Genomic DNA, 72089 nt, shown 5'->3' with positions numbered 1-72089 from the left:
ACCAAGTCAGTCTTGTGCCTTCCGATTTCTCTTTGTGGGCTCTAGGCTCTCAAGAAAGCTTCTCCACCAGGTTATGCCAAGCACATAAGTTAAAGGCAGTTTGGGCTAGATGCACCTGGCAAGCAAACTACAGGCTTCACAAGTCAGGCATCTATTTCCCCATGCCATCCCATTACATTTAGAGACTCTTCTGCAGCACCCACTCTAGGGCAATAACCTGCTAGGTGCTACCACAACAAAAGTGATTGCTCTAATACAAGACAAACTCCACAGGACAGTTTCCTGGTTCTTTCCTGGGCTAATGATCAGATGCAGAAGATGAATGGACTTGTGAAATCCCCTTGGCAGAATACCTGACAGTCCAACAGACACCAGAACCTAACTTCAAACCCCTCTCATCTGGAATTACTTTCCTGCATCTGCATCTCATGGCTCAGCAAACGTCCTTACCCGTGTTTCTAAAGGCTGTTTTGTGTTAATCATTGTCTGGTACCATAAAACACAACAGCCATCAATATCAAGCCTGCCAACTTAACAGACTCTTGTAATGGGAACATTTCTATAGACCTACACAATAAGACTAATTGCATGGGCTTGCTGTAAAAGCCAGAGGTCATTTGATTACTAGCTGTTTTGTACCATGAAAGTGCACATTAATTATTTAAAAGATGGACTTATAATTATTGTAAGCTCTAAGTAATTACCTCTAATTCTGGCAAGTGTTAGAAAAACTGATAGTCGAGCAAATTCAGGTTTTAGTCATTAGTAAGCTCATAATTACATTTAAATTGTAAAATGAGAATTATGCAATTTATCTCCCCAATAATGCATAAACATTACAGTGATTGTAGGTTTTAATGGACTATATTATTACTATAAAAAGCAGAGCAGTGATGGGCAGTAAGGGCCAATTTGAGTTCATTGCTGTTATTTTACATTATAATTGCCGATCAGTGATTGCACCGTGATGGTTCTTCTCCTTGATTAACACGGGATGAGTCCATTCCACCCATCCAGCTGTACTGTAAAGTAACAAAACTTATTGCAGAGTCAATAAAAAGAAGGGATTATTCTTTTATCAATCCAGGACTAATTGCTGTAGGGAAACAATCCAGAAATCACATATTTACCCTTTCTCTATCCCTTAAGAAAAACAGAATTCCCAAGTCATGCTGGTTTGGGTAGGGCTGTGTTTTCATTCAGACTTTTCAGGATCTGTTCCCATACACTCCTCACCCCTGTCTGAAGCTACTCAGTGCTACTGCACCACCTAGAAAGAACAAGAATGAATAAAAAAATGCCACCAACTAACACCTACACAAGAGCATTTTTCAAATGCTGCTATTCCAGCACATCAATGGCAAAATCCATTTCAACATGAGAAAAGAGGTATAATTACTAGACACAGCTTACTAGACAACAGAAGTGGTCCGGAACAGTGAATTGTTCGGCATCATTCTATAAAGAGGAACTTTCTAGTAGTAATAAATGCAAGCCATCAAATGTGATCAGGTAACTATGGATGTGTATGCTGCAATGCTTACAGATCACCATCTGCCCCCTCTTCAGCAGCAGCTGTTCACAAGAGATTTCATCCCTGCTTAGCCAGGTCTCCAAAGTCTTCTTCGCACTGGCAGTAGAGAATAAATAGGAAAAGAGGAGTGAGACTTGTGTGAGGCTGGGACACATTAAACTGGAGCATGGGACAGTAGTTTCTGAAGCACACAGTGACATCCTAATAGCCCAGCCACTGGACTCAAAGGACATTTCCCCATATAAAGTCACAAGGGCAGGGAGCTTCTTTCAATATAATAATGAAATTCCTTTGGTTTCAGATGATGGGTGAAGTGATTTCTGTGTGTGGAATAAGCATGTCACCTGTCAGACAAAGGTGTCAGTCACACAAGATCTGGAAAAGAGATCAGGACAGAAGCGTAGAATATTTTATCCAACTGAAAATGCTTGCAATTAAACCACATTACAAACAAGGTGAGGCAGACAGGATTCTATCCAAACACAGCATTTTCAGCCAACAGCACTTCTCTCCACAGCCAAACAGTGGTATCAGAGTTCAATACTTCCTGAAAAGGCAACACCAAACACTGTGAGTCACTCCTGCAATTTCCTGACGGATTTTCACCTTCCCCATTACACAGACTTCTCAGAAAACTGACCACAGGCACTGGTAGAGGTGAAGACCATGCCATTAGCCTGAAATCAGCACTGCCCATGCAGTTAACTGTTGCCTGATTTCAGTATGACACTTGCCTGCAGCAGTCCTTACTGTCCATAAAAACTCATCCCCTTATAAAGCAGGAGGAATGAAGTTCTGGGACTGCAATTCCAGGCTTGTCTGCAGGGAGACACACTGTGTGCACCTTCGAGGCTGGAGGCTTGCCAGTGCAACTGGCTTGGTTTGACACCGGGGAAATTTAAGAGCTGTTTTGTATTGTTATTTTACAAGCCCTTATACAGCGTTTGTTTTAAATGATGTGCTGTGTGATTTAATGGTGTTTGCTGAAATGATGAAAGCCAGCACTTGATGTGCTGTGCTGTGTGACTGTTGTCTTCTCCTCGAGATGAAATATTACTTTACACAGGAGTTTCCCAAAAGGCAGCAGCAGCTTTAGCCTTTGGGGAACCGGATCTGCTCAGAAATTCCAAAACTAAAATCCAAGGAAATGAACATGCCTTTGGAGCAGCTCTGAATGCCCATTAGAAGAGCAGCTCTTCTGGGTGTTGGATGGATGGCAGGCAGGAAGCTAGTGCCAGAGAGGGGTTTGTTACTTGCTCTGGGAGCACAGAGTCAGGCTTTTATAAGCTATATGTTTTGAGGCCGCAGTCCCATCACTTTTGGTATCAGTACCCAGACTGACCCCTACTCCCCTGTCTGTGAGCTATGTCAAGCAGGGCCTTCTGCCTGGAAAGGGTTGTTGAACCAGGCATATCTGCCCGGTGTGTATTCCTGTAGTGGTGACAACCAAAGTCCCTGCCCTAGAGGGCAGAGGGGAAAAGAACTACTTGTCATACGAAAGGCTCTACCTTCCTCAAGAGCAATACAGGATCATCCCTTGGAACTCAAGAGCTGATGACAGTCCTGCCCTGAGTAACTTGCAGGTTGCTACACAGTGAAAACAGTTTGAAATAACAGAACCCCGGGGACTTCTATGCTTCTCAAGAAACCTAATCCAAAACTTCCTCTCTCACAATGCCCAGTATCAGGTACTGCAGAGAAGATGTACTAAACTTTACAGGAGCTAAGCAAGAGATGACGTTACCTCACAGCATCTACTAAAAGCTTCAGCCTAATCCCCATTTAGCAGAGTTTCACCTATACACTTGAGCATAAGAATTTATATATCCCTTCCAAGGCTTTTTATTAAGTAGCTTAATTCTGCACAGACACATCCAATGCCTCTTTGCACCTCGCTAAATTCCAGTTCTTTGTAGGAACTGCCATTTTGTATTACAAACACATCAAGCCTTTGAAAACACTTCCTTTCTCTAGCAAGTGCTCTCTGCCCTCTGGTTCAAAGGTGTGTTTGGTCACAGGTCAGTGAGTAACCAGAAGGCATCTTATGAGAAACAACTTTCCAGCCAGTGCACATTTCCTCTGGGACAATGATAGCGATGGCTACATGGGAACATGGGATCCCTGGGCTGGCAGAGACTGGATGGGCCACCAAGTACAATGCCCTGACAGTAGAGGCCACTACATCACATAATCTCCTTCATACAGGCTTCAAGCTGCATCTTCAAACAGGCAGTATTTTTGCCTCTGTTATTCTGGCACCAACACTGCTCTCTTCCAGAATCTTGTTGCTTTAATGGTTAAATGCTGCCTTTTTTCCAGCCTAAATTACTGCCTGGTTAACGTATATGCTTTGCTCTTAGCCAGTACATTCCTCTCTCTCTACTCTTTAATCCCATATGATATTTTTAGACAGCAATCAGATTGTCTCTTGGTCTGTGATCTGCTAGACTAAACAAGCCAAACTCTTCAAGTCCCCTCTCACAGTACATTCCCCTTTCCCTTAAGCACTGAGTTCAAGTTCACCTTTCCTGGATATGACTCACTGGAGGGGTACTGCTCCAGACACAGACTTGCATGGGTAATTCCTTACCCTTCAGAGGTGGCCTTCATCTGACAAACCCCAACACCATACTGCCACCTCCATAGCGGTGGGTCTAAGGTCTCCCCTGAGCCTTCTCTTCTCCAGGCTGAACCAGCCCGGCTCTCTCAGCCTGGCTCCAGAGCAGAGCTGCTCCAGCCCTCGCAGCAACTCCGTGGCTTCCCCTGAATTGCTCCAACAGCTCCACGTTCCTCTTGTGTTAATGACAAGGATATCACAGTGTTGTAAGTTGGCTGAGGCAGATTCTCACTTGTGTGCTGCAAGAGTCCTCCCCTTCTCTGCAACTGCACATCTGATGTACATGACTGATGTGTTTTATGCATCTCGCCCAATGTCCCATTTAATCCCTTGGCCAATATCCAGTGCTCCCAAGTAACTGCAAAAGCACTACTGGAGTCTTGTAAGCAAAAACGACCCATAAAACCATACGATCATTTTACAGCCATATGAGAAGAACACAGAGAGCTCTGTTACGAGCTAAAAGTCCCCAGCACACCACTAGCATCAGAGAAATAATAACAATGACTGCTTGCACCATGGTGCCTCAACTGGAAAGAATCCCACCTTAATCTGATGGCACAAAGCTGCCTACAGAAGAACAAACACAAACAGGTCCTGTGACACCTGACTGGGCATCAGAATGCATATTCCATCCAGATGGCTATCTTCTGAGACCACATCCTGGACTGGGAAACAACAAACTCTGTGCTTATGTTCAGCTGATCTCCATGACAGAGTGAACTCACATCTGCATGGCTGGGTATGGAAAGAGAAATGGAGTAGTTGCACTTCTCAAGAGCAAGACATGAAAAACAGAAGCTCTCACTTCCTAGTTTTTTCAATGAAGAATACAGATACTCTTTTCTTATTTTAACAGATGAATACCAGTCCTACCTGGGAAAGAACATGCACTGCCTGCCTTTTGTAGTTGCATCAAAGTAAAGCTGAAGGATGAAATAAGCCCTGCCCAGCACAAAGTATGACTTGGGCAAAGAAAACAAGTGGTAGATCAGAGGGTCCCAGGTTTGGTTCTAGCAAAGGAGAAACAGAGGAAGACTTGTTCTTAAGAAACATTTCAAGGACTGTCAATTTGAAGTCACCTCAATACAGCAAACACATGCTTTAGTACATCCACTGGGATGTGATCTGGCTGTTCAGCACCAATACTTTCTATTTCTTCTACCTACTGAATATACACAGTTCCCAGTGAGGAAAACTTGGTTTTGACCAAATGACCCTGAAGAATTTCAAAGCTTTACTAGTCTAAGGATTTGACAGAGCTAAGATATGGCTGGATATTACAAAGGATCTGTGAAACATTCATTAATATTCTACACCATCCTTCTACTCTGCCTCCTACAAAGAAAACACTGTATACATACGTTGTCCTGCAGATATGCTGAGGCTGTCAAAGCTGCCTACAGAATTTGGCATCCTAATTGCACCGAAGTTATCAAAATTAGGTGTTCATATGTCCCAAGTAATTCTTTATAAATAGTGCTTAAAATAATACTAGAAATAAAACACCAGAAGATGGCCTTGTGGCATCAGCACTGGGATTCAGGCAATTGAGACACAACTACTCCCTCTTGTACACATTTCCTGAGTAAAGAGCAAGTACACTGCAGTGTGTGTCCCCAATCTAGAACAGGGATAATAATTTTTCTCCATCTACTCCTAGTTAAAAATAAAAGACATCTAATGAGGACTTGGACAGCGTCTTCTGATGTCAGTATGCAACATTTAACTCCATACCCCAAGGATACTCTTTAAGTTTCCATATATTAATCACAGAGAATTATAATCCCAGACATCACAGGCTGCTTGGCTTTATCTTTGTTAGATGAGTGCAGTAGATGATTAACTGAAAGGCACTACTGCTAAATCCTGCCCCACTCACATCCCAGATCATCACAGTGATAGGAACATTACCACTACTAAGAACTGCCTTTGCCTCAAACCCTCTTGATAGAATTACAAGTGCAATAAGAAACTTTCAACTGTGCAGATATTAAAATAAGCAGAAAGAGATTTTAATATGAGACCTTCCATACCTGAAAAGGAAAAAAATCCTGAAGACTTTTGAGATCTGCAATGCTGTTTCTTTGGTCTAATGTGGGCTCCCTTTCACATGGAATTTTCAGTGATTAAATCTCAGGGAGATCAAAAGAAGCTTTGAATTTAACCTCAGAATTTTCCCCTCCACATGGAAACGTTTTCTGAACCTTCTTTTAAACATGAATCGCTGAGAAGGTGAACAAGGAAAAGATGGTCATCTGCACAGGCTGCAAGTAAACCAGAAACATACAGAAACTAATGAAACATAAAGTGAAAATGTCCCCATCTTTGGCTACTTAATTCCTCATATCTTGCTCTTTGGAAGCAAAACGTAAAGATAACAGGAATAAACCAACAGTTTTGAGCAGCTGACACTAAGGCAGCACTTCATGCAGATGGATTCATCATTGGCTCCTCCTCAGTCATGACAATCTAATCTCAACATCTTCTGACCCTTTTCCATAGTTCATTACTTTCTAATCACTTGTGGCCCTTATTGAAGAATACTCTGAGCTTCTCAGGCTGAAACAAATCCATGAATCAAAGACAATGGCTTTTTTGCTGTCTTTAGCAGCCTGTCTTTTCTTTATAATCGCACCCATCTGTTGAATCTGAAATTCACTTTTTGTGTGTGTATATATACGGATAAAAAAATAAAGAAGGGAAAATATTTTAGTACAGAATAAATTGCCCATTGACTTTCTGAGCTAGCGAGAAGCACCAGCCTCAGCAGCAGTTCAGGGAACCAAGTCTGCCTCCTGCAATCTGTTATGTTGCTTTTCTTCAGTGGAGTTTCTCAGTATTCCTTTACTGATACATAGTTTCTTACCCACCAGCAGACAACAGGAAAAGGGAAGGCTAACAAAATAATGAAGTATTTTGATGCTTGCCTGTAGTTTGCACTGAACATTTTGCAATGCAAATAAAGCATACATGCTTATTAGCCATCAATCTTTGTGTCAGCTTCTGAAAGGATATAACAATCAGATTTGATACTTACTTATTTTCTGGTTCCAAAGAGGGACTCTTCCTCCTAACACTCTGCAGTAAAATCATCCCTACTGGGCCACATTAGTGACTTACAGATCAACTTCTGCTCTTTAAAGATGATTACATGAGTGACATTGGTTCTAGTAATGGTATCTCTTAAATCAGTAGAGAACAACATACTCAGACCCTTTGCAATGGAGCGTCTCCCAGGGTTTAATGGATTTAACAAGGACTGAAACAACACCCAAGGCAAAGGGGATGAGAGGGGCTAATGCAAGCTAAGAAGATGAGAAGGGCTTCCTCTTCATTTCGGGTAGACAAACAGCCTATATTCTTCCACTCTCAGCAACAAACCTGCAGAACTTGTCAAGCAGCAGGAGCAAAGCAGCCCAAACCACTAAAAAGATCTAATGTACCCTCTGCTCACCTGGGGCTGGGAGGTGAGGGGCGCTCAGATCTTCATTTACATATTACTGCAAGAAGTTTACTTTTGATGGAAATAAGGCAGAACCTGTCTAGTGAAGTATCTCAGGAGCCATTTGATGATTGATTCGGAGAAAACTCCAGGAACAAACTTGCCAACAAAGTTTTCAAGCTGACAAGCAGGTATTCTGTATTGCGGTGCCAGGAGACACGGGGGGTAGCTCCTCCTAACGTGTGTCTCCCCATTTGCCACACACGCTGTCCTTTTATAGTCCCTGGGCATACATACATTACATCATTTGCCAGAAAGTTCCCCGCACGTGTACAGAATTGTGGTGGTGGTCTCTGAGGGTCGTTTACTTCTTCCAACAATCTTCATCACTTCTGGCAGCCTTTGGAGCACGCGCAGTAGATGCTCATACCAGTTTAATTGGTTCGTTAGCACCAGAGACATAATAATCCTCCTATCCTCCTACTTATCAGTTAGTTTAACTGTAGCCCATCCTGGACACCTGCCATTCCCAGATACTCCTTATCCCTGTGTCCTGTTCTTCTAGACTGTTTTTCTTAAAACTGCGTCAACTATAACAATTTATCTTGTACAAGAATGCTCAGTGTGTTCTCTAGCTGCATTCTATTTTTTTTTCTATGTATCATGAACTTCTTTAGTAATTTTCCATTGCTACTGCTACAAAGCCATCAAACATTACTTAAAACTGATTCTAAAGGTTTATATATTCCATTTTGTGATTTTGTGTCCCCCTTGTTTCATAATACCCCATGTGCAAGACTGATATCAAGGCAGACAGTGGACAGGGCAGGGAAGAAGACTATGCAGAAGACGACAGAGATGGGAAAATCTGGTTTTAAACCAGCAGTTGCAAAGAAAGGAGATCTGAAAGGGGCTGTGAAAAGCTTGTCCTGCTCTAGTTTTCCTGGCCATCCTTTCCAAGCCTGGGCTGGTGAATGAGCAAAACAGACAAGCTTTCCAAAGCACACAGCAGCACAGGCCTAACACAGCAAAAAATTCCACAGTGCACACACACACCTCCTACTTTCTAACTAATAACAGCTCTTGTGAGATTGGGAAATCACTAACGCAGGCATATAAACACTTTCAAAGTGGCATTTCGCTTCACCTCAGCTTGGGTTTGAGCCAGGTATGTTACCCTAGATGCATGCCTGAACAGAAACTCGTGATGCAGTCCTGATGTGGAAGAACGCGATTTGACATATCAAAGACAAAACATCCATCCAGGGTTGAATTTACTGACTAAAAGCACTGGAAAGCAATAGGAATGCACAAAACCAAAGATAATACAGTTTTGGAATATAGATAAATATAAGACATATACTGTAAATGGATTTAAATTTCCAAGGCAACACAAAATGTACTATACCTCACCTCTGTGTTCACTTTACCCACAAAACTTATTGGGATTTATTTGGAGCTGTCTAACATGCTGATGACATTCCGACATCATCTATCTCCCAATGCACAGCTGAAGTTGGCAGTGTTATTGAGGAGCTGAACAACCAAGGTATAAAAGCCAAGTTGCTTCTTAAGATCAGTCTTATTTGAAAGTATTCATATAACTAATAGATGAGTTTACTCTACTTGTTAAGTTCTTCTATGTTCTAAGTAAAACTGACAGTGAAATTAAGCCTACCTGTAGTAACAGCAAAGTAATAAGTACAAATACTGTTCCATACCCTTGGCACATTTCAGTTGCACCAACACATGAGCCTCAACAAGTGCCTGGTGTGAGTGAGTTTGGCTAGAGAGCTGCTCTGTGCCACCCCAACGAAGCTGCATTTCTCTACTGGGCAAGATAATACACAGCTCAAGTATGTTACAGTTTTGAGACCTCTCTAGACAAACAATGCTATAAAAGATGTGCCATGTTCTATCCTCAGCAATTCATCTCACTGTCAACTGGCTACCATAAAAGAAGACTCCTGAGCAAGCGAAGAGTAAGGTAAAGAGAGTTTCTTAATAGGAGGGTGATGCTTAAAGCACATCTTGTCATCTCCAGTGCTGGATTATTTGTAGAAGCTCTGTCCTCTCCAAGGACCTGGAGCTAGTACAGATATATCGTGAAATAAATCAAACTCCTGTATCTTCCATCATATCTTCTGACTATCTGTATAACTGTCATATTTCCCATCTTATCTTTTGTTGTGTTTTTCCATGGAAAGACAATAAATAAGCTTCCTTTTCTTTGCTTGTCAGCTACACTTTTGGAACAGTTACAAAAACACAACCCACTTCAAGAAGCCTATTTCATAGAACATAACATCATACACAGACCATCTCAAGCACAAGAGCAAAAGACTGTCATGTCCAACTTCTGAAGAGCGTATGAAGGATGATGACTTCCTTTAAATGCTTTGCCTGACTCTCTTTCTCTGCTTTAAAGATGATTTTCAAGTTTACTTCAGAAAAATCATTCTCCCTAGCTGGAGAGAAACAGCACAGACTATGCTGAACAGTCACTGTCAGAGTGCCAAGCTAAGCACAAACTGAAGGGACACGACATCACTGCACAGGCTGAGTCGAGTGACACTCCCATGTCTGAGCTGAGAATTTAGATGAGTTAAACAAAAGCACTGCGAAGGAAGAGATCACTTTTCAGACTGTTCCCAAATGGCTTCTCCAAGCTGCATCTCCACAGAGGGACCAAGCAATAACCAGCAGTCAAATCTATCTATTTGCTGTCAACGCCAATGCCCAAAGCACCTCCTATTGTTTGATGATGCCACGTGTTTGGTATGTCTGTCTGTACAAGACAGAGAAAGAAAAGGAAGGTTATTAAAAAAGCAGTTTGGCTAAATAAGGGAGCTCATTATGTGTGCTATTTCTGTTCCTCAAATGTCTGCCTTCCTCTCTTTCCCTGGAGGTTTCTAGAGAAATCTGACAATCAGGGCTGAGGTTTACTGTCAGCTTCCATTAGGCAAATCAACCAGGCTGGGGATGGGGGGTGCACAAGGGGGAAATTGCCTTAAAAGTAAGCTGATTCAGCACCAGTAACACCTTTGTGCGCACACCCACTGCCAAATGTTACTCCATGAAGGCACTGTCCCACAAACGAGCCCTTTCAGAGTCCCCCTGTACGACATGAAATACAGTGTCCTGTCAGACCCACAGAGGAACCCAGCTCACAGCAAGCTTCTGGTGCTCTGACAGAGCAAATGACCTTCAGCATGTTCACCTGCCATGGAGCTCATTTCTGTGTTGTAACAGAGGTGTAAAAGTGATCTCCGTTACGTGAACCAAGACACACGAGCCTGCAGAACAGACTTGCCCAAGAATAAGAACAGACTCCCTGGACATAGAGCACTGCATCTGACATTTCAAAATCTCAGCATTAAAAAAGTAAGTTTCTTGATTTATTTCTCACTTTCTCCTTGGAAATACTGATTTCCCATCAGTATATGCATTTCATCAGTTTATACATGAAGGAGTGTAAACTGCTCTCCACAGAAGAGAGGTCCGTTTTTAAGCAGAAAAGGTTTCTGCCTCTTACGTTTTTAATCACCCTGCTCACAAAACAAGCCGTTATTTCAAGGAGAGGTTAGCATCCAATACATTGCCATTCATCCTGGTTGCACCTTATATGTCTTCCAAGATCAGTCACTACACACAGATACAGAAAAGAAAAATTAGAGTCATCTGCTATAGAAAACAGAGATGTTTCCCTGGTTAGAAATAGACATACAGGGGGTTTACTGCACAACACAGCTATTTGCAAAACTGCAGCCATCAGGGCAGGAAGGCAGCTTGTACATTATGGTTTTCACAGTAATAGCACTAAGAAAAAATATTCACTTCTCCAGCTGTGAGATGCCTATGAACTGTAATCATGCATGTCTTCTTCGTCATCAAGCAGTTGTGAGGCACCATCAAATCAAACTTACAGTAAACAGGGGATTACATTAAATCATGTATTTCCTTACAATCACAGTCATTTAAATAAGCCCCTGACCCACAGTAAACATCACCAGTACAGCCACAAACAAAATGACATTTAGAAGCTTCTACAGCACCTGGGCTAAAGGACACTGTGTGTTATAAATGGCAGTTAGCTGGGCAGTATTGCACCTCCTTGGGGTGTGACTGTTTCAGGTAAGGTTACATCCTTGCCACAAATGGAAAGACCTGCCCAAAGCTTTGAATTAACTGGTGGAAATGGGATGTGAATTGCTTGCTGGCCTCCTTGTCTGGCCATCCCTTCCTCTCCTCCACACACCGCAGGAGACAACAGCAGGAAACCTCTCTGAGACACTCCTGCTTGTTTCTGAAGGCTTCAAGGAGTTAAGTTTCCAGACTCAGGAGCATTTCTCCCCTTCAGCTACTGAGGGGATTGCCTTACCAGGCTCCAAACCAATGCCAGCCACAAAGGGCTGCTGGTTAGATGGTGGCATGAAAGAGGAGATGAGGAATGAACGGAATGAAATCTGTGAGCATCATGGGGACACACACCCTCTGCAGGGCAGTAACAGAGCCCCAGGACAGGAGTATCACAGGGCAAGAAACTCCTTACAGGAACTCAGTCTTGCACTCCAGAGCCTCAGGGCTCATCTCCATTCCCAACCTCATGTTCTCCTCAGCGCCTCTTCTCTCCAGGTCCCCAAGTCATGATGCCTCCTGCTCTCCCCAGAAGCCACAGCTGGTGTGGTGGCAACAGCTGGCTGACAAGCCCAAGCCACTGAAGAGTCCACTGTTAAGAATTAACAGATGCTGTTTCCAATTCCTAAAGACCACTTGAGACTACGCAGCAGCGACTCAGTAATTGTCTGCAGTAGGGTACGTACTGAGAAAAGCCAAAGTCTGGAGGATAAAACCTGCCTTTTGCCTCTCCATATGTTCTTCTTCCAAGTTCACCCTATGCACAAGAAAAGTTCTCTACTTCTGTTGAATCAACTAAACCAAAAAACGGACAAAACTTTGCTGGGATGATCCTCTCCCACTCAAGTATTTCTAAATTAGTATCTTATACCTTAGAATAAAAGCTTCCCAATAAATCCAAGTGCTCTGAACTTCTATAGTCCCGATCCCAAGCATTTCAGTGGAAAATTAAGTCCTTTTAAAAGTGAGGTTCTTCCTGTTAAGGAATCCAAATTTTCAGTGTGCTGGGCCTGGCTTGTTTTCTTTTTCAGGAAAAGCTCTGCTTCATGTCATGGCGTTGGAAACTGTTGTGCAAAACATGAAAGAAAGAAAAATTGCAGTTTGTTTTTCTTCAGCATAGCAATGGAAAAACAACCTTGCTTAAATCTTCATCCATTTCTGACAGGGTTCCCGTATCCTGCAAGTTAATCCCAAGGAAAGGCCCCATGTACCCAAGTGAGGTCAGGGAGGGAGGAGAGTCTGTGCTGGGGCAGGATGCAACTAGAGCTGCTCCACTGGGGCTGTGTGGCCCCAACAGCCCCAGAAATACCAGGAAAGGCCTTTCTGAAGTAGTCCCACACCACAGGATGGAAAACTGATGTCTCCCATATGAGAAGACACTCCTGCTGCACGCTCCTGTCAGGAGTCCATTTCAGAGCTGAAGTTTACAGGATAAACCATCCAACCTACCAGGAATTGTCAAGAAATGCAGCTAAATAGCAAACACATGTAAGTCTCAGGCATTTCCCTCAGCCCCACTTGTTCTTCTTTTAGCCTCAGGAGAAAAGCACATTCTTCTGCATAATTTATTTCTTCAACAAAATTATGCAGAAAACTGCAACTAAATTGCTTTTCCTGATTAAAACCAGAGTATTTTACATTCTCCCCCCCCCCCGCCCCCCCCATTTCTGGATTGATTTTTATCCTAGAGTCTCTTCTCCCTAGGTAGAGCTCTTTAATTCTGCCTAGAAAGCAAGACAAACCCTGTCTGTTTCTACCTTTCACAGCCCATTTCCAGGTATGGGCAAAGAGACCTCCCATTGCCTTAGCCCTACCTCTATAAATAGGGAACCCTGCAGCCCAGGGGCTGGTTCTGCTATGCATCTTTGTGGTTTAGGGCTGGGCTTGCTTAGGTGAAGGCCATTTCTTGATGAAAGGGGGGAGGTATTTTATCTTAGAGAAATAGCTTTCTAGAAGGGCTGATGCTCTTGGAATGGTGTAAAGTGGTCTCTGGGTAGGTGTTTACAGGGCTGAAGATAACAGTTCTGTACTGGGAGGTCAACACTACAGGTGCTGGCACAGGCACTTGTACAACAGCAGCACCAAATCATAAATCACCCCAAATCAGCTGCATCTGGATCAACTCGCTGTTCTTTGGGGTTTCTGCCTATGAGTGTGAGAAACTAGTTTTATCACACCTGGAAAAGGGAAAGGAGATCAGTGGTTCATGGGAGAGCAGTTCCGCCTCCTTGTGAACTCCTTTCCTCATGCAGCAGTGATGTAGTGCTTCTACCTGCATTCAGCTCTGACGAAAATGTTGGCACAGCTCTTCAAAAACCTTCCTTTAGCGTCCACTTCCAGCGCAGAGGCTGGTTACAAACCTTTGCCTGCCCACTGCCATACTCTTAGCACAAATAAAAAGGGATGGATTTTCACTTTCATTTAACATCTTCGCCTGGTACAAGGATCCTGACATGCTGAGCCAGTGCTGAGCCATGCTTTATGGGTTCTGCCTGCTTCTAAGAAACTCAGGCTATGGCAGTTAAATACAGGCACACTCAGTATTATTTGACAGGTTTATTTGCAGAATGATGGGGCTGTAGTTTTCCGGCTGTTTGTGCTTCTTCCACTGGGTGTTTAGCAGCACCAGTGGAAATGAAAATGCAATTGGTCCAGCCCTGTGGGGATCTCTGAGTTTTCATTATAGCAGTAAGGCCATTTCCCTCCTCACACTTGTCTTTATTAACCACGAGTGTAGTAAGTGGAAACAGGCTCTGGGTCACACTCCCAGGTGAAGGAGGCCAGAGGACATGGGATGAGGTCAGGCAGGGGCTGTTCCTTGGCCATTAAATCCTCCTCAGCTGTCGTAGGTTGCTTGCGGGTTGTTTGTTTTAATTAGTGGAAAGAGATAACATTACTGGTCTCCTCTGCATCTCTCTCCAAGCCCATCTTTTCCCATAAACCATGGAAATCAGTCTGTGCAGATTCGGTGTCTGTACTGTTCACTGGTTTAATCTAGACTTAAGAAGCATCCCTCATTTTAGGCCTATGGAATTACAATACACAGCAAAATGTCTGAAAAGCACTCTAAGAGCTCTGTGAGTTCCTTTCCTGTAAGAAACCCAGGTGCTGGGAAGTGGAAAGCTAGTCAGTGAGTTCAGGCAAGTAGCAAAGCTGCTATACAGAAATACACACTGCAACCACACAGTCCAACTTCTCTCAACAAGTCTGGGAGAAAAGACCCCTTTAGAAGCATGTTTTGAACCCTTGCTCAGGCCTTGTTCTGGTAAAGGGAAAAAGTCTTGCAACCAGGAATCCATCCTTGGAGAACTTATACACCAACTCAACCACTGCTTCAGGAACAGAGCTGACCTCTCAACAAGTCTTCTCTGCTCTACAAACTGGCTAATACCAGTCAACACTGCTCTGAGCTTACAGGTGCTCCTGCAGCTTATTCCTCTGCCTTGCATAGACTGAGCACAACCAAGTCCCTGGAAAAAGATGCCAGGGCTCAGAATCCACACAGAATAGCTGGGTCTAACCATTTGAACTGTGTCTATTGCCATCTGCATACAGCAAGTCACAACTCCACAGACTTCTGGGTATTCAGGTTTTGCTAATTTCATCAGTGCTGCCTGAACTATGCACTTGCTATCATTGCGTTTATCATTCATGTCTCTACTAATAGGATACATCAGCTATTATAAACCCATCACTGCTATTGACACATCTCATGTGTCAGACACACACCACTTTTCCTAACAGATCATTAGTGCACTGATGCTGTCTCCCTTCTTGAATCCATTAATCATTGATCTTTAGCTTAAACCTTCAAATTAACTATTTTCTCTATCTTGGCTTCTCTTTTGCTCACTATTAACTTTGCTCATGATAGTCTTATGTGCTCTTCTGGGCTTGTCAAAGATCCTAGTAGGAAGGGAATTCCTTTAACACCAAAAAACGCATTAATGGGGCAGTTTTTAACTGATACTTTGAATGAATTATAAATGCAACAAGGATTCCCAAATTGCTCCAAATGAGTAACTTTTTTGCTAGTTCCTAAGTTAACACATATGATGGCTCCCAACAGTACCTACAAATAACAGGATTTAGTGGTTTTATTTGCAAGTTAGTCTGTAACTATTAGAGCACCTTTATTTCTGATGATACCTCTCCAAGGTGTTATCTGGGAAGAGGGAACCAAAATTACCTAAGGAATTTCTGCACTGTTCCCTTGGGAAACAGTGGTTTTGTTTCCTACTTCAGACTTGGCACTGCACTATTGCAGGTAACAACCTTTTGAGAGCAGTGATTAAATGCACAGGTTGAACAAAGCTGTACATATTGTACTTTACATTCCAGCTGATTGCATTAAATATTCCAGATTCTCAGGGTCCTCTCAGTACACACAATGCTCCATTGAGCAGACTCATCATCAATATTTAAGCATTCTTTCATATCAAGCTGCTCACAGCCTTATTTGATAGGTAGCAATGGAAATGATGTAGCAGATAACAATAGGTTTCTCCTTTACACCAACATCTTGTGTAGCTACAACCCCACCTTCATTCTCTTCCTGAGCCCACCTCACTATGGAACCTGATTTTCCAGTCCTCACAGGCCTGCTCTAATCCCAAAGACCTGCTGTCCAGATGACAGAAGGCAAATAACCCTTTGATGTCATGTCAAAAAACTACACACACATCTGGCCCTTTGCCTTGGGGCTTCTCTGTTTCCACCACTACATGGATCAAAGCTCCAAGTACTTTGGACGTGGGTATGTTCCAGCAAGTCCAGAGGACTGGAGCACCTCTGCTGTAGAGACAAGCTGAGAGCTGGGCTGGGTGAGCCTGGGGAAGAGAAGGCTTCAGGGAGAGGTTAGAGCAGCTCCCAGTGCCTAAAGGGTCTACAAGAAACCTGGAAAGGGGCTCTGGACAAGGGCCTGTAGGGACAGAGTAAGGGGAAATGGCTTTAACCGGACAGAGGGGAGACTGAGATGAGCTCTTAGGCAGAAGCTCTTCCCATGGCAGGGGGTTGGAACAAAGTGAGCTTTAAGGTCCCTTCCAACCCAAACCAGTCTGGGATTCTAGGATTCTATGAAAGCTCCTGGTCTAAATGCCTTCTGGAGGCCACCCTCTTCCTGCTGGAGGGGATGGAAAGCTCTGGGTCTCATGTATTCTAAGCTGTACGCTGGCTGGTGGGGAATAGGCATCCTGCACCCACTCTTCCAAGAATGTTTTCCAGAATCTTTTAAAAGGAGGGGCTGCATAGCCTGTGCTGTGCACATTCAACTGTGCATCCTCTCATGTGTCCTGAGCCAAGCTCCAGTCCCACAGCTTGAATGGAGACAAGGAAGGATGCCTCACCACAGATACTAATAACTGAACTTACAGCAATAATAAACCATTATATGCTCCACTAGATCTTTCATTTGAAATAAAATCCTGTGACACAGATATCATTATCACTTTAATCTCATCAGAAGTAACTATCACATTTGTGGGTAAATATAATGGATCAAAATGGATGCTTTTTAGCAAAGGAATCTGTATAAATACAAACAGTGGAGATTAAAGGGCTAACAACAATGGTCTCTGCTGCTGAAGCTCCAGCAGCACCCTGTGTGCACCCCCAGCAATATATTTACAAGGAAGATTTTAAAGCTAAATCTCTGGTATTATCTCTGCTCCCTCATCAATAATGTGGTCGCCCTAGGCACACATGCCAATGGGAAAGCAGGCTGGAGTTCAAAGATGTGGCACATGAGAAAGTAGCAGGGATAATTTTCACCTGATATCGCATCATCAGAAACTGCTACACAAAATTATTGTGAATTATGGGGGCCTGCTGTGCATTTGATTTCCCACAGCTGCCACCACAGCAGTCACTTGCCTGGAAATTAAGTGCATGTTTCATCTGCTCACAGGAACAGAAGAAGGGGAAAAAGGTAAAGAAAGAAAAATATATGCTGAGAAGCCCTCTGGAAGTGCAGATGCCATTCCATGAAGCCACAGCCTGTTTCATGGCTGCACAGTGGAACAACCAGCCGGGACACGTGGTGCTGTGGCACTGGACAAGATGGGCTGTGTCAATCAGCAGCGGAGCCAGAGCAGCCGTACCAGAGCTGTGTCCAGCAACTGCAATATGTTCATTCAATTTGCATTCCCTGCAACTCACTTCTGTCCCTTATCTCCAGCAAAGGGCACTCCACAAAGCACATTATTCCAGTTTCTCTCCTCCAAAGCAGGCAGCAGCATTAAAAGCCCCTGCAACTGCCAGGAGCTGTGCAATTAGAGCCTGGGAGCCTGTCGGAAATGAGAGGCGATGGGGGAGTGAGGGGAGGGTGTATCTGTCCTTCCTACATGTGAAACTGCAACACAAAGCTCCTTCCTAAGCACTTACTGTGTGATCACTGTGCTTGATTTCAATGCCTCCGCTTGTCGGGCGGGTACCACTTCCCCGCAGTGAGGCTGACAGGCAGAGCACCATGTTGACAGCCAGAAAGGCAACAGCACAAATGTGTTTCCCTCCTGCACCCATTATCATTCTGCTCCAACAAACCCTGACCGGAAAAAGCCATGTGGTTATTTCTTTCTGGGGCAGGTTTTACTGGTGTGGAAACAAAGATACTTGAGTCACACTTTTGTGTCCCGAGATCATCAAGTGCTTCTCTGAGTGCTAATTAAATTTCACAACCTCCTCAAACAGTAGGTCAATCAAATCCAACGCTGCTGGAGCTTTATTTCCTATGGAAATGGCACACTGTCTAGCTAGTGTGCATCTGCAGGCCCTCCCCTAACACGTGCTGGAACCACTGGCCTATTTAAAGAAGATCTGACAGAGCTAGAAGACCCCAGGAAAACGCACCTCCCAAATTATTTATAGCCCTGGCCACCATCACTTCAAGGTGCAGAAGGGAAAGTCACTGTGCGAGTTCATTGAGCAATGCAGGCAGAAAACACCTCAGCCATGGAAAAGCTTCAGCCCAAGTTTGAACTTTCTTGAACAGTGAACTGAGAGAAACCCAAAGGAAACCAGACTTAGGATATTCTGGCTCACAAATCAATTACAGACCTTAGTCCATGTTAGCAAAGGGCTTTCTGCCAGCTCACGCAAACCAAACCCAGACCCAGGACCCCAGTCTAGAAGCCCTGACATTTCCTTGTCAAAGCAATGGCTGGAACCGCATCCCCTGGGATACTCACAGGTACAGTCACTACTTGGATTCCTGCTCTGCTCCCAGAACTGCAGGATCGACTGCATGTAAAACCAGGAGCAATAAAATCAGGTCTTCACTGGGCTGCTTTCTGTGTCTGGACATTTTCTTTAAAGCAGCTGATTTCAACCCTCAGCCTTGAATTTTTAGCCTTTTCCTTTGGAAAGGACATTGCCTTTTTGTAAGGTAGAGTGAATATGGATCCTAAGAAAAAGTGAAGAAAAGCCACTGTTGCAATTTCATCCACACAGGTGCCTTTTCCAGATCTCCTCAGGAATTCCTTTGGGTTTTTGGAGTATTCATACAGGAGGCCTGAGAGGACAGAGTTTATCTGAGATAAGATAGGAGACTTAAAGCTGCCACCCAACTGCCATCAGGGCTTGTTCTGCAAAGAGCCAGGTCCTACTTCACTAGGAAGTTGAGGCAAAGAAGAAATTACTGGAACTCATTTTAATAGTAAATGTATGCTGGCACCAAGATGGTATTTAAAACAGGTATGAAGTTATTGTGAACTGCAATTGGATTCTTACAGAATAGGAAAAGGATTGAAATTTGGGATTAATCAGGAGTATAAAGTACTGTTAGAGAAAACTTAAAAACCAGAAAAGTGTAAACACGTAGTGGTAACTCTTCCATACAGTGTACAGTCAAGTGTGGCATTTTTTGCCTGTCTGGAAGGAAAAAGCTACTTTGAGAGGCAGGAGGGGCATTTCTGTGATTTGGATTGTGACTGGGGGGAGAGATGGAGGGAGATGAGAAAAGGAGCAGCGGTTTGCTTTAATTCAAAACATCTTGAGCTGCTAAAATTTTGGCCCTTCCTAGATAACAACAGGGGAAGGAACACCCCTTGTGTATCTCTTTTCTCTAGGCATTTCCATGCCTAAAAGTCATTGTCTGGCATTAATCTGTCTGACCCCTAATAAAACAAAATAAATACACCTCAGCAGGTTTTGCCACTGGCTTTGTCCAGCCTAACCCCACTAGTTAACTGCCTGAACCCAGAAGTGGCTGTCACTGCTCATTTGTGCACAGACAGCTCAGGGCAGGACATGGCCTGCCATCAGCTAGAGCCATTCACTGGGAACAGCCACATTAGTCCGAGCTTTATTCCAAACACAGCAGAAGCAAACATAGAAATAACCCTGAGTAGAAAAGCACAGGATCATTAAGGGAAGAGGGGGCTGCATTTCTCTGGCTTCTCAGGTGGTATTGCCAACAATAGAGGAAAGGGATTATCTTTTTGCTTCCAAGGTTGGGAGTCCTGTTTCAGGTTTCATATAATCAGAATGGTACAGCACAGACAGCCATAATAACCTGCTCTGAAAGCTGCTCGTTGCACAATGGCAAATTGCTCATGGGCAGTGATGGCAAAATTTAATCCCTGCTCTTAGAATGCAACCCGCACAGCCACTCAAGACAACATAATAGCACTTTTGTAGCTCTCTGCTACAAACATCACTTTGAAAAGGATACAGCTGTGGAGGGGAGTCTCCACATGCGTCATTTTTGGCTGGCTACCAAGCAAACAGAGCCTCAGACATGCTGTGCTCCTTCGTACAGCTCTGCCAGCTACTGCATAGTCACGCTCAGGGAAAGGAGAAGAAATGGATAGAGCAGTGTGAGCAGTAAATTCAAGATAAAATTAAGTTACCTGGCTAAGTGAACAGGTTAGGAATTCATCTGCTGAAGAACTGGGAAGAGAGGAAAGTGGGAGATAGCTCCGGTCTGGGATTAATCTACAATCTATAAAGCACTCTACGGACACAGGCAAGTCTCTAAAGCTGAGGTGTGTCAAACATCAGCCATTCCTTAGTCAAATGATGACCCTATAATATGGTCATGCACAGAGATTCCCAGCACCAGCTGGGTGGTAGACACAGCACCAGCTACTTCTCTTCTCATATTCCCTCTACTGTTTTCCTGAGCTATCATATTCATATCGTTTCCACCTGCCAAGTAAACCAACTAATGGAGCAAATGAGGCCAAAGCACACACCGTCTCCTATCACCACTGCGTTAGTTCTGCACAGCCAGAGTGCCTCTGTGCCTTGTAGAGCAGCCAGAGCTGTGAGCATTTGACCCAGCCGCAACCAGAAGTATCCCTTCCACTCCCTGAGCACCGTTGTTGCTGGAGGGTTGCAGGAGGCAAGGCAGGAAGAGCCTGGGTTTCAGCTGTGGACCAGAAGGAGCAAGAATCCCCTCCAGAACTGACCATGGCGGCTTGTGATTTGAATCTCTACCAACCTGCTGTGGACTGTTGCTGAAAGCACCAACAAGTATCAGCCAGCATTAGTTTATGCAAAACAAGTCCAAGAAAACTGTAAGCTTCTTACAGATCACAGGAAGAGAGATAATGCAGTGGCGTCTCATATGACACCACTTGGCCCTCTGCATCCCAATATTTATAGGAAGAATTTCCTTAGGGTGGGCTGTTTCTCACAGGAAAGCTTTGGGACGTACCCTCCCTTCCTGGCACAAATAACGATACAGGATTTTGAGTGAACTGCCTAGCAATTTTGTCATGAACTGAACTGTTTTCTCCTTCTTCCCCACCTCACTGTATTACTGCTGGTAACAAGGGAGTTATTATCAATCAAGGCAAGCTACATTGTGATCTGTGCCACGGAAATCCATTCCAGATCCGAGGATAAAATGTGATTATATTTACACTTCCTTGACACAATTCAGGCAGCAAAATAACAGCTTTCTAGAGACATTTTTCTTCTTCATATTTAGATTTGTCAGTATTGCAGAGCTGTGTGAGAACGGAGGAAATTATTACAGCAGCTGGGATTCAGTGATATGTTTTAGTTGCCTTACAAATGAAGATGTTCAGTTTATTGTGTTGTCTTCCCATCTTTTTCATCTCCAAGTTCCTTGAATACTGTCCAGAACATCCTCCAGATTGATGAGATTGCATTTCAATCAATACAGCTCTATGTAAATCTATTTTTGCTTTTGACACATCCCATAAATTATTTCTCCTTATAACCTTAATTGCTCTGTATTCATCACAGGAGATGGGATTTCTAACTCATGCAGCTGTTTACAAATTCAATTTGCAATTAATGAAGAAAGTCTGAGATTAAGCACTTCATACTTCCCCATCTCAATTTGAAAAGGATACAATCGTGTTTTATACAGTCAGACTGTGCTCGGGTGCTTTTATGTTAAAGGTGTAAGCTCCAAAAACACCCCAGAAATGCAGAAACTGGCTTGACCAATGTGGTCTTAGTCAGCCCGAGGCTGGGCTTGTCCCGCTGGTGGGAACAAACGCTATTCATAACAAAAGTCTCATTTCTAGTATAAAACCGTATGCTGGCTTCTCCTTCCAACTCCAGCTATGATTTTCAGCCCATTCATCCTACCCTGGATACCAAGGAAGCCTCCCATCTCAATCCACATCACTGCCTGCCACAGAATGTCTTGGCACAGCCAGGAAAATCCCTAAAGCTTTGCCCTGGAGTGAAAAACAACCTGTTCTCAGATTTTTACGTCTTCATTCTCCTTTTAGGAATTGTATTACAACTCTTACAGAGTATTTCAGGGAAGGGTCATCTCCTGCCAACTCGTCAGATTCACAGAGACAGTTTTCAAATGAGGACCCCGTTTCAGTATTCTCCTCACAGGCACGTTACATAGCAGGAAAGCTGGGAAAAGGTGTTAACCAAAAGCATCAATAGCAACTTTTAAGGAACAGACCTGTAGAACTACTGTTCAAATTTGATAATATACCATAATACACCAAGTTCATCTGCCGGAGAGCACACTGAATCTGGGAAAGAATGAAAGCACTTTCTTTTACAACTGGAATTCAAGACCTGTTCGCTAGCCAAGTTTCCATTACCTGCAATTTGTGCTTTCTCTCATTCAGAGCCTCTTTCCTCCCCATCTCCAGCAGACTGCCTTAGGCAAAGCAGAGCTCCTCTCCTTTTCACTTGTCCTCTTTCTTTTACCTTCACCACTTACACAGTGAATTTGAAACTACAGGGTGCAACAGGAACATATCCTTGCTCTCTCACTTAGTGCAGGCACAGAAAACTCTAGAGAAAACATAAATGTATTCAAAAAATCAGGAGCCAAATTCCAGTGTAGTCACTGCTTATGGATCCAAGGTGACCAAGGCCTTCCCTAAAGACTTCTGTACAAGCAAGAATAAGGATCTTGAGCCTGTGCTACATTACCTGCTACTGGAAGGTTATAATATAATTTATTAGAAATGCTGTAAATTCCTCTATGCATCCATCCAGTAAAAAATTAGATATGGTGGTACAAGCTTCCTCAAGTAACACCACTACTACTATTCACACGTCTAGGTGTTACCCTGTGTTTACAAAGGGCTCCATGTCTAATAATGGACTAGAAACTCAACATGGGTCTTGGGAATCACACCAACAGCTCTAGAAACCTGTCCTGATACATACCAAAACCTGTTTGACTGAGCAACTGGTATTTACTTTTGGAAAGGAATGGAGTTCTGGTGCAGGAAGAATGAAGTTTTAATAAAGAACAGCAACTGCTGAAGGGAATACTGAGGACGAGAAGCCAGGAGTCAGTAAACAAGCAGATGGTTAAAGAGGCAGGTTAAGTGGAGGTTAAATAAAACATGAGAAAGGAGGTGAACTGAAGACTGAATCCTGGAGGAGACAGAAGTGTTAAGCAGTAACAGAGTGTGCATTCACATGCATGTCTTGAGGGAAGCCTCTCTACTGCATTCTTCCTTTCTTCCTTTTTTATCCACAGAAAAGGCCCACAAACTTCTTAGCGCTGCACATGTCCATGGCATCCATGGAAAAGGACTGAAGGCTCTTGTAAACCACAACAGAGAAAATGCTAGGGCAGGCCTGGGGATGGGAGAGGTGAAAAGGAGCTGAAAAACATTTAGAAGCTCCTTGCCTTGAAAAGGTAACCTCAAAGTGGTGGAAATCACCAATCCCAGGTGATTATGTGCACTTCCTTGTTGGACTGGCTCAAGCCAAAAATCCTCTTTTCTGGATGGCTTATGGAGAGGCTATGAAGCTGCTTCTGCTTGACCACTCCAACCTCCCTTCTTACCATCTCGTTTTCAAGATGACCCCTCTTCTAATTTAATCAAGCCATCTACGAGAGCGATTTCTTTCTTCCCAATTTCAGTCTTGGAGGTGAGTGTGTTCTGGAAAAGCAGTAACTTTGATAATGAAATCCTTGGCAAGGCAGCGCGTGCTCACTCCATGCTTCACCACCATATGGTAAAATTTTCCTCTCCAACAGATCTAATAAATAGTGTTTACAAATTCTTAGGCATGCCTCCCTAGCAAAATCCATTAAACCCACAACAAATACACTTATCATGGCATTAATTTGGTTAGAGATTTTCTCAGAGTATTGACAGCCATATCTAATTTCTAAGGATTTATTTTTATTTCGAAAGATATTGGATGTATTTTTTCTTTACCCACTACAATTCCTTTATAATCGTGTTTCCTCTGAAGGCACAGGGCAGCTGCTTCACAATCATCCACTGCTAGACTACAGCCCCACAAAAATATCCTTCAATAATTAATATCTTGTATTTATTCACCAGTTAAGAACTTAAACTTTCCAACACAGGGCTGCAAAGCCCTAAGACCATTCTTCCTACAACTGAACACTGACATTTCATGGTTCAAACACCACTCCCTGCAGGGAGATTATCTAGTACCACGGTCTAGATATTAATATCTGCAGTTTGTGAAGTAGGATTTAATAATCTTAGATATAAATTTTAATACAAATTCTCTCACTCATACTTGTTTCTTCTTAAAGATGAAACCAAGAAGACATCTCAAAAGCAGGGACTTCAATTTCTGTTCAGTACCAGTTCCTGGTGCATTTCCTCTCTCAATCAAGTGACCTCTGCTAACAACAAAACATCCAGACTAGTAGTGAACTAAGTGTCCTGCTGATGGATTCATAGATGCCTACATTCCTCCTGAAATAGATATTATCTGCCATATAAATGTGAGGCTCTCTTCCGCCCCAGTAGTTTCAGATTTAGCATATAAGTACAGACACATCACAGCACATGAATGCTAACATGGCATGGATCCAACCCACTGCAAGGACCAGCATCTCTGGTACATCGTCTTCACCATGTACTGGAGCCGTGGATACATCCTCACCTCTTTATGTATGGAGAAACACTGCAGTAACAGACTGCTGTGCTCAGTGAGTGGTAGCTCCGTTCCACGATACAAACACCCACATGTCAGCACCAAGCAATAGATTCCCACTGAATGTATACTGTTAGAGAGCTTTGAGCACCCAGGGTTGTGTGAAGTGTTCATGATGACAACTGAACTCAGGAATGGAGTTTCCTTCTGTTTGTATTTCTCTTGATGGGACACAATTCCTCGGTTATGACAAACTCCATTCTGAAGATGTGTGAACTGTTACAATTGAGTTAAAATGTGTGCAGCACCAAGTGAGAGTAAAGGCAGGAAGCCAGCACCCTCCGACATCTGCTCCGACCTGAGGTGCTCTCAGGTTGCATTGTGCTTCCTGCATCAGACTCTTCTCATCCCACAAATCCATAAATAAACTTTGGAGGAGAGAGAGAGAGAACCTAATTCCCTGATTGCAATGGCAGACTCCATCAGATAAAACAGCACTGAATTTCATCCCCACACACCCTTAACCCTCTTCTAACAACATGAGCAAACACAGTCAAATCCATCTTCTCTAATAAATCTAACCACCTCCGTGGCAGGAATTTCCTGAAAAGCAGGACAGAGTTTTTAGCTGAGCAAACCAGTAGTTCCCAGTCACCTGCTTAGCCAGACATTACTGCATCAGTCAGCTGACCCGGACGCAGGCCTGGAATATTATCAAAGGTGGATATTTATCCAAAGACGATGCCAAATATTTCTAAGTACAGGGAGAAGTCTCAGCAGAAGAGTATGAATAAGGAGTTGCAATTTTTCATGCACTCCTCATGATGAAAACTGCTTTTCTTCACTTCCAGTATTCAATCATTAAGTTTCCAAGGTCAAATATTCAAGGCCAAAGTTGCTCACATGAAAGACCATAGCTGTGTTGGTTTAGACCATTTCAAAATGATGGCCTTGGGCTTGATTTTTCCAAAGTCACACTGTCTTTCCAATTGCTTTGGACAACAGTTTCCCACAGAACCAGTGCCTCCCAGTGACAGGAAATGCTTCTGATGTGGTTAAACAGCTTGTCACTCCAAGCATGCTATTACCCAAACCACAGTGCAAACTACAACCTCAAAACAACTGGCCCAACCTTTTCTTCTGTGGCTGCACAACACCCAGCTCTGCACCACAGCCCATGGGATGTTCCTGAAATAACACTTACTAACAACAGCTTTGCAAATAACAAGAAACGTACAAACAGTGGCACTTGGTGTTCTGGGAACAACGTTCCTCTGAACATACCCAAACCACAGCACAGCCACCCCTCAGGCTCTGCGGCTGTGGCCTGCAAGGGGCCACTGGTGGAAGGAATTCAGTAGTGCTCTGGATTTGGCTAGTGCAATCATCAGTAAACGTGATGCATCCTTTGCTAATGTCCTCAGTCTTATGTGTGAAAAAGGAGAAATCGCTGAAACATATCGGACATAAACATGTGCTGTCTTCCCAACCATGGAAATGTGTTTTTCCCTTCCCTTATATTCTCTCTGTAGCTTATCTATTAGCATCTGCTAAATACAGCATACCCTTGATTTGGTCCACAGCCTCAAAGCTTTTATGTGGCTTCTGCTCCACTCTAGGAATTTTGCAAATAAATTGCTGTACTGGATTTGTTTTGAAGAAACCATTTGTTTGTTTTCAAATCATATACTTGGCTAAATGAACAGGATCCAGCTCTGTGCTTTCTCACAGGCTGTTTGGGTTCCAGTAATACTTTGCTGCTGTATGTTTGAAGGAGATTAAGGGGCCAAGAGATGGGGCAGAACTCGAGTGAGCCCTGCCTCAGGTTCCACATGACCTGTGCCCATGGATAACACTGACTGTCCCTTCACTCCTCTGACAGCAGCTCCCATGTGCATGTCAACATCCCAGCCTGGTTTCAGCCAAAGAAGTAGGGGCACTCCCAGAGCAGCTGCTTTGTCCTGCTTTTAGATAACCACTTTAGAAGAAGAATCATGCCCAAAACATGTCCACTGCTCTCTGTGGGCTTCAAAGGGAATCTGAACAGTTAGTTCCCATGAACATGACAACGTTGTAGCAATTTTGGACTGATTAGTTCTTTTTCCAGTATTTTCCATTATTATTTTAGTCTGGAGAAATAACATGGATCTGATTTGTATTTGATATATATCTGCATCTGGTCTTCCTGCCTCCATCCAGCACAGAATCTCCAAAACTGGCACTGACTGCAGAGCTGATGAGAGGCACCTCTTATCAATACCAAAGATGCCCATTAACATCTTAAAGCAAGTTTCTTTTTCACACCTCAAGTCTACCCAATACAAAACTGGGATAAAGATACTGAAGCTGATGTCTGATTTAAAGATCTTGCATGCCACAAGACCCAGGAACTATTAGGAACAGAAACGTAATGGGCACAAGTAGCAGAATGAGATTTGAAATCAGTGATTTCAAATGACTGATCAGAAGCTGTTGCGCAGACAGCAGATGAGAAAGAATGAGAGCTTCTAATATATGAAAGCTCAGACCTCAGGACCTTTGAGCACAAAGACACTGCCTGAGAGGGGGAAGAAAGTCATACAAAGAATAACCTTGTAAATAGCACTATCATTATCAAAATGATGTTTGTGAAAGGTACAGAACAAAATGGCTGGAGTCAATAGAGACAGGCCACGTTTGGTGACAGGAGCATTTGCTTCCATAACCCCTAGTCATGTCAAGGTCAGGAAATAAAGTTCACAGTCTGAGCATACTTTGGTTATATCACACCTTGATCACACACAGGGGAAACTGCTCCAGAAAGGAAGCACAGTCTTGGTTTATGCTAACATTAACCAGCACATCCCATAATTTCCCCTGTGCTTCAGAAATGGAACTGGCTCTTCCACGTGAACAGCACAGCAGCAATTATTTTTAGTGGCTAAAAAATTAATCTGATGCTCTCTTCTTGATATCTTCCCATCTACCTCAGAGTTAGCCTCCATCAGGGCTACAACTTCTATTTCCCTGGGATATCTCTACATAAGGCAATATCAGGCTGATAGAAAGACACTCATGAACAAGATCCTTAAAACAGTACTTGATGTTATCATTAGGCTGACAAAACCAAGGTGACAGGTAGCCTAAGCTCAATAGAAAACTATGCTGCTACTTCATACCCACAATATAGCACTGCTACAATAGCAACAACATGTGTGCATTATGGATTATCAATCCTGGGAACAGCAGAACTGGCATCTCTCTCAATCAGCTGCTAGATTATTCTTAGCTAGTCCCTAAATTAAATATTTAAACAGACAACCCTATAGAGAATGCTTTAGAAGTGGTTTTATGAGATCTTAAGAGCCTAATGTGCAGCACTCCAGAGAACCAAGGGTTTCTGCTTGGCTTTGGCTGGGATTGGGCAGCTCAGTACTGCTCGAGGCTGAACTCCTGGGGATGTCTGAAAGGGTGCAGTTTCTCCCATCCCCTTTCTGAGGCAGATGCTCTGCACTGCCACAGGAGAGAGCAGGAGGGAAGGGAAGCAACTGCTGATCTGCTGGATGTCAGGAAAACCTGACCCTTTTTGGCCATATATGTTTAAGGCAGGGCTGGGAACTAATAAGGATGCTGGGCTGAAAATGTTCACTTACCACTTAATTCCATGACCTTGTGCAAATTGCCTGACTAAGCACCATCCATAGCTATAAAAGTGGACACAAAACACAGCCTGGATGATCTATCTGAAAGCATTATGCATGATGGGTGTCTGAAAGCTGCTCCTGAGTCATTCCAATACAGAAGGAAGCCATACTGTACAAAAACCTGCTAGCGGCAGCCAGAGTAACTCTGCACCTGCAAGTCTCCAAAGGCACCTCGTACTGACCTACAAGACACTGTTCTCCAAAAGAATAAACACACCGCCAAATAAGAAGAAAAATGCATGTATACCAAGGTACATAAATCTCTGGAGGATGTCGTATAGTGACCCTTTACTGAGCCACATGTGGATTAGCTCTGCTGTATTACTCAGATGTCTTGAATTAATCCCCTTCTGGAAGATAATTGCATAGAAAACAAATAAAAATGATTTAAATAAAAATATTAGGGTTTGGAGTATTACTTCACCTTTCCCAAAGCTATTCTGTGCACATCCACATGTACCAGACTGTACTGAAAGATAGGAACTGATCTCACCTTCTCCCTTTTTTGTTGCTGTCAAGGTATTTTTAATCACTTGTCTAGTATTATTAGTCTTTGTGTTTTCTCTTGTAAGCCCTATTCAAAGTCAAAGCTTCCCTGTGCTCTGTATGTGTGAGTGCACCAGTTCCCTCCTTAGCCAGCCCTCAGGTTATCCTTACTCTGCTCAGGCACATCCACAGATCACAGTCATTGCATCCTGCGGTCAGGAGGTCCTGGGCTTATTCAGGCTTGTGGGTGTTCTTCTGAAGTCACTGATCTGGCTTTCAGGCTACACTTGTTTCTCTGCTCCCACCTCTGCTCTTGTCCCACGCTGAGGTCTGGCCTTTTCTCCTTCTCTCCTATCAGACAGGACGTGCAGGAGTGTATACACTGTGCTGAAGAGTTGGCTGGTTGGTCACTGCAGGCAAAGCCTCAGAGAAAGGGATATTCCAAACCCATTTAGCACCTGGGAAAATGCGGCACAAGATAAGACTTCTCCTGGATCTAATAGGAACACGGAAGCTGAACCCACATTTGAATCCCACCTCAGACATCACAGCCACAGATATATCCTATCTTACTGCATCTCTCTTAATCTGACTGCCATTATCTTTACCTTTTTTCTTTCCTTATAGATAACAGCTATAATTAGTTTATAGCATTTACACCACTGAAATAGAAATTAAGTAACAAATTATTAACATACTGCTTGCATCTCTCCCTCAGTGCACAGCAACTCCTAGTTGCACAGTGATCACCAAAGTACTGCATCCAGTGTCACAGACCATACCAAATATTGTCACTAAACACTTTAAAAGCAAATTGTGACTTCATCAAATCTTTACACTACTGATACAGAAGTTGCTTTCCTTCAGAAAAGCCTGACTCAATCCCCTGTGTTCATGAACCTGTGGAGTGGAAGTTTTTTACCCACTTACATTTTGGCGCCTTTCATCTCAACTTCTTTCTGAAGCCGATCATCCCTGTGGTGCCTAAATGAGAGATGACAGTGAACCCATAGGGAAAATAAGGCTGATGAAATGCAAAGCAGCCTTATTTATGCTGAGTCTGTGTGCAAAATGCATTTCAAACTTCCTTGATTTTTCAGTAATAACCAATGTTGGGGGGATGGGGGAAGCCAATATTTGCATTTGGTATTTTGGAATATTTAATCTTTTTCTTTCTCCTTTTGCTCACTGATGCACAATTATTAATTTATTTTTCCTTTTGACTTGAAGATCTGAGTGATAACTAAAGCTCTGCAGGAAATGTAACTAGCATCTTCAGGGTCTGCAGATGGAGAGGGTGGGTTTGGGCAACCCCTCCTTTCAGTCTACAGGAGATCAGTGTCAGCTGCTTGAATTGGGAGGCATGTTGCTGTGGGAGCCTCACATTGATGCTGTTAGTATCATATTCCTGTTCCCCATTGAAAAGAATTACTTGACTTTGAAGTATTATCATGGTTGCTCCTCTTTAAACAAATCTCCTGTCTTTCTGAACAAAAGCCATGGGCTGTGAAGTAGTGCTCCAGGGCTGGCCACCTCCAAGCAAGGCTGGGGAGCAGCCAGCAAACCCCTCTGCCATACGGTGAGTCCAGCATGCATCTGGCCAGGGTTTTGCCAGTAAAGCGCCAAAGACTGCTCTGTCAAGAGCACTACCATGCTTGGGCCTTCACTGGCCTGAATCAGCACAATGTAAAACATTATCTGAAGGAGACAGGCTCACTCAATATTTCACCTTAGAAGTATGACTGGAGAACCCATCTGCAAACCCAAACAGATCAAACTCTCTCAGATATAAATCTGTGATATCAGTGAAATGCATTGAGTCAGGCAGTTAAAGCACAAGAAAACCCTGTCCTGTTGATAATGTGACATTCTGCCTTTGCTCCTCATATTGCATAAATGAGGAGGGGCAGGCTTCCTCCCACTGTTTGCATGGAGGGAGTCTTGCTAATTTTTCACATCTAGCATTACGAACACAGCAGAAAGAGGGAGGGTGAGGCAGTCATCAGGCACACACAATAACACACTTGCAGCTCTCAGGCTCAAGGCCTCCCCACAGCGGTGGCTCCGTGTTTATGAACACTCTTAAATGCAGCCCTAATGATCCCGCTCAGCCATAGCAGACAGCCAGGGCCTTGCTGCTGGTTATCAGGCACCATGGTGGACCTCCTGCCCTGTTGTGCAACTGAGAACTGCCAGAAACCTGTAAGCAGAGCCTCTAGTTGGATCTTCCTTGTCTTCACCATAATTATTATACCTTTGTGATAAGCAGAAAGAAATCCAAAGGACAGGTCTACAGCTCCCTTGGTCACAGGAACAGAGGAATGAATCCAGTGTGTCCCCAGGACTCCCATGGCTCTGTGTCTGCTCCCACTATCCTCAGCTCCCCTTCCTCTATTTCAGACCATGCAGATAACAGTGCCCCTGAACGCACAGAACTGGAAAAATGAAATAGGCAGTTCCAAATTTAGAAGATAGTTCTGTCCCCCTGGAGCTATTTTTAACTTGTTCCTATTGGCATTTCTCTTTTCTCCCCAAGCTGGGCTAAGCAGCTAGTCCTTACTGAGATCTATTCCCATATTTCTTCTGCCTGTGTCGCAGCCAGGTATTATAAGGGTATCTATATGAGTGTGGCAGCTCCAGGCTTCTTTTTGTCCCCAGAGACACGCAAGCTGCATCACAGTTGGCAGGAAAACCAGGGCCCAGCAATGGGAACAGCCTTGAATTCAAGCCCAGTACTAAAGGAATTACTGACATAACACCCCAGGCTGTGTAGTGCAGACAAGTACACCAGGAAGTAGAATAGCCAAGAAAAGTAGTATAGCCATAACCTAAATGTCATCTCTGCACGAAGCTGAAAACAGAACGCTACATTAATACCTCAGTGTGCCTTGCTGGTCTAAGTTCCATCCAAAATAATGGTCCCATTTTGCTCCAAACCATGCAGCCAATTATTTGCTTGCAATGCAAACTAAGTAGATCCTGCTTTAACTTTCTACATTAACAACTCATTGATCATCAACCAGGCATGAGAAATATCAGCTCAAACTATAAATGCTTGTGAAATTTATGGTCAGAGAATGGTACAAAGAAAACCATACCAGAGCTGTCCCTTGAGGGTACAGGTACTGCCTACTGCCTCCAGCAGTGGTGCAGCACAGACTGCTCAACTGAAAGGCAACCCTGTTCACTGGGCAGCGGTGCAGGCTGTTTTCTCTTGCACCAATGTGAAACACCACACTCAGTTTGTTGCACTGACCTCCAAATACATAGCTGTAAAAATAAGCTATGGCCCTCAAATTTTGTGTGAATGAGTGTAAATCATTACTTCAAGCATGAAATCTGCAAACCTGCTTGTAAGATTTATTATTGTCAAGCTGGGCAATTACAGCATGGAGTCAGGTTTGTGTTTTAATAAATGAAGTACCAAAGCTCTTGCCAAAAGAAAAGAGGAAAAAAGAATTAAGTCAAACTTAATCTGATCCAGATGGGCTGCATCAGGTTGTCCCCCGTGTGGCACTGGTTTGATAAGAGAGCTGGGTCTTCTGCTGCCCCACTGCCTGAGGAGATGACACATTGCAGAACTCAACTACAAGAGATGAAATGGGTTTTTAAATGACCCAAATTTAAAATTAATTAACTCTTTGGGTTTTGTTGTGTGATAGGTTTGTGCTCAGCAGATTAAGTGCCAGCAGGGAGGCAGCCAGCAGAAATAAGCTCTGCTGCAGCTCCCAAAATGACAGGGGTGGGGAACAATGCAGACCCAGCTGGTGGTGACAGGCTTCAGCACAGCTTAAGGAAAGGTGAGAATATCCTCTCTGGGTTGCTTAATTTGTAAAAGAAAACCAGTGCGGCCCTCCGCCAAAGTAACTGAACTGTGTAAGAGATACACTATGTTCTGTACTCTTTCTCCCTCCCAGACAAGTGCAGGATAAATACAGAAACACCTTCATCCTTCGATGCTGCCCACTGAGGAACACAGCTTAGTTTGCTGCATTCCTCTGCTCCTCTTGCATGGACATACCCAGCCATGTCCTCACAGTCAGGCACTGCTAAATCCTAGTTTGGTCTTTCACCTGCTCCCACAGATCTGGTATCTCCACCTGCAATTGTGCTCTGGGTCAGCTCCTGCCCCAGGATCAGGCAGACCGCTGCTAACTGGTCATATAATGAGGAGCTTGAGTCCAGGCCAGAGATCCAACATCTGGGATACTCTGCTCCTGCATTTGTTTTGTCTCTCATGATAGAAGGACTATGTGGACTGAACCTGCCAGAAACACTGCTATGGTCCTGCTCTGTTCCAGATTAAGGAGCATTGTCACACTCAGAGTCTAATAAAGAGTTCTTACTTCCTCCTCTTCCTTCTGCCCTTCTTACTGAGAATGTTTCTCATTTTCACACCTGATCTCACTACTGATACTGCCAAGAAGGCCAACACAGGAGCTGAGACTCCTCCCCATTGACGAGACAACTCAGCTGTGTTGCACTTTGTGCTGGGCCACAGGATGGGGACAGATGGTATCAAAACCTGGCAATACTTTGTCCCTTACGACCAATAAAAACCTATTTTCTAACAATCCCACAGACAGGTAAATGATGTCCTTAACTTGGCAACTTCATTGAGTTCTATCATTGCCTTCATTTTGTTTTGTAAAGTGCCCCGTATCTTGCCTTGCTACTAGTCTCACTGTTCAGGGTCACAAGTAAATGAGACACATCTGCTTTCCATTTAAACAAGTGAGGAAATAGTTACACTGCAGGAGAACCTGTGGTTTTGCTTGCAATGTCAGAGGAGGCCACAGAGGTACCACAGGAGGTTCTAGGGTACCTGAAGATACTGACTGGCCTGGATCGACTTCTTTCTATTCCAGTGGCTGGCGGCAAGCCACTAATTGAGTTTTTGCCATCAGTAGATGGTGTTATCCCACTGGAGCCCAGCATCTTGGGGAGGGGGGGGAGAGGAAAACAGAAAGGCATCACCAGTGTATACCCAGTGTTCTGACATGCTAGTTAAGTTCTAAATTATGGTTTTAATTACTTGGCATGATTTATCGAGACAGTGTCTCAAGGTCATAAAGCACCACAAAGCGACACAACTTGTCTGCCAGTCTGAATCTCTGCACTGAACTGCTCCCTTCTTTTCTGCACTGTCATCCTCCTTGTGCCTCCTCCCACACTATCCAGCATCAATGTGGTTGGAAGGGATAAGGCAACACTAAGTACCTTTGGGGACTAATTTGGTAGCTCTGAGCCACAGTTGGAAACAGAAAGATTTGGGGATAGTAAGCTGGACAGAAGGGCTGGGTTCCAAGGAATGTGTAACATAGGTCTACCAAAGGAGTAGTTAAAAGCAGTCCTGTTGCTGCCCCTGTGGTAAAGAAATTAAAAACCACAAAGCAGAATGATGCTGTAATGCCCCTCATGCAGCATGCCACAGCCTTCGGGTGCACAACAGAACAGACCTGCAATCCACTAAACCTGTCCTGGGCCAGCCTGAAACCAGCAAGAGGATGGTCAAGGCCCTGACCAGGCCTGTTCTGCCCATAGAGCTGTAAAGAACTCACTGATTTAAGTGTACCACAGCAGCTGCCTTGCTTTGCACCCAGTGCATAATGATGTGCTGCTGCCCTGCCAATTAAAGCTGCTAACACTCTTCATGCCTTTGGGAAGGAATTTGTGCTCTTCCTGTGGCAAAACAGTGCACGGTGCCAAGGAAGAGACACTGGAATCCAACCCTGATGCATTTTAAGACTGCTATAAATAATTAAGGGAGTTCATTAATTAATAAAAAGAAAGTCAAATTGAAAAAGCAGGAGGAGAGGGGCAATGAATACCCACTGTGGTATAATAAGTATGTCCTACACTGCAGCTTACATAGACTGAAGTCTTTTAGGGAGGGTAAAAGTGGCTTTGTGGTTTGAGCTAGAGAAACAAATCTTAGCTGGAAGGAAAATCTTCTGGGAATAACACAGCTACTTCCTAAATCCAAGTTACACTTGGGAAGATCTTTCAAGATTTACACCCTCAAGTGAGGACAACATGGGATATATGCAAATGCATCTGTGTATTTCTCAAACACATGAGAGGAAGAAAAGGCTGTAGCTGGTGCCCGAGGTTGGCTTGCACCAACACATCTTTGGGGAAGAGATAAAATACAGCAATGCAGAGAAAAACATCTTTCATTAATTAGATCATTATTAGTCTCCTTTGGCTCAAACACGGGCAGCTTTGAAACCCTAGCTGCTATCAAAGAAAAGTATTACAGAAGTTCCACAAAGACAGAAAGAAATACAGACAATAAAGTCTGGTAACATCCCAGTGGGTAAGAACTGGGAGAGTGCACTGACTGCAAGTAACTAATTACAGCAGCTTTGAAATCAGCTTAAATCTGTGCTAAACACCAACACGGTGCTTTGGGCCACAGCTTCAAGCGCAGAGAAGAAATGTGACAAACACACACACAGACAAGTCATTCCAAAAGGAAAGCAGGAAATTTGAGGTGCAGTTGAATGCTTGTGAGGGCACAATTACTCAGTGGGGGTTTGCAACTCTGTATTTCACATGCACACTTACCTCTTTGCACTCCTGCCTGCATATTCTTGTATGGGATTTCAATGCCTATCTTTTGAGCATAACCTTGGTAACTAAAACCACAAAACTTGCCTGAAGTGCTGATCCAAACACCTAGCAGGCATCAGGGTTTTGAACAGGTGAAAGAGGCTGGTTTCTCTCCTGTTACTGACACACTGCCTGACACAAATTGGTACTTTGCTGCTGATGACTTCTCATCTCCTGAATATTCCCCTTGGAAACTCTGGTATGCAGCTTGTGAGCCATGCAGCACAAGCAAAAGGAGAGGAGATGTATGTCTACCCTACAGGAGGGAATGCAGAGGAAAGGCATTAAATGAGGTTGAAGCCTGCGATCTTGCCAGATCAAGAAAGTGGAAGGTAATAGAGGCAGCTGTGCTAAAGTGCTATCTTTTGCTGTCAAGCAGCCTGACATTTGCTCTGGTTTCAAATACTTATAATCTGTTGTGAAATATCCTTTGGATCTTCCTGTCAGCAGCTCTGCAGGGATGCAGGGGGCACAGCTCAGCATGCAGGAGGATGATGCATGAGGCCATCCAGCCCCTGCTGCCTGCCCTGCAGAGCCTGCCCAGAACTAGGACACAGCCTCCATGGGAAAGAACCTTCCTTCTTCCAACTCTGCTACAACAGCCTCAACCATGAAACAAACACCACGTACATTGGATGCAGAATGTATTTAAGCAGAGGGAAAAGCAGTCAACAATAAGATTTAAGCTATTAAGACAATACTGTAAATAATACTCTTATTTCCTACTGTACAGCCTATATGGCTCTTCATGATGACAGATGTTTAATAACACCCAGCCAGTTGTATGCAAGTAGTAAAGAAAAAGTTCCTAATGTGGGGCCAGCACAATCCTTATTTCTGTATTTCCCTCCCTCAGTGTAAGACTCAAAGCTAGAATAACTTTCACATCTGCTCCACCATCAGGTTTTAGTGCTCTAACTCCACTGTGCTGGCACCCCATGCTCCCAGAAAATGATACTAATCCTAAAATATGTGTCTGATGTAATGTCTGTAAGTAAAATGTGGGGGGAAGGGGTTGGGCTTATTTGCACTGTTAGCAGCCTGCTGTGCCTTCCATGAAGGGGCAAAAAAAGGGAATAGAACTTGAAGAAATCATGCTAAACAATAGTTGCAGAAAAGTTACTCATTACTACTCCACAGCAGCAATAGAAGTATGCATAAATGTAAGAACTAATGGATGAAATAATAATTAAAAAAAATATATATTGTCACCTGATAGGGAAAAAAATCCCTGTCCAAGGCTCCAATGATTTATTAATATAAGTAATCAATAACAATAGGTCTGTATCAGTTTTACATCTAATTTAAACTTTCAGGTCTCAATGTACTCATTAAATAATAGATTTACATATTTTAATTATATTTTATGGATTCTGAACATAATGTAATTTAAAAGGTTTTTCAGGAGATGATTAATGAATAGGGCAGCCATTGTGTGTGCAGGACTTCAGTGTGGTGCAAGCTCAACCCCTGATGTGAGCAGCAGTGGGGTCACCTACATGTATAACCATGTGCGTTGAACAACTGCTTGTGCTGAAATGAGGAACCAGAGGGCAGAGTGAAGGTGCAACCCGCTTTGGCTTTTAGCACCCCAACAAGCAATCAGTTACACCAGGAATACATCAAGACATTGGCTCAGGAAAGTACAGCCCATCTGTGTTCACTGAGCAGGACTGTGTGAAACACAGAAAAGGTGTTTCAGGTCTTATGCCAAGGACCTGTCCAGGTGAAATCCCTTAGCCCAAGCACCACTCCTGCACACATTCAGGTGTGTTGTGTATTTTACAAGTGGGAAACTGAGCTCTGGAAGAGGAAGAATGAACTTGACCCAGGCCCCAGAGCAGATGGGGACAGAGCCAAGACAGGGCTCTCTACCCTTCTTATTCCAGCTGTTAGGCTTAAAGAATGATTTCAGAAAAGGCTGATGTGTCCAAAACTGCTTTTCCAACTACATCAGACCAGCCAATAAAAGGTAATAAATCTTTCTGCAAAACTTGAGTCTCTCACATCCTTAAATACCACAACTGTAACACCATCATTATTGTTTCTACATTCAGGAATTACCTATCAATAAGATAACAGCTCCCTCAAACCAGGGTCAAAACCCACTGAAATAACATCCCCATGAGCCTCAGCTTCCTTCTGAAGGCAGGAAGTAAAGAAGATTTGAAATAAAACCTGAAATGCAAACACAGAGGAAAGAAGGTCAGCTCTGCCAGCTCTCTTAACTCCACTGAAGATGTTTAATGCTCCATGTTTCCTTCACAGCTTCAGCTATTTGGTCTTGTGAGTGAAGAAATATTGTTTCTAGTATTCATGACTGTGGAAGAAAAGCTGAAAACTCATCTGTTGACTGCTTTGAACTGTTCCACAGCAAATGGTCACATACAGTAAAATTTTTCCTACTATTACAGTCAGATTAGACCTTGTTCTGCAGAAACCATCATGGTAATAAGCTGTACAACTTGAGGTTAGTAAATTCTGTAAATGTTTCCTTTGATGTTCATATATTCTCTGTTCACCATACAGTATCCTGTCCTTCTAGCCATGGAATGCTGTTTTGGGAGTGGCACCCAGGGATTTAATTAATCTGTTATCCTCTGCCCTCATGAACCTTTTCTCTATCACATAAGTTTATTTTCATGGTTCAGTAATTCCTTGTTCTTGCTGCTAATACCTCTTCCCCTGAATATGCACAGAGGTGACGGTTCAGTTTCACTGATTTTCCCCAAAAGGATTTAAAATCAAGTGTAAAATACAGCTAAGCCACAAGGGGAGGGATTCCCCCCAAAACCAACCTGTGATGGCTGAAAGAGAGATCCACTACAAGGTATTCTGTAAGGAGGCACGTCCTAAGAGAACAAACAGTACAAGATCTGTACAGGTTTTGATGCTGCTCGTGTTCCAGCTCTCTGCTTGAGCAACCTCACTGTTACACAAGTTCCACTACAGGAGAAAACACTAAAGCCTTCTGACACACGCCTTAGTTAACCAAAGTGAGTCGTACGGTTACAACTATATCCACTAGCAGATCAGACGTGCTTAAACATCCTACTAGTTAAGACTGCATCAGCCTTGACCTCTAGGCAAGGTCTTTTCTCTTCTAGCTTAGCCGTACCTTCAAACCATAAAGCAAGTTCCATTATCTTCTCTGAAGAACCTGAATGCATTACTTTGCCATTACTGCCAGTGCTGTTACCATCAGAAACTTGTCCCCAGGGTCTCATCTCTCAGATGGCATCCCTGTTCCCTTCAGCCTTGGCTCCTATTCCAGCTCTCGTTGATGTTTCTGCATTTGCTCAGTAAACACACTAGGTTCTGTATAATGTAAAACATGAGCATCTCCTACACTGACAGAATTACTTCTGTGCTTACACAGCTACTTAATTCCATTTTGCCATTGATTTGTCATTTTAAAGTTAAATAATAAACATGGATTATAGCCAGGATACTAAGTGTTGCTTTTTCCCCCTCTAGTTTTTGATTTCTGTGTTTATTTACTGATAGATTTAAGTACTCCCTATTGCATTTCACACATAATCTGGCAAATCCTGAGGATTTACTTTCACAATTGATTAGAAAAGTCAATGTTCTACAGATAGGATTAAAATGGGAAATATCTAGAAGCTTTGATGGAATCTACTTATGACAAATATCTCCACTAGCCTCTCCGGCCCTTAAAAACCTGTGTTGTCAATATTGTGATGACAGAACCATTTCCTACTACGGGTATTATGTCAACTAAAGAAATATACTTGCTCAGCTGTCCATTGTGGGAGGGCCTTGTAAGCTTCTCATTATAAGCACATCGGAAAAGATCAGTGTTTTCCATTTGCTGGTAGCTTTCTTCTCCTCAAAACACAACCAGACAGGCTGGGAGGCAGTGCTAAGGCAAACAGTGTTTAAGTGTTGTCACTTGAGTAGTCTAAATTTAAAAATTCAGAAATGGCAACATGTGACATTTTGTTGTTTCCTTTTTTGTTCTAGCTCCAAACCGTGTTTGACTTCTTCAGTTTCAGTTATTTTTAAATCAATGTCTAGAATTTTTTTAATGCTTTTTGATAGGGCAAACTGCTTCTTAGCATTTCGATTCCCCGACAACCGGTGAACTGGTTCCTTCTGATCCACTCTCACAACCAAAACCAGATCGGTTATTCACACACAGCTCACTCCACAGTGGAATAATTTTCCAGATCATGACATCTCAGTGCAGAGTGATAGAAAGATTAGGCTCATGTCAGAGAGCAGATTACAGGGCAGCCTGAAGAAGTAGATCTACTCCTAATCCCATTCTCCTGGGGCTGGGGTCCCTCTCACTGATGCTGCTAGATAGTGAAGTTAAATTCTGCTGCACAGTGCCATCAGTGGTTCCAGTTCCTAAGATAGGCTTTGTTTTGCTGTTCTTCGTGAATTTAATGCCAAAATATGGGGGCAAAGGAAAGCCCCCATGGCTCATGCTGGGGCTGAGGAATTCCTGAAGAGAACAAGGCATTGCTACACTATTAACTGACCACTGGAATTTGTAAAACAGTCAGTGCTTACTGACTTTCTGTACCTTGCCTGGTACAGAAAGGTCAAGTGAGCAGACAGGAGAAGGTGAAGGTAAACCACTCTTTGTGTGTCTCAGTGCTAAAAAGTCACACAAAGCCAGAGACAGACAATGTCCCACCAGTCTAAGACACTGGAAAACACCCCAATTATGTGAGAATTACCATCCCCATTAAGTGGCAGCCATCACTGCTTAATTGCTACCCAGGGAGGCATCCTGATTGAGATCAGATGAAGTTTAGCACATTTTAGGCAGTAGATTATTGCTTGGACATGAAGGAAAGGAAAACCAGAAATATAAGACGAAGGCATTTCAGTCTAAAGCTGGAGGTGTACATTTTTGCTAGATAACACAGAGCGGAGCTTGGGCTCCACTGAATTGAGGTGTCTTTCTCTCCTCATCCACAAGATCAGGTCTTGCCCGGACTGAGGATGATACAACCCTCTTTTGCCATTTGTTTGCTCCCAAGTGGGGAAGGAGCAGGAGTAGAGCCCTGCTCCAGGAGGACACTCAACCCAACCCAGGCTGGACTGTCATGTTGTGGCTGTGTTTTCTCTGCAGAGCTCAGAATAGCTCTAAAGCACCTTTTATTCAGCTTGAATCAGGCCCCCCATTCCTACTCTAAATCCTCTGGCCTCAGTGAAGACTATGGCTTTGTCAAGATAATGTGACCCCCCTTTTTTTTTTATTATTTTTCATAACCCAGAAATTCCTCTTTCTTTGACCTTTAAATGAAGATACATGCCAAGAAAAATCCAGGGCTTGTTATCAAGACAATCTGTGGCACAGGCTGTGTGGTAATGTCCTCCTGAGGTGATAAATCAGATCTATCAGTGTCTAGATACTAAGGCCTTTTTTATCCTTGCGAACTTGGCTTTCCAAATCTTTAAGCCTGATCAGAGATACAGGCACTACAAGAGCTTACTTAAATCTCAGCAAGACAAAAAGAGGGCAAGGGGGGGAGAGCTCACATAAAATAAAGAACAGCACTTTTTAAAGATAAAATATAACTCTAGGTACAATGAAAGCCTTTAGAGAACAGAAGAGATCTTTGTCAGGAATGTATCTCATTTAAACCCATTGTTTCACTGCATGCTTTGCAGAAAGGCAGCCATTTATCTTGCCTTTTTTTCCCTCCTTTCCTGATGCTAGTTTCCATTTCATTAGGAAATGAATCACTGATGAGGTGCTAGTCCTGTCTCCCTGCAAGCAGACCTCAGAAACAGGGGAGTCAGGAAAAAGAAAATTACATATACATAGTTTTACAACCAAAACCCTGAATGTTTTTACAAGTTCAGTATTATGTATGTTGTGCTGCATTATGGATAGCTGCTGCTTAGGGTTTATGGTATGCAGGCAAATAATTCCAAGCCAGAGTACCTGTGGTTAGATACCTTCAACATGTGTTAAGGCCGAACAGCAAGAAATTTTCAAAGGGAAAAGCAAAGGGCAGAAGAATTCCTAGATTTCCACACAATTTCCCCTGTGGGTGCTGTGAACTGAACCTTCCTGGTTCACAGCACATTGCTGGAACACTGTACCATCTCCCAGAAAGCTCAGAGGGATCTCTCATTTTCACACTTGGTGTAGTGCACACACATGTGTTTGTAGAGCTACACGCCCAAGACAAGGAGACAATCACATTTCTGTAGCTTGAATACCCCTGTGATGAGGCATAATCCTGTTGTAGTTTTGCACAGAGAAGCAAACTCCCGACAAAGCCACCTCAGCTTCAGTTCGACCTCTCATTCAACATAACATGGATGAGGGTATTTTCTGTGCATTACAGCTGCAAACTGAGCACACGGAAGGTGTCAGGTACAGTGCAGTCTACACCCAAACATCCTTACTTTGATGATGCCTGAAAGGCCAAATCCTGACCCACAAAACAGTTAATTTTGGCTACTTCAGGTATTCCACAGAGAAAAAGGAAGTGAAAGAAGGGAAACTGCTTTCCTACCCTCTGCGTGAACACATCCACCACTGACTGTACTAGCGTGACACACAAACCAAACTGCCGCCAGAAATGCCCATCTTGGAGCTTGAAAAATGTGTCTAATAAAATATACTTCTCTCCACCATCCTTAAGTCTCTCTTATATCCTCTGACAATACTTTACATTATTATCATGATGCTGTGTGAACCTTCACAGCTTCCAGCTACATTTTGGTTAAATTTCAGTTGGATAACCATAAAAGAAAACAAATGGATTTACGATTTGCAGGATCTTGTCCCTTAGCTTTATAAGGTTAAGAAACATAATGCACATATTTATTTTATGCCATTTGATACTTCCATTTAGTAGGCATGTAGCATTTAGTAAAGATACACTGGACTGACCTACTCATAAAAAGCACATGAACAGGACTCACCACTTTCATTCAAGCAAACAAAAGGCTTTGAAAAGTGCTCTACTGGGATGTTAAGCAAACTCCTGCACAGCTACAACTCCCACAAGGGCTTCTTATTTTGAAGATCCAGATTTACTGACCAGCAGAAAAATCCAACAGCCTTCTGAGTCTCCCCCTTCTTTACCCTTAGGAGAAAACCTTCTTCACATGATGCAAGTTAAAAGCCTAAGATCATGCTGCAATCCCGATTACCTAACAGAATACAAAGCTAAACCCACCAAGTCACCCTTACAACTAAACACTATCCCACCTTCTGCTTCTCCTGGAAAAGTGCTTTCACTTTGCACATTGCTTTTTCACTTGTTCTAGAGTGAATTGGTTTGTATCTCAAAGCTACTTGTAACTAAATGATTATAATGTTGCATTGTTTATTTGCAGTGCCTGCCTCTCCATCATCCTGCTGCTCCTTGTTTTCTGTTCTTTATAAAGCATTTCCAGGTCAGAGACAGTGACAGAATCATAGAATGGTTTGGGTATGGGCATGGGCAGGGACTCACCACTCTAGACCATGTCACCCAAGGCTCTGTCCAACCTGGCCTTGAACGCTGCCAGGGATGGAGCATTTACCATTGTCCTTTCTGTATTCTGTTGTTCTGGGGTTTTCTCCCCTCTGTCTTCCTGTATTTGTGCAACTCACAGTGCACAGCATTTTCAGTAATGAGTTTGTGTGTTTCTCCTCATGGCCAGTTTTATTTCCTCTGTTTCTGTTTTCTCTCCTGCATATTGGAGCAAAGGAGGAAACCTCAAATGAACTGTGCATCAGCCCACTGATAAAGTGGAGTACCTTTCCCTGCAGTAATTACCATTGCCTAAGCTATACCCAAGCACAGCAAATCATTTTTATGTCTTTATGCTCTGCAGCTTGCAGAAAGAAGCCCTAGTCATAGGTAGACAGCACATGAATTGCCAGAAAAATCCCTGCTTGTGTACAGATCATTTATAACCCAGCCAGCCCAGTGCTTGCAGAGGGTTTTGCCCACTAAACATCTCATGAATCATTGACTTCCTTTAAAAAGATAACAATAATTTCAAAGAGGTGAGTGGGATTGGACTGGATCATTATGTTCTGCCTCTAGGGCAGGGAGTTAAAAGTTTTAATTTTCTTTCATCAATCTAAGCCATTACGCAGGGCTGGAGCCTGATGTTTGACTTCCACTAGTGGAAACCTTGGATGAGATCTCAGCACTCTCCACAGAGGGCTCTAGTGATGCTACTACACTCGTTCAGAAATGTTTATCTTCAGATGACTATAACCCTGCACCAAGCCCACTAAAGGCACCAGCAGCAGAGCTATCTGCCTGTCTGCTTGTCACAGGTTTACAAGGAAATAGAAGGGAGCAGGGAGACGCTATTTTTGTGATCAGGACTTCCCAACCAGGTCTGTATGATCAGCATTATACAGCACAGCCACAATCAGTTCAGCACGGCTTTGGTAGCCATGGATTCACTGCACATGTTCTGTAGAGCTGATTTGTTCAGGGAAGACATCTGGGGTTTCCAGACATCTGGCAACTCAAGGTATTCCTCCAAACTGACATTCAGGAGCCTGAATAATTGTTCTAAACCTTCAAATCTAGGCAGAAAAACAAAATATGGCCCCATAAACTCAGATGTACTGTACTCACGGTGGAAGAGTTACTCACTCTCTCAGCATGTGTCCTGTGGTGGTGTGTTACTTTCACTTCACCACTTCAGGACTGCTTGCCACTCTGCACCTGAATCCCGTTTGGTTTGTTGTTTCACTGGCTCTGGAGCAGCAGTGGGCTTTTTTGTTACCTTTGCATAATAGAGGACCCTGAATCCTTGTTTAAAGTTGATGCTCTGTTGTGCCATCATTCCAGCAACAACTAACATAGCCCTGAGCTAAGCAGTTTTTCTTGCAATTAATCTAATGGTTTTTTAATTTTGCAATAACTTCACATCCATTTAACGCTTTCCCAAAAAGTGCCAATTATTTTTTTAACTGCTGAATATTTTATATGACTGATTTTCAGCACGTGCATTCTTTCTTTATTATTTTGTATTAGAATTGACTTCATTTTAGCCAGCTGTAAGCACTCTTCGTATTCCTGTCAAGAATGGAGGATCTTTCTCATAGGAGCTGTGCAGAAAATGAGATACTGAATGTCCCCTATAGTCCATAACCTTATGTAAAAAATACAACAGAAGGCTGAGACAAGCAGAAGGCAGTAAACAGGGAAGCTCAAAAGGCATAGGTAGGAACAAAAAATATTACAGAGCCACCATCATGGCTTACCTGGAGTTCCCAAGAGTTTCAGAGGAATCCTGGGAGGACGAAGTTCAGCACAGTCAGAGATGCAAGATGCTCCAAGCCTTCTGTATGTCAGCTTTGAGCCTTCTCATGGTGTGTTTCATGTGTTCAACCTGGAGAAGAAGATACCATATTAATATATCAAAGGACAAAGCAACTCAGAGAAGACAGTGTCAGAAACCTGTTTACAACAGGTTGTTGATGGCACATTGTACCAGCTATGCTAAAAACCACTTCCATAGGCAAAAGGAAAATGAGGGCACCAAGTTCATTGCTTTCTTAATCCATCTAGTGACACTGCCAACAAAGACAGTCCTGCCTTTAGGACCAGATTTAATGAAGTTTTCCAAACAACTTATTTCCTATGTGCCACAGAAGACAACTGGAGTGACAGACTGCAGACAGTGCAGCAAGTGAGCAAATCAGTCAGGTCTGAAGCACCTTTCCCAGCCTCAAAACACCTTTTCTGCTAGCAGCTGTGCCCAGGAATACAAACACATATGATGGAAGGAGAGTCCTGCACTGCACAATCACCACCATGTACCACTTACTGCAGAGGACAGGGCTTGGAGGAGAAACTGAACTGCAAACGACTGATCTTACCCAGCTACTGCTTAACTAACATTCAGTTCCCTATTCAGGATACAGAATTGAGGTATAGTTGAATAGGAGTATTTAAATAAAAGGTATTTCAATAAAAATAAATTCAATCTAAAGAAAATAATTTTAAAGGTATGGATGTATAGAACTGGTGTTTCTACCCTCATGCACTGATGATATGTGCTCTTTAAAATCTGTTATCAACCTATAATGTCTTAAGAGTACATTTATATTTAGATGCTCACCCAGATTTCCTTGTAAATTAAACTGAAGCCCTCAGAGATACTTCACTTCCTTTTGTTCTTTCCTCTCTAATTATACTGTGGCATTAATTATCTTACGGGCAGAAACAGTCTATAGATTGCTGCTGCTTCAAAAACTCAGCCACTGCTCCTGCTACTCTCTTACCTTCTGAGTATCTTCATTCAGTCAAAAAAAAGCAACCTGAAACACCACACAAAGCAAGCAAGGCTGCCCTAAGTTCTCTTCTTTTCTGCAAGTTCTCTGCCTCCCCAGTCCTCACCTGCTTCCTATCACTACCAATCCCCAAAGTTTGCTTCATGGTTATCCTTGATCTACAGCACTTCTCTAGACTACAGATGGTACACCTCTGCTCTAGAAAGCATGACTGTTTCCCAAGTAACACAATTCCAGTTGTTAGGATCTTCTCCTGTATCCTTTATGCGGATGAGTAGTCTACCTCTAGTGTAACCCCATTTGGAGTAATTTAACAGCAGCTGTCAATAGTGGAACCATGAATTTCTTAATCTCAGAAAATTATTGTAAAATTGGATCATCAAAGAGCATATTGCAGTGAACACACCTGGTATTTCCTTTTAAGCATAAGCTCAATAAATGATATTTCTAATGTTAAATCATGCAATGTTAACTTATTGCTAATGGCACAAACGTATGCTCACTTCACAAGATCTACCACATTAAGACCCTCTAAAGAGAAGGAAAAAAGGGATCTTAACAAATTTTTCAACTCATCAACTCACCATGGAGTCAACTTAAAGCATTGATTAATAGGACCCTTGCTATCCCAGCTGAACCCGTAAGTAGCTTAATAAGACATAAAATATTCTACTCAGGGTTTTTAGTTTAATACTTTTTATTGATTTTTTTTTTACAAGAAAATACAAGAGCAGTGTGCATCTAAAGCAGTCTGCACAAGGCCTTCATTTTGCACTGGCACATCAGAAGTAACATTCATTCATTTTCCATATGTCACCAACCCACATGACCTTTAAACTGTTATTCAACACAAAAATTAAACATCTAGCAAAAAGCTCTGAAAGAAGGATTCATTAGAGAGTACCTTGGATGTGCTGCACAGTGCATCAAGTCACACACACGTTTAATGGGAAGCTGTTGACATCTCTTAACACCAGTGGTGAGTGGGACAAGTCTCTGGTGGCAAAGAGGTTACCGTGCCATACACGCTCTGGATGTAGTTGAGTATTTATGAGCCTCATGGGAAGGGAGAAGTCAGACGACTCCACCAAGGTCACCCACCCATGAGGCATTCACAGTTACAGTATCTCCTTGGTGCTCTGCAACCCTGTACTACACAGAAAACCCATCACAGCTGCCACCCTCCCCAGGCCTCCTCACTTGTTCCCCACTCCAGACCCTCATCAAAATCTTCCTATCAGCAGCCCCCTTCTCCCCAGGGCAGTCGGACACCCCTACTCTCAACTTGTGCTTTAACCACAAGATTTTCCTCCTGCCCTGCTGAGACCAGTCTCCTTGCATCTCCTTCTCCTGGGCAGGCACACTGAACTAGCTGTATGCTTTCCCCCGCTTGAATCAAAGTGTTCAAATTCTTCCGTTTGCTTGATTTCTGCTGGCAAGGACAAAGTGTTCCATTCACCTCAAAGCCATCTACTGCTTCTGATGGCCCTCACAGCAGGTAGCTAGGAGTGTTCCCACCTCCATTTGTCATGGTGCCCACACTATGCGGCTTTAAAGTCCTTACACAAGGCAAGAGACACAGCTGCCTAAAGCACAGGTCTGCTTAACAGGCAATCAGGTTATTGTTGTTCTCTATTTTATCTCTGTTTTTCAGTGTCTTGCCTAGAGGAAAAGGCCTAGAGTCACCACCACTGGGAAGCCCCATGTTCACAGAGGCATCTTCTCCGTGAGTCAGAGCATAAGGCAGGTTTCAGACATGCTTATAACATCCTGAACAGAACTGCCTTCCCCCTGTCCAACAGTGACCCCTTTGTGACATTGCTCAGTAACAAGCACAGACATTGCGGGGAGGGGGACTGTAATCATTAAATTGTAAATCCCTTTAAATGCAAAGATCAAAGGGAAAGTTTCAATCCAATGACACATAATTAAAAATGCAGACGTGAAGAGCTTTGATTCATGAATGCTTATGTACTTTTAAATTGTTGCCAGGGAGATCAGGGCATGAGAAAATTAAAACCCATTACGCTTCAAAAGGATAAATGATTTTCACAGCTTTCGAACATTATTTCCTGTTGTGCACATTTTTGTGTGGTTTCACATTTCCCCGCCCTGCCCAGGCACATTAGTTCTGAAAAATGTTTTCCAGAAAATGTTCAGAACTCAATGAGATTAAAAGGAGATTAGTGAGCTGCCTGGATGGAGAGTTCCCATTGGTACTCAATGGCAAATGCTCAGGGCAGTTACAGTGGAACCCCACCACACACATTTTACCCTTTTACCTGTTTTAAATTAAGGAGCTGCGACCTTTTTATTCATTATGCTGTTTCTAATGGAGCCAGTACAATACAATATGGTACAGGCCATAAGCAAAATCTCCCTGAAGTTAAAATAATTGCCATGGCTGCAGTGGTTTCAATCTGTTTGTTTAACATTTCTCACTTATAAAATCAAAGCACTTAACTGAAAGGAAAAGGCTGCTTCCTATTTCACAAATACAAAATTGAGACTTGCAAAGTGGATGCGATTCTCAACCATCACATCATGGATGCCAGACTAAGTCTAGAGCTGTCAAGCTACAGCAAATACTCCCACTTCTGATCCATGGTGTCTTTCAGATCTGCCCTGCTTCAACAAATGATTTTAACACTCCCAACTGGCACCTGAGACACCCTTTGAAGTGCTTTATAATCATAATCATCCCAATCTTATAAGAGACAAACAGTGTTGCTTCATATTTGCAAGCGTTTAGCAGTTAATTTCTTTGTCAGAAACGCATTGCTGAAATCCACCTGTGAGATGACATTACAATGACTCATGGACAGCAGTTTCATTAGTGGCCTGAAAGTACACGTGAAAACAAGAAAATCCTCAGTGCTCAACTCATATTGCTGCTTAACCACTGGCAACAGGAAGGGTGAAGATGATCAGACAAAACCTTGAAACCTGTACTGTACACAGCTAGGTATTAGCCAGCCACTCTCCCTCTACAGTTGATGGAATACAGAAAGATTCATCTCATCTGCAAATACCTACATATGTGACTTCAGATGCCTCCATACCATGAGGATGTTTTTGATTTGTATGTATGAAGTCACATAGGATGAATCTCACTATTCAAACATGTACCTTTGGGATGAGGGAACAGATACAGCCCCCGAGACACAGCAGCTCTAAATACACCAGAAATCACATTCTGTTTCCATGTTTGGGAATTTCAGGAGTCCACTTTTTCAATAAAGTAAGGTCAGCTGCAACATGCCTGCATCAGGCTGACTTGCTCCTCACTCTACTGTGGCATTTTTCAGCTGCCAGTCGAGCCAACCTTCACAAAATTTAACACAAAGGGGAAAAGCCAGAGACAAGTAGCAGCAGACTAACTGAGCACTGAACAGTTCAGCAGGCATTTGATGGTGAAAGGAAAAACCCTTTGTATTTACTTTTGAACATATGAATCAGACATTGTTTCTGCTGGAGACCAGTCTACTTCTGAAAAGTGTCTCTGGTGGCAGCCAGCTGAGACACAGCATAAGGGGCTATCCCCATAATGCCCCAATCTGCCTTTGTTACCCACTGCATTCACTGAGATAGCTCCAGGAGTAAGGCACCCCACATCTAATACATCACCCCTTCTTGTTATTTATTATTCCTAATGTCTGAATAGTAATTAGGACATGATGACATCATCCTTAAGTTGGTGGCTGCTCAAGAACATGCTTGTATTAGTCTTTGTTTACACTTATTGGATCAATAATGTTGCTACATAATTCTCATTCTGCAGATTTCAATCCAAAGGAGATTTTCTAGTCTCAGTTTCTTTGTGACACAGACCATAACACTTAATCCATTTACTGCAAGGCTGAGATCAGTAACTTGCATTTGACTAAGGCAAAAAACATCTGGTGTTGACTTGAGGACTTCAAGAAGTGGAGAAGCAGTTTATCCAATTTTTTTTTTCCCTAAGTGCCTTACTTTTTATCTGAATTTGTTCATAATGTCCCCACCAGCATTTTCTGCATGAAACAGCAAAACCACTCCACGTCCAAGCACCTCGATCCTCTCATATGTTTGGTTGTTAAACAATGTCTTCTTCCATACACCCTCTGCAGAACAACTGTCCTGTCTTAAGGGAGCAAGAGACCAGCTCCTCTGCAGGTTTAAGTGAGCTCTGATTCATTACTGACATCAGTTTACATCACCTGTTTTGCCTCGAACATGGCAGTGCTGTAAGAGCTGGTTGACAACTCCTGGATAGTGAAGACTCTGATCTGAGCTGCCTCCTCATTCATGTGAACACTCAGACTTCTCCAAACTCTCCAGGGAAGGAGCTGATCACACTCCATACCAGAAGGGTTGCCTAGCCTAGTTCAGGGCTCTTCTGAAGTCCCTGGACCCATATGCACTCAATCTTTGGTTTAAAGGAATTCACCTAAGACGAGGTACCCAATTTCATCATTCTTTCCTCAAGCTTTTTCTCAAGTGCCCATATTGTTCTGCTCAGCACTTCTTGCCTTCAAAAGCAACATGCTCCTTGTAAAACAAGGGACAAGGGCATATTTATTGCACCCTAGAGGCACCACAGGCAATCTGAGAATTATCTCTGCAGACCTCTATTGTGCTTCTGCAGCAGCACACCAAACACAAGGTTTGTTCTCCTTGTAATCAACTATTATGGCACACAGGGCCCAACACTTCAGGGATTTGCTACAGTTACATCCAACCTCCTGTCTAGTTGGGACACTGCATAAATACCAAGACTTCTTCCCACTCTATTTTCTGCTGCAAGACCTGTGATTTTTCTGTGGGTATATTTGTCAGCTGCTCTACTACAAGATCCAATCTAGGATTAGAGTTCTCTGCTATTCGCTGCATTTCTTTATCCCACTTGTCAAAACAGAATCAGTCTTTCAGTACCATGATGACACCTTAATACAGTATGGATCAGGTTATGACTGACCTACACACACAAAGAGGAAAAGGAGTAAGCTCCCTTGTGCACCAGGAGGGCACTGTCCTGAAATGTGCAGATACCATTTGACTCTCCTCCCTCTTATGTACACGAGGGAGGTGAACAGCAAAGATGACTTTGTCCCTCAGTACACAGCTGAGGCCAGGGAAAGTGTGAAGGGAAGAAGAGTCACAGCAATACCAATTCTCTCTAGCATGGTACTCCTGCAATTCCAGTTTCTGCTGAAACCAGCTCTGGGCAGTAACACACCAAAAGCATGTCTGCTGTTTGCATATTGACTTGCAAAACCGGGAAAGACAGGTTTGGATAAAACAGATGCAAAAGACAGTTTCCTACATCATGAATCTCTGCTCAGCCACCATGCCAAATACTGAACTGTTCTGTTTCATCCCCCCAGACAGAATCTGACTTTCACCAGGACTAATAGCAGGAGCTAGGCAAGAGCAGCTGTTGTGATTTCCAGCATGCTTGAAAGCAGGGGTAACAGGGGATCTCACAGCTGAACAAAACCCTCTGGTTTTATTATTGTTCTTGCATTTCAGTAGCAAACCAACAAACTGTCATTCAAAATCCAGGCCTGCTTTAGGGACTGGTGGTATGACTTTCTTGCTCAATTCACATTCATTCTGGTCCAAGTAATGACTACCTTTGGCCAAGGCTCATCACAAGTCCAAGCTTACTGCAAGGCCAGAAGAAGGAAAAGGACAAAACTAGTGAATTTGAATGGTGTTCATCAGTAATAAATTTTATAAACTCCTTTACTGTGTGCAGCAGCTCCCATTTACTGTGCTTAATTTGCTTTGTAGGATAAAGACCACCACAGTTTCTGACAATCTCAACAATTTATCAGCATACTGTGGAAGCAATTATTTTAAAGCAGATAGGTAAACAGACGGCTAGGGTTCACTTCCAACCCCCTGATACCTGCATATGTGAAGTAATTCTCTTCCTTAACACTCTCAGCCTCACCAGGGCTAGGACCATTACAAAGGGGAAGATGAAGATTAAATCCTCATCCAAAGATAAAACAGCTACCAACTGCCTTTTCTGCCCTATTGGAAATTATATTGAGAGTATCTCTTCTCACCTCCTAGAGTAGTTGGCAACTGAGTGCTGTCTATGTTGTGAAAAACTCCCCAATCCACTCTTCTGTGCACTCTTCAAAAGGAAAGTATGTTCTCCATGTTCTGCAGGTCTCCTTTACTTAACAGTTTCTTAGCATTGTGCTTCCTCTGCTCAGCTTGCCCTTGAGTTGAGTGGTTGTTTTATACTAAGATAGAGAATATGTTACAGACATATTTTTCCAAAGGGCTGAGTTCCTAAAAGTACAGCACTGTACTGAAACAGATTCCCATTCATCTTCTGGCTGTCACTGCCTGACTGGATGACCTCAGTCTCACCATCCATAAGGTAGTGATGAGAATCGTCAAACAGCTCCTTGTGTGTCAGACACTGCTGAAAAACAGTGAGGCATGATTACTAATAGCTCGCATGATTATTCCCAAACACATGCAATCTCATAATATTGCCTTCATCTGGCATAACACTGCCTGAAAACACCGAGAGGAAAACACTGTTTTGCTCTAGTGTTTTTCTGATAACTGGAAGGGGAGATACAAACAGAGCATCTGCACTGCCCCGGCAGACAAACAAAATCCCCATGTCCCGTAGGTAATTACCATCTCCTAATTGGGTTTGAAAACAGGAGATTTGAGTCTGAATGCATGCAGCTTGCACCAAAATGAACAATTACATGTCTGAGGGATTCAGTTGCTTCAAAACACAACAGGAAGAGACTGAAAGTGAGGCTGAATTGAGGCTTTACCTGCAAGTTTGCAGACAGGCCAGACTGACCTCCACTAACAAGCTGGCTTCTTTTGCTGGCTGGCATCTGAATCCATACTCACCCCTATTGTCATTTTTATCTGCCAGTCTAGGCTCATTACATCAGTTTAACTAACAGCAATTAATATGAAACTTAAAACTGATAGCAAAATTAAGTACTTGGAAGACAGTCACTGTTCCTGCATGACTCTGGCATGCCCAATTACTGCTAAACAAAACCCCAGGAACAACCTGCACTTTCCCAGCCAGTCCTGACCCAGCCCTACACCCCAGCCCAGCCCTTGTATCTAAAAGACTGCCCCATCTCTCCCCACTGTGGTTCACTCATCACACTCCATTGCAGCAGCCAAATTTGAGAACCTTCAAGATGCTGTGACAGGTTAGTCCTATCTTGCTGTTAACACATGCAATGGTTTTATAGCATAGCTTACACTGCAGAGAGCAAAAATAGACACAGGCTTGCCCAATGCCAACACACACCTCTTCAGAAAGTCAGGTTTTCTGCCAACAGACTGTCAGAATCCTATACCTGATGCAGGAAAACTGCTAGACCTGCCCATGACCTTGGAGTTTCATTTCTTTGTGTCTTGGTTCACAAAAATCTCTACTTAGCCAATCCAGATGTGTAATTATTCAGAGTTTGTATAGTACTTGGAAGGCACAAGCTGTATCAGAGTTAAATTATTATTACTGACAAGGTTTTGATATCTTCCAGCCTTCACTCAGCAGCACTTTAAATGTTATCTGCCCCACCATTATTGTGACAATAGCCTCCCACACTAGATCAGCAGCACTGTCCAAACTTTCCATGCATGACATGCAGCTTAAAACTCATCTACTTGAAATGAGCTGGCAGAATTAGTATTATCCTCTGTATTTTCTATTACCAAGGCACCAGACACACATTTTACAAACATCCTTTCAGCAAGGGAATATGTCAGTTTACTGATACAATAATCAACATAAATCTGCAAAACTCTTTTGCTGACATTGTTGATAGGGAACACAACAGAGTGTTAAACAAACTCAGCCCTCATTCCCCTAGTGCAGCTTATCTGGAGGTGCTTCGTAGAGAGGATGTTGTGATTTTATGCTGGTGTATCCAATTTTATATTGATACCTGCTGCGTACGAGTGGAGCTATAACTGTGTTGTGCCCAAGAGCTATCCTTACTATGCACTGACTATGCTGTAACTACCTCTGTCATATACTTATAAATGGTTCCAAGCAGTGAAATAACATCTGTATTGATCTAAAAAACATTTTATTGATTAAAGACTGCAGAAGAAACCATATGAAATGCAAGCCTGTTATTTAAATAATGTCTTTCCAGTACCTGCATTGGAAATACAGGAACATGAGGCTGTTAAATTTTTTATCAAATAGCTCCCACTGAGATTGCTATAATGATGCAAAGTCAAATCGCTAAGCTTCGGGTTCCCACCCTCCACATCCCTTTATTCTCTTCTTTGGGGGGATGGAAAGATCTACAGATTAAAAATGCTTCTGAATATTGACATTAAAAGCTTAAATCAGGACAAAATATATCTCCATAACTTCTACAGCAAAATGGCACAGAGGTCTAGGACAGGGGATTCATGTGACCAGCAAGCTTTTGGGAAGGACAGTTTACACAGATCACCACTGGTGCACACTTGAACAGCTTTCACTGTCTTTAATGTCACATTAAAACACCATTGTGTCATGTAGAAGGGCTATCCATCTGCAAGGCTTTGTACTTTGACACAGAGGAGAGAGATTTGGAAGAGAGCCCTATAAATGGCATGAAGAGCAATTAGCTGATGTTAAAGAAACCCCCCTGGCAAGTGTAGCTGTGTTTCAGGTATAGCATGGAACAGGAAAACAGAGAAACTTGGCACACACAAGATTAGCACAAGGCTGCCTCCTGGCAGCAGCTGACAATTTACTGTATCTTTTAGTTCGCCTCTTATATTTGAAGAGAAATTCAGCAAACACCAACTGACATCTCTGCCAGGAAATAGGAAATGTAAATAAACCCCAACAACCTCTTGGGAAATCCAAATTCAAAGGTTTTCAGACTCAATTTCCACACAGCTCTGAACTCCCCAAGATTGTGGGAGTCTGTTCTTGTATGAGAAATCCAGTATCAATTGTTTTACCATTGATGTTGTGTTTTAAGGGGAAAAATACCACAAGAAGGTGATGAAAATCAAAGTCAGGAAATAGGATGAAATCAATGCTTGGAGACAAAAAGGAAAGAATGTGATAAGATCCAGGAGTCCGATGTTGTTCAGTGAAGGTTTGCTGAGCTTTTCCGTTATGCACATCTTGAATATTTCTAGTTATACTTACTGTAAGAAGAGAAAAAACTAGTGATTTTGATATCACAGGAATGCTAATACAATATTTCTAGTTATATTTATTGCAAGAAGAGAAAAAACTAGTGATTTTTTATATCACAGGAATGCTAATACAGATTTTCATGTACATAAGTTGGGAGAGAAACCCAGTCATTGTATGGTAACCTGAGGAATGAAAGCCTTGGTAAAACTAGTAAGATAAACTCCATAAGATAACTTCCCTTTTGGCTGGTTTGTTTGCTTGTTTCCTACATCCCTTCTATAAAGTTTTTTTTCTGTTGAAGAAATTGAGATTGTGGTAGACTGAGCAAGCCCAAGCTAGACAGTCAGCTGAAGAAACTATTTGCTGTTCTGGCATTTTTCTATACCAGAAAACAGTAACTGCCCACCAAGTGATATGCTCTAAGATACCTCTTGCCAGGTTGAAACAGCAAAAGGCACTATCAGAACACACAGCAATTTTACCCCAGAAGTGCATTGTTCAGCCCAAGTTACAGCCCAAGCTGCTCCTGCAATGGCTGAATCAAACCAGAGGACTCTGGGGTAAAAACCTGCAGATCAAAAATCTTTTGGTGACATGCAGCCACTGAGGGAGTGGCCAAGTCCGGTAGTGAAGATGCAATAGAACTGTGGAGCTTCACCTCAGTACAATAGAGCAGAGGTGTATTTACAGCCAAACTTGAGGTCTTCCCCCTTGTGGCTTTCTTTGTAATGCTTCAAGAACATGGAAGTCACTGCCACAGCCAAAGCCAGCGCTGAAATGCACCCTATGCAGCCTGGCAAATATGCAGGTGAGCCCCTTAGCAAAGTTCAAGCAATGTAATGGTGGAGGGTAATGCAAATGGTGTGTCCAGAGCATATACAAGACACCAATTCTCTTTCCGTTTTGTTACTGGAAGGAGACTTTTTTCCAGTTAGTTTCAGTTCATTAATTGCTACCATTGAATGGGTCTTAATTTCTTTGCTTGAATTCAGACAGGTTTTTTCTTTTTCAGCATTCAGCCAGAGTGTAAGTTTGGGCTTAGTTAATGAAATATATACCTGATTTACATTAATGACTATTATAGGACACCTAGAAGCATTCAGTCCAATCACTCAGCAGGCTGAATATTTTAATCTTATCTCTTAGCTGGGAAATGCTGCCTCATACAAGGGGAGAGCAAATGGCACACTTTGGAAGGAGCTTGGAAAGACATGAATCAAAACCCACAAATGTATGGGTGTGGAAGAAGAACTATGTGGACACTTAATGAACACACAGGGTCTCAGCAGAGCTATTTAAAAGGGGTCTCTACAGTGGTCTGAGATAGGAAAGACAATTTCCAGACTGGCCTTAAGTCCTATGAGAAATTCCAGTAGTCAGAACCCAAAGGCCCTCATCTGGAAATCTCAAGACAGTGACCCAAGGATTTTCAATTCTAAGACCTGTGATCACTCAAATCTAACAGGGTGAAGATAACTTTGAAGAGACAAGTCCTTCCCTAACTTAAATTCAACGTTCCATCACAAAGGTATTATCTATGCAGTGTATGTTCAGAGTATTCAGAGAGATTGTGTCATTTTCCTGTCTTTTTTGGATTTGGGTAGATGCGGGCAGTCTGCAGGAAAAGTTAGCTGCCAATACCAGAGAAAGCAGACTTCAGAGTGGAGTAAAATGTTCACAAATTTGAGGGTTATGTGTCATCCCAAAGACTGAAAAAACAACATTTCTGTTCAAGTTCATGGCACAAACCTGAGACTACTTGGGTTCAGTTTTCCGTAATAGAGGCAGATGGTCTCTGAAAGGGCAACAGTAATAAATATTGACAGACAAAATCCGCCTATTGAAACGTCTTGCTAACAAGACCTCATATCTTGGCACCAGCCACTATCCCAGGCAAGGGAACCCACTGCAGGGTATAATATTATATCACATGTTGATGCAGCAACAATAAAGGAAAATATCAACAGCATGAAAAGCCTTTCGAGTCCAAATCTTTTAGAGGGATGGTTTATTTATAAAGCCAAAAATGCATCCCAACATTCTTGTTGGTTTACATATGAATAGGGGAAGTAAACTAATTGTGGGAAAGGTGGAGTCTAATGCAGAACAATTGTTTTGATTATTTCAACTGCAACCACCCCAAACTAGTTTTCAGCTAATTTCATTGCAACTAAGCATCTGGTATTTTATTGTCAGCATTTTTAGTAGTCAAAAACTTTTTTCCTAACCCATTTAAGCTTCTCCTCTCCCTCTTTTACCATCCAGAGCATCCTAAACATGGGAAAATGTAAAATAAGCCTCAAAACAGGCTATTACTTAAACTGATGGGGTCATTTTCATTTATTTCATGGCAGCCATTCCCCATCCTTTGCTTTCCTTTGAGGTCGTTTTTTGATTGTCTTGTTTTGAAGCCAGGCAATTTGTCCCACACTCACTGCTGTTCATAGGCTAATTAGAATTTTAAAAGTAACTTACATACCCTTGCAGTGTGCTGTTAATTCCCTCCAGATTGCTGGGAGCATTAGCTTCAGTGTTTGTTTATTTCAACCAACTCTAAAATATCAAGCACATTAAAAGCTGTACCAGATTTGGGATAACTCACCTTTAACAATAAATTCATTGCAAAAGTAAGCATCCTACTTAATTAGCATTGCCTTGTTTGCAGGGAAGATTCCACACAAGATGACTCTGTGACTGAAGCACCTGGTGGGAGATCTTAGTGCACCAAGAGGACAAGTCAGGGAAGCATGGCCTCAGCACCTTGTAGTGACCAAAGCAGGGTAGCACAGGGTACCTGCAGAGTTCACCTCTTCATCACTAACGTGGTCTGAAGACCCAGCTTCTGGGACACATCGGCTGCTGTCATGCATGCTGACTGGACTGTTACTGGCATGCATTAGCTCCCCAGACACCAGGCACATCTTGGAGGTCTTCTTGCTCCTGAACTGGTGGTGGTTTTGCATGAGAACCTTTCCCGGCAGAAGTCAAACCCTGACCTGGGCCCTTAGACAAGTCCAAAAGAACCACAGCCACCAGCACATCAACCCTAAGCTACATCTCTCGCTGGCACCAAGCTGGGGGGACCCCAGAATGGCCATCCCCCCTCCCTGTACCATCTCTCCAGGCTGCTGTGGTGCCAGCAGGCACATGCAGCTCCAAGCACTCCACCAAGATACCACAAGGCTGCTGCTGCACAACCCGGCTCAGCCGCCTGCCCCTACAACAGACCACTAACAGAGGCCATAGAACATGGGACACAACAAGGGATCACAGGCTAAAGCTTAAACAGGGGAAGTTTAGATTGGCTATAAGGAAGAAATTCTTTCCTGTTAGGGTGGTGAGGCAGTGGAATGGGTTGCCCAGGGAAGCTGTGAATGCTCCATCCCTGGCAGTGTTCAAGGCCAGGTTGGATAAAACCTTGGGTGGCATGGTTTAGTGTGAGGTGTCCCTGCCCATGGCAGGGGGGTTGGAAGTAAATGATCTTAAGGCCCTTTCCAGCCTTAACTATTCTATGATTCTATGAAACTCTGAATGAGATCAAACATGGAAGTGTTCCAACCGCCTTCGTATTGATACCTTTAACTGAAAATCACCATATGCAAGTTGTGTAAACAGAATTGATTGTATAAGAAATAATTATGGAATAGTAGGAACCAGCAGCAGGAATTTGGGAAAGAAGTTAAAAAGAAAAAAGAAAGCAGCTTACAGAAAAGAATTGATACTGTAATATATTTAGAGCCTTCAAAGCCATTTCATTTATCACCTTCGACATTTCCTTCTGCAAAGAGAAACAATTTCATGAAAAAAAAAAAAAATCACTACTACACAGTCCTGCACTTTGCAAATACCATTATTTGTGCAAACAAGAAGTTAGTATCTAATTCTCTGTAAAAATTTGACACCAATTTCCACAATGAGCATTATTATAAGCAATTAAAACTGAACTACACTTGTCAGAGAAGTGCCTACAGTATACACCTGTGAGCATTAACAACCACTTCCACCCGGTATGTTTGCTTTGCATTAATACTCTCATTAAGCCAGCTAAGAACATGAAAGCAGCTGTACCTGGATTCTTCTAGCCAAGTACCCTCTCTGCAACAAGGACCATAAGCTGACACCTAGAGATGAGTAAAAGCTGTGCCAATGTATATGGTACTTACCAAGTATTCTCACAGCCTCCAGCCATTTTCAACTCAAGCAATTTCTTGATTCTAACACTCTCTCTATGTGTGTGTGTGCGTGTGTGTATGAAACACACTAGATATTTTCTTCAAATAATGTGCAGGCTCTGTGTCTCACATACCCGTTTTGCAAAATAAGACAGCCTTTGGCAAGGAGTTGCACAGACTTACTAAGACTCCTTATGTTTGTCTTGAACTCAGTTGCTACCGTTTTTAACGACAATTTTATTTTCTATCATTCCTTTATGAAAAACTTTTTTTTTTGTTATTTGTTTTTCTGTTAGCTAAAGAATATAGAGTTGATGTTTTCATGCATTAAAGTGTGCTCTGAATGGCAGCACACACTTTTTGCACAGTTATGCCACCTCAAAAATGAGGTTTGACTTCCTAATGTGGTTACCAATACACCATGGTCACTCTAAAGTGACCCAACTATTTTCATACCAGTGTTAAGTGTATCCGTACTTGAGGCTGCTCTAATGGAATCACGTATTAGTACACCAGTTTTAAACTGAAACACGTAGCAAGGCACAAGCCAGTGAGAAACCAGCCAAAATCAAACTATCATTTTACTGCCCAAGAAACACTGGCACAGAGCAGGAGACAACCAGTACTGCTTCATCAGATCCCAGCTCTGCTGACGTAAACCCCACTCCCTTACTTTTCCTTTATTAACACACTGTGCTTTTGTTTACTCCTAAAAGAGCTTGTATACAGTGCTCAGGCTCTAAACACATCAAAGTACTAACGAAGAGTTTTTAACCATCAGGCTGGCATTGAAAGTTGAGAAACAGTTTCTCCCCTAGGTTTCCATGGTTACTGCATCTCCAAAGCACAATTCAAGTCATAACTTGCTCCAGGTAGCTTCCCAAGCTGCCACGAAGGTATCATCCCCCTTTATGCAAGTGTATGGCAGGGACAGCCACTGAGCCCTAACTCCTCTCAAAGGTGTTTCAGGCAGCATCCCCAGGTGGCTGAAAGGTGTCTTGAGCATGTCTTAAAGTGAAGTGAACTGCCACCTTCTGGGATACAGCCAGTGATGGCTCCTGTTATAAAGTTCAATGGGACCCACATGGGCTTTTGCAGCCTTCAGGGCAAGTGTTCAAGGCTCAGACCTGGCCTGGCAGGAAGCAATGAAATCTTATCTATGGCTGAATCTGCTTTCAACTAAGACATATTTACTGATGGCTTTTATAAAGCTAGCATTTTCCAAGAGAAAGCACAAGACAGTGGATCACATCACAGGCCCAGGTCAGCGTCTTCCCAGGGCTGTATTTGACACGCACAAAGGCCCTCAGGGCATCACTGTAATTTCTGCAAATCCAATGCTAAAGCTCCAGAGGATCTGACAGACTAAAGCCAATGAGAACCCACTTAAAAAGAAGCACAAAGAAACATGAGACACGCACAGCTTGTAAAATGCCCTTTTGTAAGTGTAGCTGGCAGATAACAGAATAATAAGTGAAGACAACTATATATATATATATATATATATATATATATATAAAAAAGTCTTTAGAACAGCTGTTTTCCAGCTACCCAGTCCCACAGATAATCCTGCAGTAACAGAAATCACCAAGGAGACCGGTCAAGCCCACAGGATAGGAGCCTGTGTGGCAGAGATGCAGACAGCAGTGCATTATAGACTAAAGCTCACAGGAACCAGTTAACTTAAACAATGTACAGGCAGCATTGGTCAACATGTGCAACATGCCTGGGGCTCAGTCATGAGATGGAAAGTAAGAGCTCCAGCAGATCAGTCTACAAGAAACAGACCTAAACACTGGTGCTCAAGAATGCAGAAGTTCTGTTACACATTCAGGTCTACATTCTACCATCCCACCTCTCCCCCAAAAGGGTGTCCCATCCCAGGCAGCATCCATAGCAGATCATCACTTTATGAAGAACAATCACACACAATGAAGCCAGACAATCCAAAAGTGAGACGCAATTTCAAGTTTCCTAAATTCGGGTATCTTAAAAGGCCAATTGCTGAGCTCTGTCAGCTAAAAACAAGCCTTGCTCAAGCCCCTGAGAGTCTGGAGTCTGAGTCAGTCTTTATTCATTTTTCAGGATCATGGGCTTAAGGAACTAATTCAGACTGAAGGAAAGCATGCTACCAAAGAAAAACAGGGAGGTAAAAACCACCATGATTAATAAACACAAAACATAATGTGAAATTTACTTCTTCCAAGCACTTTACTACACTCAGTTAAAATGTTTTAATTTCTGATCAGTCTAGCTATGTTTATCTACAAGCATATAAAATGACATTATATGTCCCTTCTGGTGGATAAAAAGGCAAAGAGTTAACAGCATGCAAAAATAATCAGGGTAGCAAGCGGAAAAAAGCTCTTTTCTACTTGAATTTACACATGGAACCTAGAAAGAGAGACTAATTGCTCCCTGGGACCCTGTGATTAGCTAAATCTGACTTGTAAACAGCTGCAAGATCATGATATCAAGGAGTGGGTACCTCTGTTTTCTGTCTCACTGGCTGCTTGAGACACATTTTTCCCCTGATTTGAGCTGATTGGGCCTCTCATTTACCAATTAGGGGATGAGACTGAACAGGGAGAACAGAGGATGATTAAAAATCTGCTCTTTGCTATTTCTGCAACAACTGTGGACTATTCTCTTCCAAATTAAATCTGGCTTCTGGCTGGCAAGCTAACTGGCAAATGCAATCTCATTCCCCAAGTGCCAGAGAGCATCAGCTGTACATGAGCCATTTGTGGTTCATCTGCAGGAAACATAACATGCCAGTTGCTTTTGGGTGGGCTGGGAGGAGGATGCAGCACCACCAATAAGCACATCACTGAGCTTCTCTACTGCTCCCACCCCAGCAGATAAGGTTTGGGAATCTTATAAGACTGTGCTTTAGAACAACTTTGGCAATTTACACTGCTTCCTAACACTTGCTTTTGTCAACAGGTCTGGTTATTAAAGTATTATTCTTCAAATGGGAAGACAACAGCAATGAAATCTTCTCATTGTTTAAAATAATTATAATGCAATCAAGGAGTTCTGGCAGGTGATGTTGGGGGAAGTGTTCCTTTTCTGTTTGTCCACTCAATCTCTTGAGCTAGACTAAACCCACAAGACAAGAAGAAAGCTCAAACATAGCTATTTAAAACTCGCTCTGAGCCAGATAAGTGAAACACACATCCACAAGAAACGCATGCTCTCCACAGTTAAATTCCTGGCCACAGGCCTCCCACAGGAAGGCTTTAGGCCAGTTTCATAACCTTAGCCATTTTATAATCTCTGTCTTGGGAAGGAAATGGTGCTCTCAGGAGACCTCTCTTCAAAATAATACATAGGGTTTTCCCTGAGTAATTGTGTCTTTTTTTAACTCATTTTCCAGACAAAAAAAAAAAAGTCATATTGCATTTTATGATGTCAGATTTTTTTCAGCACAAGAAAATACTTTCTATGAATAACAGCAAAGAGGTAGCAATGCCAACCAGAATTACAGGTCACTTCTCTAGCTTTAACTCAGTGCATAAGTAAAGTGAGCAGAACAACCTTACTGCAGTAACTGAGACCCATTTGTCCCTCTCCAAATTGTCCTAATTTGTTCCAATAATTGTCATAACTGGTAAATTCAGTTCAGGAGGAAACTGTTCATAGTTACCAGTGCAAATTAACACAAGTGACACAGTTGCAAGGGGAAGCTAACAAGGCACCTGACTGTATTATGCTTGGAGGAAGCTTGAGCTGTCAGTCTTCCACTCTTGAGTACCCTCATTTGAGAGAAGCACAAGATCTTGAGTGCCTCTTGTCCTCTGTGATTGCATCTGCACTCCAGTGTTGCCATCCTCTTGGAGTTTCACTAAGCCCCATGATCAGTGAGAGCTTGTTTGCCATTTTCTCAGCATATGTGGGGTCGACCCAGTTTTATTTTTTCAGCCCTTGCTTGCCTTGCTGCAGCTGAAAGCGGCTGCACACAGATACTGCCCAACATTGTCAACAATTATGTCAAACACTGGTACCCGTGCTGCTGACTGCAGCTTAAGCCAAAAACTGCACCAAGTGGCCTGACTGCACAGCACTGAATTAAAATGTTGCACTTACTCATAAGCTTCTTTGGCATTAATATGAATAACATGGCAATCCGCCTGTATTTTATATTCTGTCATTTCACTCTGCATGACTAGTACTGTAACTTTGTATGCTCCCACTACACTCATACAGATTACATTTACAAATTGCCCCTCTGAATAAAGAGCACTGCACAGGGATGACAAGTATTGATTTTCAATCTCCTTCCAAAATGACTCTATCATTGCAAGTAAGTCAGGCAATCTGCCTCACTTTACACTTTAGGCTATAGGCCTCAGATCACACTGACAGGCCTGATCCTTCAGGATATGTTTAATTAGAAAAGAAATGAAAGGGATTACTGTAAATCAGCGCTTAGGAGTGCTACAGAATATCTAACCCCCCTCCCCACCCTCCATCCCCCCCCAACCTGTCTCATTTATTCCCTTATCCTCACCTGGAAGTTTGAGGGGGTTGTTTCACACATAATCCGAATTACCGCCTTTCCTCTAGGAAACAGCTCAGCACATCCAGCCTGGGGTTTCTCTTCACCGACAAGATGGGGCTGGCACGGGCCCACCTTCCCCACCAGTGAGATTGGCCAACAGCGCTGAGCATTTCCCTGGCACTTCTACATTCTCAGCTACGTTTAAACCTAATTACAACTCACACGCAGTAAAAATACATCTTACTTAAGAATTACACTGCTGTTCAGAGCAGCATGTGCTCAGAAATCGGATAAACGCGGCTCCTGTGGCCCCGTCCTCTGGGACAAAGGCTCCCTCCCGCCTCAGGGCCCAGATGAAGTCATTGGTTGAAGTTTCTTCTTCCAAGAACCGCGGTTTTTGACGCCTTCCGAGCCGTTGTGAGGCGGGGGCTGCTCTCTCACCCACCTCAGGTTTACGTGGCCCTTCCTGTGCCCCCCTCCCCTCACGCAGCCGCGCTCCCCGCCCGCCATTTCCCCTCACACCACAGCTCGGGAGCCCGCCCTCGGCTGACGAGCGCGGCGCGAGCCGGGCTCTTCCCGCCCGCCGAGGCCCCGCCATCACCGCCCCACAGACGACGCCTGGAAGCGGCGGAAAGGCCGCAGGGTCCCGGCCGAGCCCGGCCCCGAGCGGGGTGCTCATGCTGGCAGCTCTCAGCTACAGCCCCGATTACCTCCGGCGAGGGAAGGGGAGCGGAGGGGAGCGGCAAAACTGCGGGTGCTGCTGAGGGGAACCGCGGGACACGGCCGGGCGCAGCCGTGCTGCTGAGGGGAGAGCCACGCTCCCTTCCTGCCGCAGCCTTCCGGGGCCCCGCGGCCGTCGACGCCTGCCGCTAACGGGACAACGCACTGCTGCCCGGCCCCAGGAGAGCGGCGAGCAGGTAAGCGGCAGCACGATGCCCTTTAATCTGCTCGGGGCGGGCTTTAACACCACGTACCCTCCATGAGGCCCGTGGTAGGGCAAGGAGGGTGTGATCGGCAGCGCCCTCCGCCCCTTAGAACCCACGGTGAAACCCCCGGCCATGGAGGAGACCTTCCCCCGGGGTACCCGGAGCTTTGTGCTTGCAGCCGCGAAGGCGCTGGCGCTGTGAGGTAATGTAGTGAACCGAGTTGTGCCTCCGTTGAGGGGTGCTTCGGGCATCCTAATACAGCCCCAGTACGGGCAAATACGATTTACAGATGGACCTAAGCTGCGTAGCGGTGGTTCCCCCCTGCCAGCACTGCTGCGAACCCATCCCAGGCAGTTCAAACGTGCAGATACCACGGTCATGCATTCACCAGAGAGCAGTTAGTACCTGGGCACCAGAATCATAAAATCCTAGAATAGTTTGGGTTGGAAGGGACCTTCATCCTCCCGCACAGCAGCGTGCGTGGTGCGCACTTGGTCCTGGGATCTCAGGGCTTGTGTCCGCCGCTCCACTGCAGCTGCACATCAGGCTCTGACAAAAGCACCCCAACAACCAGGCTGCCTCCAGCCGGAAATGCCCCCAGAGCAAAGTGCCGGTTCTTGAAACGTGCCCATGCAGGCGCCGCAGCTGGCACAGGATGGGAAATCCTGGATGTGCGCTATGCTCACTGGAGTGTTTTTCATAGCAAGTCAGTTGGTGCTTGTGTGAATGATGTATCCATCTTATCATCTGAAAGGGTACAGAAATAACCTCTGTGCCTTTTAAGTACTTGTTTAAAAAGGAATATCTGTAAGCTAAAGAGAAGGATGTAACATCTGTGACTCTGGAAGAGGTTTTAAAAATTACCTGCTCCTGGAATGCAGTAGGGAGGAAAAACCCTCCTCCAATTTTATTAAAACTTGTTACAAATGGTGAGTGCAATCATCCATCACCTTGTATAGATTACTTTTTCTTCTTTAGTGTGAAAAATGAAACCACTTGTTTACTGTAGCAGTAATACAGGGAGAACTACTTTCAAAGCTCCCAGCTGTGCCCCTTCTACCACTCGCTATGGAACGGACAAAAAATAAATCACCAAAAAAAAGCCAATCAGCAGGTCCAGATCAGATAATCACATAATCCCAGACTGATTTGTGTTGGAAGGGACCTTACAGCTGATCCAGTTCCAACCCCTGCCACGGGCAGGGACACCTTCCACTAGACCAGGTTGCTCCAAGCTCTGTCCAATGTGGTCTCAAACACTGCCAGGGATGGGCCAGATGCCAGTGGTCTGAGAGTAGGCTGTACCTGACTGGTCTTGCCTGTGCAGGACAAAAGTACCTGAAAGAGGGGAGTGTTGTGTGAGTGCTTTTCAGCCTCGCTGGCGCAGCTTCCTCAACCATCTCTGGCTGGATGGGGCTGTGGAGGATGACTGGGCTCCTCCACGAGCAGTTTTAAGAGACTGTTCTGTGACATGAAGGGGAAGCATGCTTCTGTTTGAGTCAAGGACAGCAAAACCCAAAAACCTTCAGGTTAATTTCTGGGTTTGCTGCGTAAGTCAGGAAAAGGTCATTTCATTTTTATAACTGCATAGAAAATTTGAAACATCTGGAATCTTCAGTATTTCTTTGAACATAGTGCTGTTAGTGTAAGCTCAGTCGAGCCTATGAACTTCAGTGCTTTGCTGTTAATTGGGGTCACTGAGGTCATCCAAATGACTTGGACTTCTTCCTTCAGTGGTGTGAGGAATTCTGGCTGCAGAACAGCTACTTGCTATTTACAGATATGGTTTGCCAGCTGACTACAAAGGCTTTTAATAAACAGATTGAGTCTTGTTCTAAAACATGTGATAGTGCAGCCCTGAATTGTTGGAGTCAGTGGAGGTAATAGTGGGTGGATATTTTTGCCTGAATGGTTCAGGAGTTTAGGGAAGAGAATCATTCTCTAAATAATAATAAAAATACAACACTGTGAACTACTCTCAAATACTTCATGATTAAAATACAGTTTTCTACTCAGAATTCATTAGAACAAGAACCGGACACACAGGGTGAACCTTCTGTGCTTTATTACTACCACCATTAGTATTTTCAGAAATTTCCAACTGCTTCAACCATTTGTTCTGGCACTAAAAAGTACAGCTTTGATTTCTAGTGGTCTCAGCTAAAAACACGAAGTTGTTCTGTGAACACCAGAGCTAATGGAGTCGGGTTTCCTATGAAGTTGAGCTTTTTGTTCCTTTTTTTTTTTTCTCTTTCCACACAGAGTAGCTGCAGCCTCCTTGCGTGTCCTTTGTGATAGACACACTGAGCAAGCCAGGCCAGAAGGCGACCCCCAAGCAGAATGTGTAACAACTGAGATCTGCTTGCCTTTTCTCTGGCTGAGGTGCTCAGTGGATCCCTATTCTAGCTACATACTAACTGCTATAAAACTTGTAGGAATGTAAATATCTTTGAATTGTCTATTCCTATGCAAAATTTGTTAAAATAGGCTACCAGGTTCATAACTTTCTAGGGGGTTGGGTTGGTTTGGTTGGTTTGGATGAGGTCACAAAGGTCTGTTTTCTTCAGATTAGGTCCCTGAATTTAAATGGCTCAAGTTTCTAGTCATTATCCTGGGAACTTCAATCGTATTTTCAGGACATTCAGGAATGAATAATGCTTCCTCACTATCAAACACTGACTTTACACATGGGGTTTAAAGAAGCATAATGCACTGAAGGGAGCCCACAGTGTGGCATAACTGAATGATCAAGCATACACAAGAGTTTTACAGCCTGGGGTAAGAGGACAATGTATTTGATCTAAGTCTCTCTCCACAGCTGTGAAGGGCTGCTGAGGTAGCTGGTACTCACCATCTACTTCTAAAGGGATTTGAAGTGTCTAGGACTGCACAGTCTCTCCCACAGGTAGTCTTTGTGCTGGGTAGGGAGTTCTGCTACTCAGCATTGTCCTCAGCCCCAGCTTGCTGGGAATTGTTATTGCTGCAGAAGCTACTGATAGAGGGGATGCTTCTTGCTTCTGATGCAGCTTCTGATGATATTTTAGCTCTTTTAGAAAAGGAGCAGCAGCCTGAAAGTTCCTTCATAACTCCCTATAACCAGAACAAACTAGTTCCCTGTGGGTCTCTTTCACACTGTGTCAGCAGCTTGCCGTCTCTGACAAGAGTGGCCACACTAGCCAGGTAACATCAAGGTAGTTCTCCTGTTCAGACATTCCCAAGCACCAGTGCAAATACTACTGCAAGTTGCAGAGAACATATGATTTCAGTAAAAATACCACAGCTTCTTTCATGGAGATGAGAGCTGACTGGTCCAGCCAAGTGCCCTTCCTCACTTGCACTCCCTTCCCAACTGGGCTGCTACCATGGGATGGTTCTCCCTATCCACTGGCAAGTACCCACAGAGAGCTCCCCTTCTGCTCCCTGTTCTCAGGGCTCTGGCCTTCCAGCATTACAGTAACAGGCAAGGAATAAAAGAATAATCAAATCTTGGCACCTCCTTAATATTGTTTTTCAACAGATCTCTGCTGTGATATGTGCAGCCTGTGATTATAAAGTCATTTTGTACTTACAAATATTTGCTGTTAGAAAACAAAATGCTTTAGCCAGTAACTTATTGTCAAGTGTTCTGTAATTATTAATACCTTTTTTGTTTAAAAAAACATCTATTGATCTAAATAAGGCAGAATAGAGGGCTGAATTTTCAGTGCAGAAGTTATTTATATATGCTGCAAAAGAGATTAGAATCACGCTTAATATAAATCCTTTTTCCCTTTTTAAAGTTCTTATGATGTAGGTACAAGCTGTACTATACAAATGGGGAAAATGAGGACATGGGGAAAGTAAATTACTGAAGACCATGCAAAATTAGCAGTAGTACTGATTATCACTAAGTATTCTGTTGCTCTTATCTCAGGAAGGAGAAGGAAATAGAAAGTGTATATTCATTTCAAAAGCTTCAGATCACTGAAGAAGTAAAATGCTTTCTGATTGCCTGGAAGGAATGACTATTGGAGGGCACCTCTGCGACTCCTTTGTTGTGTGACAGTTCTTAAATTCCATTACTGGTGCTGCTATTTTGGTTGTTTCTGCCTAAATGCAGGCCCTAGCTCTCAATTCATAGAATCATAGAATAGGTAGGGTTGGAAAGGACCTTAAGATCATAAAGTTCCAACCCCCCTGCCATGGGCAGGGACACCTCACACTAAACCATGCCACCCAAGGCTTTGTCCAACCTGGCCTTGAACACCACCAGAGATGGTGCATTCACAACTTCCTTGGGCAACCCATTCCAGTGCCTCACCACCCTTACACCCTCCTTATATCCAGTCTAAACTTCCCCTGTTTAAGTTTTAACCCATTACCCCTTGTCCTGTCACTACAGACCCTAATGAATAGTCCATCCCCCAGCATCTTTATAGGCCCCCTTCAGATACTGGAAGGCTGCTATGAGGTCTCCACACAGTCTTCTCTTCTGCAGGCTGAACAGCCCCAACTTTCTCAGCCTGTCTTCACACCAGTGGATCACCAATACATGAGGTGTTGTGGGGCACAGGCTGCCCAGGGGCCCCTGACTACCTGGGATGGCTTTTGGGGATGAGCCATTTGGGACAAGGACAGCTTGTTTTATTTGCCTGTACAGCACCATGCACAGTCCTGCCTGCACCCATCAGCCAGCACCTTCACTCTTTTCACCCCTCCCCTTATTCCCCAACTCTGCCCCTTCTGTACCAAAATAAGTAATAATTTCCAGTCCCATCTGAAAGGGATATAGACCTTGTGCTACTTCCTTACTTCCCAAGATAACTTCTGAAGGAAACTTTTTCATTAAACCAATTTCAGCATGCTCTATTTAGTCTTTCAGAGATTCTGTGTGTGAGAAAGAGAGAAGTGACACAGGCTATTTATTGAACCAGTCCAAAACACTGCAGAATTAAGTACTGAAAATGTTAACTTAATTGAAAGGATTAATTAGATCTTTGTAACTCTGTTCCTACTGAATAATGCATGTGACATGAGGGGAAAGAGGCAACTATTTGGATGATGGAAGAACAGCTGGTTCCTAGTTGCTGGTTACTGGTTGCTTACCACCTGGTAAGTGATCAGCACCCCACTTCTTGTTTTCAGTTGTTTTCCTTATTAATTTTGCAGTTTCCATTTATACTTCTTCCCTGTTTTAAGCAGTTTCAACTGATACTCTTCTCAAAGCCCATCAGCCCTCTCACACCACTCCAGTATGTTTCTAAAGAGGAAACCTGTGGAGACTCTTCAGTCACAGGTTGTACTGGAAATCCCTTTTCCCTTCAGTAGCTTATTGTTCTGCTGCTTTGTCCCACATTACTGCTCACCTTAGCCTGTGTATTTGGGATTCTCCCTCCTGTCTGGGGAAAAGGTTTGCTAGAATTCCAGCTGCACTTGAGCCTGTGTGGTCTGAAGCAATCATTTTATTTAAGCTGCAGTTTAAAAATAAAATCCTCTACATAATAATTAGAGTGTTGCATTAGAAAATACGGGATGTCTACATATTGCATACATAGACTACACTGCACTGAGAGCTGCGCCATCTGCTCTCCTGCTCCCTGTTCTTACTCCTGCAGACATTAGATAAACATGTTGAGAGAGCAGCAGGCTGTTTTCAATCATGACATATCTGAGCTGTGTTTAAAGTCAAAAGCCTTTATTTACAGCTCAGTGAAGAGAGAGGACTCATAATCAAGGGCAATAAACTAGATCCATAGCAGTGTAATGGTTCAAAGGGATGGCAGCCATGTATGTCAAGCCTGTCACTTCTTTAAAATGCAGAAGTCTCCAAAAAGAGCAGAGGGCATGCAAGACTTCCTGGCTACCATGAGATGGTCTTCAGTGCTGTGGGTTGGGTTTGGAGGCACAGCAGTGGGGCAACTATGCTCTGCTTCTCATGGACATCATGGAGTGGCCTGGAAAGAAATTCACTGGCTTTTACCCAATGCATAGTGCTAAAGCAGCTTGAGATGTTGGCAGGAATTCTCGAAGGAGGACTTTCCTCCCTGGGATAAATGGCCACAGCTGCTCTTAGGAGAAAAAAAAAAATGGATTTTAGGTCTTTCTACATGCTTGGAAAGGAAGGAGAATAATGAAAGGGCAGGATTATTGGCAGGATGGTCCTATAATGGCCTAGAAGTCAATCAGTCTGTCTCATGCTTCACTGCAGAAACCCACAGAATTCAGTGTCCACCTCTGAACACAGTCTTGATCAACTGATTTAGTCCAATACCAGCTCAGAGTACTTACAACAATGCTGAGTAGCTACTACATCTCAACTAATAATCTAAATCCTGTCTGAATCTGGGCACTGAGCCTCCACAAAGTGAAGACATAGTCGTGTTAACTCTCCAGTGCTGTGAACCCAGGAATGGAGTTAACATCAAATCTTATACATGTTGGATTGGTTGATTCATCCTTGTAGGAGTTGTGCCTCTGGGATGCAGTCTCCTGGTTTAGAGCTAGTGCTTATATCAAAATACCTGACTGGTTAAACTGACCCAGCATAAGTCTCCATAACACAAACTTGCAAAAAAACCCAGAGCCAGGTTTTCAAGCTGAGGTTCTCCAGCCATGTGTGTGCATTTTCCCCTGCTCATTCCAGCAGCCTTTCTAATTTTACTCTTTTTCTCTCTGATCTTTGGAATTCAATTGTACTGATTTCCTGAGCATTAAACATACATGAATGTTCCTCTAGTCTGCTTAATGGCCCTAGCAAAAACTGTTTCGACTCATTGGCAATGCAATTGGAGCAGTCACTGAACAAATCTACTCTTTCAGGCTTGGATGTTGGAAACTGCTTTTTTTTCCTCACAGTGAGTGAGCATGCAAAGTTATTATATTAGAAATGGCTCTGAGAAGTGACAAATGGGCTTCAAAGTGCAGCATAATGATCACTACAAGATGGGGGTGTGTTTTGTTCTTGAACCGCTGTGCACATTTTACTGAGATGGGAGTACAGATCCCAGAGAGTGAGGCTTCAGTAGCCAACCCAAACCCAATTTGGGCTTTGGCAATGAGGCATTCTTGAAGTCCCATATCTCTAGGATTGTGCTAAGAAAGAATGATGTGGCTGAGGTGGATTGGCAAAAAAATGATTCAGAAAAGCTAAAGATGTAGAAATCTCCAAGCCTGAAGTGTATCACAGCTACAGCCTTGCAGTTCCTGGTGGTCTAGTGGCTGTCATGTTGCAAAATCCCAGGAGCCTTAATTCAAGTTAATGTTGGATTGACAGCCAG

The 72089-nt window shown here is 43.3% G+C and overlaps 1 long non-coding RNA gene across 1 annotated transcript; it reads right to left on the bottom strand.

Annotated features, from left to right (window-relative positions):
- Positions 1-24304: 24304 nt before the first annotated feature.
- LOC136022062 (uncharacterized) lies at positions 24305-64247 on the bottom strand. The gene is made up of 4 exons (XR_010615995.1): positions 63917-64247; positions 45061-45188; positions 30159-30212; positions 24305-29686 (listed from the first exon to the last, which is right to left on the bottom strand). It is a non-coding gene; the product is annotated as an uncharacterized LOC136022062 (long non-coding RNA).
- Positions 64248-72089: the final 7842 nt, after the last annotated feature.

Source organism: Lathamus discolor, chromosome 14 (assembly GCF_037157495.1).
Source record: "Lathamus discolor isolate bLatDis1 chromosome 14, bLatDis1.hap1, whole genome shotgun sequence".
NCBI classification, from domain to species: Eukaryota; Metazoa; Chordata; class Aves; order Psittaciformes; family Psittacidae; genus Lathamus; species Lathamus discolor.
This window is presented reverse-complemented; position numbering and strand designations above follow the sequence as displayed.